At 43.1% G+C, this 65,708-nt stretch overlaps 1 protein-coding gene across 1 annotated transcript; it reads left to right on the top strand.

The window, feature by feature from the left end:
• Nucleotides 1-13,889: 13,889 nt before the first annotated feature.
• On the top strand, nt 13,890-64,703 carry LOC133655201 (LIM/homeobox protein Lhx5-like). Its single transcript, XM_062055153.1, has 5 exons — nt 13,890-14,441; nt 18,277-18,500; nt 19,329-19,612; nt 51,544-51,709; nt 63,994-64,703. Exons 1-5 carry the CDS (start codon nt 14,269-14,271, stop codon nt 64,299-64,301), a joined length of 1,155 nt encoding a protein of 384 aa, XP_061911137.1. The 5' UTR covers nt 13,890-14,268; the 3' UTR covers nt 64,302-64,703.
• The last annotated feature ends 1,005 nt before the right edge of the window (nt 64,704-65,708 follow it).

The following is a 65,708-nucleotide window of genomic DNA, read 5'->3' as shown; positions in this document are numbered from 1 at the left end:
GTGTGGTCCAATCTATGCTTGGACTGTGACGTTGCAACCATGGAAGTCCAAGAACTAAGGGCGCCGAACGAGAGGGCATTATAAATCATTTAACCTCCTCACGGTGATTACCAGAAATAAGGAGGGATGTGGCATGTGTCTGATGTGTAATATTAGCCAGGTGACGCCCGTCAAGTGAGCTAACAGTCTTAATACGATCAATACCCACAGTAGGAATCTTTAGAGATTCCACAAGACTACTGTCAATAATGTTCTCATCAGCCCCTGGGTCAATTAGTGCCTTAATAGGGCAAGTACCCCCACCCATGACAGAGTACCTTCCACTTGAAGTCTTCCCACCAGTGAGGATGCAGACGGCACCACAGGAGCAGGCGGCGAAGTTGGTAATCTTCCCTGCAGAGGGTCTCGGGTGGACGCGGAAGGGCCCCCAGTAGGACAGCGAACAACGACGTGGTCCGCAGCTCCGCAGCACAGGCACAACCGCAACCTCAGCCGACGACTCCTCTCTGCTGACGACAGGCGACTTCCACCCAGCTGCATAGGTATGGCCCCCTCTAGCCCCTCCTCCGGGGCACTGCTGTCAGAAGGCGGAAGCGACGAAATCTGAGGCTTGGATGTTGACCGTGGGGACCAGGTAGGTGACTGCCATCTGGCGGATGGAGGATCCACCCCCTTCTGGGCGTGTCGCTCTCGTAGGCGGTTGTCCAATCGGATAGCGAGCAAGATAAGCTCCTCGAGGGTCTGGGTCTCGTCGCGGGCAGCCAGCTCGTCTTGGATATGGGGGCTAAGGCTAGCCAGGAATATTCCCCGCAATGCTCTCTCATCCCAGCCACTCTCCGCCGCCAGGATCCGGAAGGAGATTGAGTGGTCCGCTACAGAGGAGGACCCCTGGCGCGTAGCGAGGAGGCGGCTGCCTGCATCTCGTTCCCTCACAGGGTGATCGAAGACGCTGCTCAGCTCAGCGGAAAATAGGGGTAGGCTGGAACGAAGTCTGGGTTTACTCTCACACACCTCCATAGCCCAGCGTGCTGCTCTTCCAGCTAGTAAACTAAGTATATATGCCGCACGGGCGGAGTCTGTTGTATATGTGTGAGGCTGCTGTGCAAAAACTAAAGAGCATTGATATAAAAAAAGTCTGCATTGTCCAAAGTCCCCCCCATACCTGGGCGGATGTGGTATGCTGGGCTCCTGGGTAGGAAAACCCGATGTCGCGGCCACGGGGTAAGAAGAAGCTGCAGGTTAGCAGCCTCTGAGTCTGGGAGCGGATGAGGGACAAACAGGCGTGTATTCATCTCCTGCACAAGTGTGGTCAGATTTGACAAAGTTTGTTCCTGATCACTTATTCGCTGGCCATGAGCCCTGAGGGCCAGCTGAATACGATTCTCATCTGCGGGTTCCATAATAGACTCTGCAATTCTGTCACAGTTAGATTAAATGTGGAACAGAGGAAGCCAAGGATGCAGATGAATTTGTGAGTAAATAGTTCTTTACTTAACAAAAGAAGCGATCACAACAATGATCCAACAATAGAATATAGCAAAAAGCGACGGTGCGAAAAAGAGAACACAAAAAGAGCACCGTGAAAAAAAGGACAAAAGCTGATATACAAACTAACTAAACTTGGGTCGGAGTTGCAAGACGCGCAAACTATCAACGTACATACCAAGCTGGATGGCACTGGAAATAGCCAAAATGGTGCGTAGCAAAAATACAAGGAGCATAGGAGTCTTCATATGAACAGAGTCAAGGAGTGGAATTGCCGAGTGCCATCCAGCTGACAAGGTGCTGCTTAAGTAGTGCTGGTGAGATTGGACACAGCTGTGCACGTCTCACAACTCCGCCCACAGGGAAACACAGGAACTCTGAGGAAGACAAAAGGTAAGAGCCAGGTCTGCTGCACCAACAAAGGAAAACTGAGCATACAAACCACAAGGTGGCAGCAGGCGGTGACAAGGAAGTCCAGGGGGAACTACAACTGGGCCTTCAGTCTTTGGCTCAGGGAGTCAAAGGGGAGTTAAGTTAAGTTAAAGTACCAATGATTGTCACACACACTAGGTGTGGCGAAATTATTCTCTGCATTTGACCCATCACCCTTGATCACCCCCTGGGAGGTGAGGGGAGCAGTGAGCAGCAGCGGTGGCCGCACCCGGGAATCATTTTTGGTGATTTAACCCCCAATCCCGACCTTTGATGCAGAGTGCCAAGCAGGGAGGTAATGGGTCCCATTTTTATGGTCTTTGGTATGACTCGGCCGGGGTTTGAACTCACAACCTACCCATCTCAGGGAGGACACTCAGTCTTTGGCTCAAGTAGTCCAGGGGGAACTGCAACTGGGCCTTCAGTCTTTGGCTCAGGTAGTCCAGGGGGAACCACAACTGGGCCTTCAGTATTTGGCTCAGGGAGTCCAGGGGGAACCACAACTGGGCCTTCAGTCTTTGGCTCAGAGAGTCCAGAGGGAACTGCAACTGGACCTTCAGTCTTTGGCTCAGGGACTCCAAGGGGAACTGCAACTGGACCTTCAGTCTTTGGCTCAGGGAGTCCAGGGGGAACTGCAACTGGGCCTTCTGTCTTTGGCTCAAGTAGTCCAGGGGGAACTGCAACTGGACCTTCAGTCTTTGGCTCAGGGAGTCCAGAGGGAACCGCGAATGGTTCTTCAGTCTTTGGCTCAGGGAGTCCAGGGGGAACTGCAACTGGACCTTCAGTCTTTGGCTCAGGAAGTCCAGGGGGAACTGCCACTGGACCTTCAGTCTTTGGCTCAGACAGTCCAGAGGGAACTGCAACTGGGCCTTCAGTCTTTGGCTCAGGGAGTCCAGGGGGAACTCTAACTGGACCTTCAGTCTTTGGCTCAGGGAGTCCAGAAGGATCTGCAACTGGGCCTTCAGTCTTTGGCTCAGGGAGTCCAGGGGGAACTGCAACTGGACCTTCAGTCTTTGGCTCAGGAAGTCCAGGGGGAACTGCCACTGGACCTTCAGTCTTTGGCTCAGGGAGTCCAGGGGGAATTGCAACTGGACCTTCAGTCTTTGGCTCAGGGAGTCCATGGGGAACTGCAACTGGACCTTCAGTCTTTGGCTCAGGGAGTCCAGGGGGAACCACAACTGGGCCTTCAATCTTTGGTTCAGGGAGTCCAGGGGGAACTGCAACTAGACCTTTAGTCTTTGGCTCATGGAGTCCAGGGGGAACTGCATCTGGACCTTCAGTCTTTGGCTCAGGGAGTCCATGGGGAACTGAAACTGGACCTTCAGTCTTTGGCTCAGGGAGTCCAGGGGGAACCACAACTGGGCCTTCAATCTTTGGTTCAGGGAGTCCAGGGGGAACTGCAACTAGACCTTTAGTCTTTGGCTCAGGGAGTCCAGGGGGAACTGCAACTGGACCTTCAGTCTTTGGCTCAGGGAGTCCAGGGGGAACTGCAACTGGACCTTTAGTCTTTGGCTCAGGGAGTCCAGGGGGAACTGCAACTGGACCTTTAGTCTTTGGCTCAGGGAGTCCAGGGGGAACTGCAACTAGACCTTTAGTCTTTGGCTCAGGGAGTCCAGGGGGAACTGCAACTGGACCTTCAGGGGCCGCAGAAGCAGGCTTTCCATTCCGTCAGAAAGTGGCAGCCTGTGGTTGGCGGCTGCCTTCAGTACCATGGACAGCTACCTCTTCCTCTCCTTCTTACTCTTCTTCTTAATCTTCTTATTCCTCTTCCTCTCCTTCTTACTCTTCTTCTTCCTCTTCTTCTTCCTCTTGCTCTCCTTCTTCCTCTCCTTCTTCCTCTTTTTCTTCCTCTTTTTCTTCATCCTCTTCTCCTTCTTCTGCCTCTCCTTCTTCCTCTTCTTCGTCCTCTTCTTCTTCCTCTTCCTCTCCTTCTTCCTCTCCTTCTTCCTCCTATCTTTCCTCTTTTTCTTCCTCCTCCTCTCCTTCTTCCTGTCTTTCTTCCTCTCCTTCTTCCTCTCTTTCTTCCTCTCCTTCTTCCTCTCCTTCTTCCTCTCCTTCTTCCTCTTCCTCTCTTTCTTCCGCTGCTTCTACCTCTTCTTCTCCCTCTTGTTCTTCCTCCTCCTCTCCTTCTTCCTCTCTTTCTTCCTCTCCTTCTTCCTCTTATTCTTCCTCTTTTCTTCCTTCTTCCTCTCCTTCTTCCTCTACTTTTTCCTCTTCCTCCCCTTCTTCCTCTCCTTCTTCCTCTCTGTATTCCTCTTCTTCTTCCTCTTCTTCTTCCTCTTCCTCTTCTTCTTCCTCTTTTTCTTCCTCTTCCTCTCCTTCTTCCTCTCTTTCTTCCTCTCTTTCTTCCTCTTCTTCTTCCTCTTCTTCTTCCTCTGTCTCTTCTTCTTCCTCTTTTTCTTTGTCATCCTCTCCTTCTTCCCCTCTTTCTCCCTCTCCTTCTTCATCTTCTTATTCCTCTTTTTCTTCCTCCTCCTCTCCTTCTTCCTCTCTTTCTTCCTCTCCTTATTCCTCTTCTTCTTCTTCCACTTCCTCTCCTTCTTCCTCTTCTTTTTCCTCTTCTTATTCTTCCTCATCTCCTTCTTCCTCTTCTTCTTCCTCTCCTTCTTCCTCCTCCTCTCCTTCTTCCTCTCCTTCTTCCTCTTCTTCTTCCTCCTCCTCCTCCTCTCCTTCTTCCTCTCTTTCTTTCTCTCCTTTTCCCTCTTCTTCTTCTTATTCTTCCTCTTCCTCTCCTTGTTCCTCTCCTTGTTCCTCTTCTTCTTCCACTTCTTCTTCCTCCTCCTCTCCTTCTTCCTCTCCTTCTACCTCTTCTTCTTCCTCTTCTTCTTCCTCCTCCTCTCCTTCTTCCTCTCCTTGTTCCTCTTCTTCTTCCTCTTTTTCTTCCTCCTCCTCTCTTTCTTCCTCTCATTCTTCCTCCTCCTCTCCTTCTTCCTCTCCTTCTACCTCTTCTTCTTCCTCTTCTTCTTCCTCCTCCTCTCCTTCTTCCTCTCCTTCTACCTCTTCTTCTTCATCTTCTTCTTCCTCCTCCTCTCCTTCTTCCTCTCCTTTTTCCTCTTCTTCTTCCTCTTTTTCTTCCTCCTCCTCTCTTTCTTCCTCTCCTTCTTCCTCTTCCTCTCCTCCTCCTCTGGATCCACCACAGAGGGATGCGACCACGTTCCAAAGCGAACTTTGTCAGTCACACTTTTGCCAGCAGAGGCCTGAAAAAGGCAGCTTGGACTCGCGATGGCGGGAAAACTCAGGCGTTGGTTTGTTGTTTTGGCAGAAATCTGCAGTTTTCTTCCAGTTGCTTTTTTTTTTGCATCACTCAAGATCAGGGGTGCCCATTACGTGGATGGCCAGCTAGCGGTCAATAGTGGAGGGTGTGTCAGTGGATGGTGGAGAGTGTGTCAGTGGATGGTGGAGGGTGTGTCAGTGGATGGTGGAGGGTGTGTCAGTCCATGGTGGAGGGTGTGTCAGTCTATGGTGGAGAGTGTGTCAGTCCATGGTGGAGGGTGTGTCAGTCCATGGTGGAGGGTGTGTCAGTCCATGGTGGAGGATGTGTCAGTGGATGGTGGAGGGGGTGTCAGTCCATGGTGGAGGGTGTGTCAGTCTATGGTGGAGAGTGTGTCAGTCCATGGTGGAGGGTGTGTCAGTCCATGGTGGAGGGTGTGTTAGTCCATGGTGGAGGGTGTGTTAGTCCATGGTGGAGGGTGTGTCAGTGGATGGTGGAGGGTGTGTCAGTCCATGGTGGAGGGTGTGTCAGTCCATGGTGGAGGGTGTGTCAGTCTATGATGGAGAGTGTGTCAGTCCATGGTGGAGGGTGTGTCAGTCCATGGTGGAGGGTGTGTCAGTCCATGGTGGAGGATGTGTCAGTGGATGGTGGAGGGTGTGTCAGTCCATGGTGGAGGGTGTGTCAGTCTATGGTGGAGAGTGTGTCAGTCCATGGTGGAGGGTGTGTCAGTCCATGGTGGAGGGTGTGTTAGTCCATGGTGGAGGATGTGTCAGTGGATGGTGGAGGGTGTGTCAGTCCATGGTGGAGGGTGTGTCAGTCCATGGTGGAGGGTGTGTCAGTCCATGGTGGAGGGTGTGTCAGTCCATGGTGGAGGATGTGTCAGTGGATGGTGGAGGGTGTGTCAGTCCATGGTGGAGGGTGTGTCAGTCTATGGTGGAGAGTGTGTCAGTCCATGGTGGAGGGTGTGTCAGTCTATGGTGGAGAGTGTGTCAGTCCATGGTGGAGGGTGTGTCAGTCCATGGTGGAGGGTGTGTTAGTCCATGGTGGAGGATGTGTCAGTGGATGGTGGAGGGTGTGTCAGTCCATGGTGGAGGGTGTGTCAGTGGATGGTGGAGGGTGTGTCAGTCCATGGTGGAGGGTGTGTCAGTCCATGGTGGAGGGTGTGTCAGTCCATGGTGGAGGGTGTGTCAGTCCATGGTGGAGGGTGTGTCAGTGGATGGTGGAGGGTGTGTCAGTGGATGGTGGAGGGTGTGTCAGTGGATGGTGCAGGATGTGTCAGTCCATGGTGGAGGGTGTGTCAGTGGATGGTGGAGGGTGTGTCAGTGGATGGTGGAGGATGTGTCAGTCCATGGTGGAGGATGTGTCAGTGGATGGTGGAGGGTGTGTCAGTCCATGGTGGAGGGTGTGTCAGTGGATGGTGGAGGGTGTGTCAGTGGATGGTGGAGGGTGTGTCAGTGGATGGTGGAGGATGTGTCAGTCCATGGTGGAGGGTGTGTCAGTGGATGGTGGTGTCGCATCAGTGTGATCATGTTTTGTTTAAGTTATGTTCTACTTGGTTTTGGACTCTTTTTAGTGCCTGCTTTTCATGCCCTTGTCTTGTTTCCATGGTTACCCATTAGTTTCACCTGTTCCACGTTTGGACTCATTGTGCACTCTTGTTTGTCACCATAGCAACCCATTAGTTTTCACCTGTCCTCACGACTCACGCACCTGTCTTTAATCATGTCTGTGTTATTTAAGTCCATTGTTTTCCTGTTGTTCGTCCTGGCGTCCTCACACATTCAGCACTGTGCTTCATGTCGTGTCACAGTTCTCTATGTCAAGTAAGTTTGTGTTTATTGTTCATAGTTTTTGTGCCCACGTGCATGTCTTTTGTTTCATAGCCAAGTTTGTTACCTCCTCTGTGAGCGCCTTTTGTTTATTTCTTTTTTATTGTTAAATAAACATGTATTTAAATTCACGCCTCGCACGCGCCAATTTTCCTTTGCACCACGGGAGAACAAACCACGCCACAGACCCAGTCCTGACAGTAGGACGCCAGCAGAAAAATTCTCCCGCAAGAAAGTTGGTCAGTTTGGATGAGGCTTCTTGGGAGGTGCTGCGCGCCATGGAGATCGAGACGCTGCGCTTTTCCCCCAGGGAGCGCAGGGGGATGATGTGGGGGAATGGAGGCAAGCTGGTGCCAATCGGCGTGTCGTTCCCGTCCCGAAAGCGTCGCCAAGGACGAGGGAAGACTTCCGCGAGCCGGCAGGACACGCCGCTCCCACAAGCCCCTCCCCCTCCGGGCGGAAGCAAGCCACAGGCAGCCCGGCGTCACCCTGATGACATCACAGACCAGGATTTTTTTTTCAAGACTTTTTCTTGTGATCCCTCACCTCCAGTAAAAGACTTTAAAGACATGATAAGACATTACCAAGATATGTTTTTAGAAATAAGAGCATGTCAAGCCAAGCCACCCAAATTTCATGCCCCGCCCCCCAAGACTCAAGCCACGCCCATGTCACAACAGGTTTCTTTTTATTCACCCACTCAATCACATGTAGAAAAAAAAGGACATTATGGACAGTTTGGAGGGGAAGATTCTGCCCCCCCCCCCTGACCTCCCTCCACCCACCCCAAAAGACGGTTCCAGACCGCAGGGAGCGCGTCTGGGATCCGATCCTTGAGGGGGGGGCTAGGGCTGGGGACTGTTCAGTTGGGGTCGCTTTTCGTCACGCCAAGCCACAGCCTCCAGCACGACCACCACCACCACCAGTATTTCGTCACGCCAAGCCACAGCCTCCAGCACGACCACCACCACCGGTCTTTCGGCCTGCCAAGCCGCAACCTCCAGCTAGGCCACCTCCACCTGCTCCACGCCCAGCTCCACGCCAAGCCCCACCACGCCAAGCGCCACCAGTACCTGCTCCACGCCAAGCGCCACCAGTACCTGCTCCACGCCAAGCGCCGCCAGTACCTACTCCACGCCAAGCGCCGCCAGTACCTGCTCCACGCCAAGCGCCGCCAGTCCCAGCTCCACGCCAAGCCCCACCACGCCAAGCGCCACCAGTACCTGCTCCACGCCAAGCGCCACCAGTACCTGCTCCACGCCAAGCGCCGCCAGTACCTGCTCCACGCCAAGCGCCGCCAGTCCCAGCTCCACGCCAAGCTCCACCACGCCAAGCGCCACCAGGACCTGCTCCACGCCAAGCGCCACCAGTACCTGCTCCACGCCAAGCGCCGCCAGTACCTGCTCCACGCCAAGCGCCGCCAGTACCTGCTCCACGCCAAGCGCCGCCAGTACCTGCTCCACGCCAAGTGCCGCCAGTACCTGCTCCACGCCAAGTGCCGCCAGTCGCAGCTTCACGACGCCAAGTGCCGCCAGTCGCAGCTTCACGACGCCAAGTGCCGCCAGTCGCAGCTTCACGACGCCAAGTGCCGCCAGTCGCAGCTTCACGACGCCAAGTGCCGCCAGTCGCAGCTTCACGACGCCAAGTGCCGCCAGTCGCAGCTCCACGACGCCTAGACCCCTCAAGCCAAGACCAAGTCCAAGACCCCTCAAGCCAAGACCAAGTCCAAGATCCCTCAAGCCAAGACCAAGTCCAAGACCCCTCAAGCCAAGTCCAAGACCCCTCAAGCCAAGTCCAAGACCCCTCAAGCCAAGTCCAAGACCCCTCAAGCCAAGACCAAGACCCCTCACGCCAAGACCAAGACCCCTCACGCCAAGACCAAGACAAACCACGCCAAGACCAAGTCCAAGACAAACCACGCCAAGACCAAGTCCAAGACCCACCACGCCAAGACCAAGTCCAAGACACACCACGCCAAGACCAAGACTGCCAAGACCAACGCTGCCAAGACCAAGACCCACGCTGCCAGGACACGCCACGCCAAGCTTTGCCGCCCGACGCACCACGCCAAGCTTCGTCATCTGCGTCTGCCACGTCGACGAAGCGCCTGCCTTCTCGTCGGCCATGGATGTGGCCAGTCCATGGGTGTCCGCCACGCCAGGTACGCCGACCTCCTCGTCGGCCACGGATGTGGCCACTACCTGGTCGGCCGCCACGCCAAGTGCGCCCACCTCATCGGCCATGGATATGGCCATTCCCGGGTCGCCCACCTCGTCAGTTACAGCGGCGGTCTACGCGTCGCCGCCACCTGATTATGCCCCGGTGGATACGGGGACACGTCGTCTGGCAACCCACCGCCATGTCCCCCTCCCGCCCTCCCATGACTATTGATCATTGTTTTGTTTTTATTTTTGTGGACATCTGGTATATGTCCTTAAGGGAGGGGCTCTGTCGCATCTGTGTGATCATGTTTTGTTTAAGTTATGTTCTACTTCGTTTTGGACTCTTTTTAGTTCCAGCTTTTCATTCCCTTGTCTTGTTTCCATGGTTACCCATTAGTTTCACCTGTTCCACGTTTGGACTCATTGTGCACTCTTGTTTGTCACCATAGCAACCCATTAGTTTTCACCTGTCCTCACGACTCACGCACCTGTCTTTAATCATGTCTGTGTTATTTAAGTCCATTGTTTTCCTGTTGTTCATCCTGGCGTCCTCACACATTCAGCACTCTGCTTCATGTCGTGTCACAGTTCTCTATGTCAAGTAAGTTTGTGTTTATTGTTCATAGTTTTTGTGCCCACGTGCATGTCTTTTGTTTCATAGCCAAGTTTGTTACCTCCTCTGTGAGCGCCTTTTGTTTATTTCTTTTTTATTGTTAAATAAACATGTATTTAAATTCACGCCTCGCACGCGCCAATTTTCCTTTGCACCACGGGAGAACAAACCACGCCACAGACCCAGTCCTGACAGGTGGAGGGTGTGTCAGTGGATGGTGGAGGATGTGTCAGTCCATGGTGGAGGGTGTGTCAGTGGATGGTGGAGGGTGTGTCAGTGGATGGTGGAGGGTGTGTCAGTGGATGGTGGAGGGTGTGTCAGTGGATGGTGGAGGGTGTGTCAGTGGATGGTGGAGGGTGTGTCAGTGGATGGTGGAGGGTGTGTCAGTCCATGGTGGGGGGGGGGGGGGGGGTGTAAGTGGATGGTGGAGGGTGACGCTGGCTGCTGCCACATCATTATTAAGAAAAAATGACCGACAGGAAGGCAAGAAACACTTTTTATTTCACCCTTACCTCCCGTCAAATCTCTAAAGACCGACTGCACAGTTCCTGTCTTCACAATAAAAGTGCTGCTCCATCCTGCCTGCGCTAACAAAATAAGCGTTTCAGTAAGCTAGCGCACACAAGCTAGCAAGCTAGGGAGTTTGTATTTCTTGTAAAGTGCATAAAAAGGAGTATGGAAGCTGGACAAACTAAAAGCAAACACTTTCATGTGGTATTGGACAGAAAGGAGGACTTTTGTTCTCCTCCATTTGAAAATGTCATCATCACTACTGTCACAATCACAATCACAGCAACTTATATTCTTGTCTTCATGAAAGAAAGGAATGAAACATGCTTGTATTATCATTAAACACCTTTCACTTGTTAACCTCTCCTTCATGAATACATGAATATAAATGCTAAGTATGAATGATCCCCTCCACTTGCTCATTTAGGAAGCAGCTGAGGTGTGGCCAGCTCTGCTCGCTCCAGATGATCACAGAAGTGAAGTATTGTGCAGGTGATGAAATAAAGGTGTTAGGAGCAGGTGTGTCGGAATGTTGGATATAGAGAACATTCAAAGCCAACCACAAATATTGCAAACTGCTCAAATGATGCACCAAGCTAACTCTAATGTGCGAGCCAAGAATGCACAACAAATAAGAAGAAACCTAGAATGTCATTTAGAACATGTACTAAAACAGCACTTGCATTATGTCTGACATTATGGAAAGAAATGCACGAAGTCCATCCAGTTGAAGAAAAGGAGGATTTGACACAATTAATCTCAATGAATAAATGGAATGAGAAGGCAGGATAAGAAGCTACTTAACCACCAGGAAGTCATTTGTCAAAGTAGGTCAACAGCATGGAAATATCTTGTGGCGTCCCCCAGGGATCAATACTGGGACCAACAATATTTATATAAACCAAAGTTACAAAGGACTTCAAGTTGGTATTATTTGCAGATGATACAAAAGGAGCCAAAACAAATAATAACAGAAGACATTAAAAAGATGCTTTGAATCTCAGTCAAACTAAAATAATAATATTTAGTTACAATAGAAAACAAAGTCAAACACAAACACAAATGGAGGGAACAGACATTGGAAGAGTGAGTTAAATCACGTCTAATGTAATAATAGATGATCACATGAACTGGAAATCTCATGTAAAAAAATAGACAATATAATGTGGGAAGAAATAATTAATAAAGCAAAATATGTTGTGGACCAAAAATCACTTCATATTACTCACTAGTGTAAAGTACACTTATTCACTAACTGTTACATACACCACTTAATAGTGTTTACTACTCACTAGTGTAAAGTACACTTATTCACTAACTGTTACATACACCACTTCATAGTGTTTACTACTCACTAGTGTAAAGTACACTTATTCACTAACTGTTACATACATCACTTCATATTGTTTACTACTCACTAGTGTAAAGTACACTTATTCACTAACTGTTACATACATCACTTCATATTACTCACTAGTGTAAAATACACTTATTAACTAACTGTTACATACATCACTTCATATTGTTTACTACTCACTAGTGTAAAGTGCACTTATTCACTATTACCTACATCACTTCATATTGTTTACTACTCACTAGTGTAAAGTACACTTATTCACTAACTGTTACATACATCACTTCATATTACTCACTAGTGTAAAGTACACTTATTCACTAACTGTTACATACATCACTTCATATTGTTTACTACTCACTAGTGTAAAGTACACTTATTCACTAACTGTTACATACATCACTTCATATTACTCACTAGTGTAAAGTACACTTATTCACTAACTGTTACATACATCACTTCATATTGTTTACTACTCACTAGTGTAAAGTACACTTATTCACTAACTGTTACATACATCACTTCATATTGTTTACTACTCACTAGTGTAAAGTACACTTATTCACTAACTGTTACATACATCACTTCATATTACTCACTAGTGTAAAATACACTTATTAACTAACTGTTACATACATCACTTCATATTGTTTACTACTCACTAGTGTAAAGTGCACTTATTCACTATTACCTACATCACTTCATATTGTTTACTACTCACTAGTGTAAAGTACACTTATTCACTAACTGTTACATACATCACTTCATATTACTCACTAGTGTAAAGTACACTTATTCACTAACTGTTACATACATCACTTCATATTACTCACTAGTGTAAAGTACACTTATTCACTAACTGTTACATACATCACTTCATATTACTAACTAGTGTAAAGTACACTTATTCACTAACTGTTACATACATCACTTCATATTGTTTACTACTCACTAGTGTAAAGTACACTTATTCACTAACTGTTACATACATCACTTCATATTACTCACTAGTGTAAAGTACACTTATTCACTAACTGTTACATACATCACTTCATATTACTCACTAGTGTAAAGTACACTTATTCACTAACTGTTACATACATCACTTCATATTACTCACTAGTGTAAAGTACACTTATTCACTAACTGTTACATACATCACTTCATATTACTCACTAGTGTAAAGTACACTTATTCACTAACTGTTACATACATCACTTCATATTACTCACTAGTGTAAAGTACACTTATTCACTAACTGTTACATACATCACTTCATATTACTCACTAGTGTAAAGTACACTTATTCACTAACTGTTACATACATCACTTCATATTGTCTACTAATAAAATATGCAGTGTACTGTGTAATCTACTAATAAAATATGTAGTGTACTGTGTAATCTACTAATAAAATATGTAGTGTACTGTGTAATCTACTAATAAAATATGTAGTGTACTGTGTAATCTACTAATAAAATATGTAGTGTACTGTGTAATCTACTAATAAAATATGTAGTGTACTGTGTAATCTACTAATACAAGTTTCAATCAATCAATCACAAAAACCAATCATATTTGATCAAATCCAATTGAATTGCATCAATCAGAGCAAGATTTTAGTTTGAAATCTTTTTTTCAGCTGCAATTGAAGTTTTGTCATCAATGTTCTTTTTGTTTGCACATTTTCTGAGCAAAGGTGAAGATGCTAGAATATCGATGAAGAATATTGAGTTGATTCTTTGTGATTGTTGGAGCAGCAGCTGAAAGAAAAGGAAGAAAAAAAGAGTTTGCTTAAGTTGGTCAATATTGAGATTGTCCTCTTCGGGGTTTTCCCTCCTGATGAGCTGAGCTGCAGCTCATTTCCCTGAAAATACTTTTGCGCACGCATGAGAAAAGACTCCACCCCCCCACTGTGCTGCTCTTGTTCGGCTCCTCCCACTTTCACTTTCACATTCATGTCTGCTTATTCCGCAGGTATTTCCCAACCTTTCTTTTTCCTTGCACGACTCTGACGTCACACGTGCTAAAGTGCAAAGGTGAGGTTTCACACTGTAGTCCGGCTCGGCTCATATGCAGGTCTACACGAGTCCAGAGCGCCGTAACCATGACAACGCTTAGCCTGGCTCTGATTGGCTCTCCCGGCGAGGGAATTAAGGCGCGCCTCAGCCAATGAGCGCGCGTGTTTGTGACGGCGAGGTGCAGGGGCGCCCACACCTTCACGGCCAGCCGCCACAGTGACGTGAAGGTGCACGAGCTCAGGACACGCGTGGAACACCCCCCAAACCCCAAACCCCCCCTTAAAAACAACAACAACAACAACAAAACATGATGATCATTTCTGGATATTGGTGGCGTCTTCTTGGCACGTCCGGGCCGCGCACGCGTGGACTGCGCAGCTTGCACTAAAAAAAACAACACCTTTTTTACCTTGCTGGATTTTTGAGTTGCGAACCCGAGAGAGGACCGGCGGGACCCCCCCAGACAAGAGGACCTGCGGGCCCCCCCAGACAAGAGGACCTGCGGGCCCCCCCAGACAAGAGGACCTGCGAGCCCCCCCAGACAAGAGGACCGGCGCCCCCCCCCCCCCCCCCAGACAAGAGGACCGGCGGGCCCCCCTCCCCCAGACAAGACGTGGTTCCGCTTAGGAAGGTCGGCCCCTCGGCTCCATCATGATGGTCCACTGTGCGGGCTGCGACAGGCCCATCCTGGACCGCTTCTTGCTGAACGTGCTGGACCGGGCCTGGCACGCCAAGTGCGTGCAGTGCTGCGAGTGCAAGTGCGCGCTCACCGACAAATGTTTCTCCAGGGATGGAAAACTCTTCTGCAAAATGGACTTCTTCAGGTACAACAACAACAAATAAGCTTCTTCTTTTGTCATGTTGTGCACGTGGACCTGCAGGGCCTGCGCGCGTGCACGTCAAAGGGCCGACAGTGGAGCGCATGCACGTCGCGTTATGACAATAGGGCGCGCACGCACGCGCACCAATTCAGGTGCACGCAGGAACTTGCAACTTTTTGCATTTGATTCAAATCAAATCAAGACAATTCGGGCCGCGCACGTTTTTTAATCCCAGTCAATGTGGATTAGGAGGAGATTTCCGCGCTAAAATGCTTTAATCCTCTCATATATTCACGCACGCACAATGTGATGATTGTCACTAATGACACTCTCTTACTAAATCATGCATTCCTATATTATTACTATTGTATGCATTCTTATTAGAAAACATGCAATATTCTTATAATCCTGTCATATTTCCACACATATGCACATATTATAAATATTATTATTGTATGCATTCTTATTAGAAAACATGTAATATTCTTATAATCCTGTCATATTTCCACACATATGCACATATTATAAATAGTCCTATTATATGCATTCTTATTATAAAACATGCAATATTATTATAATCCTGTCATATATCCACACATATGCACATATTATAAATATTATTATTGTATGCATTCTTATTATAAAACATGTATTATTGTTATAATCCTGTCATATATCTACACATATGCACATATTATAAATATTATTATTGTATGCATTCTTATTATAAAACATGTAATATTCTTATAATCCAGTCATATATCTACACATATGCACATATTATAAATATTATTATTGTATGCATTCTTATTAGAAAACATGTAATATTCTTATAATCCTGTCATATTTCCACACATATGCACATATTATAAATAGTCCTATTATATGCATTCTTATTATAAAACATGCAATATTATTATAATCCTGTCATATATCCACACATATGCACATATTATAAATATTCCTATTATATGCATTCTTATTATAAAACATGCAATATTATTATAATCCTGTCATATATCCACACATATGCACATATTATAAATATTATTATTGTATGCATTCTTATTATAAAACATGTATTATTGTTATAATCCTGTCATATATCTACACATATGCACATATTATAAATATTATTATTGTATGCATTCTTATTATAAAACATGTAATATTCTTATAATCCAGTCATATATCTACACATATGCACATATTATAAATATTATTATTGTATGCATTCTTACTATAAAACATGTAATATTCTTATAATCCTGTCATATATCCACACATATGCACATATTATAAATATTACTATTATATGCATTCTTATTATAAAACATGTATTATTGTTATAATCCTGTCATATATCCACACATACACAATTTGCTGATTGTCACTAATGACACTCTCTTACTAAATCATGCATTCCTATATTATTCATATTTTATGCATTCTTATTATAAAACATGCAATATTGTTATAATCATGTCATATTTCTACACATATGCAAATATTATAAATATTCTTTTTTTTTTTCTTTTTTTTTTTATAATGTCCTGCCCAGCTTCTCGGGCAAGTCATATAGTAGATGTCGATGTAAATGTAGATGATCATATAGTAGATGTAGATGTATATGATCATATAGTAGATGTAGATGTAAATGTAGATGATCATATAGTAGATGTAGATGTAGATGATCATATAGTAGATGTAGATGTAGATGATCATATAGTAGATGTAGATGTAGATGATCATATAGTAGATGTAGATGTAAATGTAGATGATCATATCGGCTGTTCAGATTGACTTTACAAAAGAGAAGTGTAGGATACTTCTCTTGTTGCCTTATTTGTATTTGACTTTATTAAATGTATTTATATTATCATTTGGTGCAGCCGGGCCGGAGCAGGAGGGGATAGAAAGAGAGAAAAAGGAAGACAGAGGGGGGAATTGTGGGGACAAGAGGGGGATTAGACAGAGAGACAAAAACAACAACAGCAAACACAACAACAACAACAACAGAGCAACATATTATAAATATTCTTATTGTAGGCATTTTTAATATAAAACATGTAATATTGTTATAATTCTGTCATATATCCACACATATACAAATATTATACATATTTTTATTGTATGCATTCTTAATATAAAACATGTAATATTGTTATAATACTGTCATTTATCCACACATATACAAATATGATAAATATTCGTATTGTATGCATTCTTAATATAAAACATGTAATATTGTTATAATTCTGTCATATATCCACACATATACAAATATTATACATATTTTTATTGTATGCATTCTTAATATAAAACATGTAATATTGTTATAATACTGTCATTTATCCACACATATACAAATATGATAAATATTCTTATTGTATGCATTCTTAATATAAAACATGTAATATTGTTATAATCCTGTCATATATCCACGCATGCACATATGGTGATTGACACTCTCCTACAAAATCGTGCAAGTGCTATAATATTCTTATTGTATTTATTCTTATTTGAAAACTATTATTCTGTAATATTGTTATAAGACGCATTCTCCATACATGTACATTTACTTGTTGGGAAAAAAACCGGAATAAAAGTATAAATTATAATTGTAGCACCACTTTGTCAAAAAATGTTTTATTATATAGAAAAAAACTGTCATTTTTGTGCAACAACAATGAATATATTAAACACTTTATAACATCACCAACATGGTTCATAATACACTAAAACGATGAATTCATCAATAAATCAGCACCATTAAAATACATTGAAATTAAAAAAAAAAGTTTTTGTTCCCCCCATTAGGATTATTTTTGCACAATGTTAAGAAGATGTTAATAAACAGCAAAATGTATATTGCAAAACACATTTGCAATATTACCGTTAGGTAAATATTAATAAACAGCAAAATGTATATTGCAAAACACATTTGCAATATTACCGTTAGGTAAATGTTAATAAACAGCAAAATGTATATTTGCAATATTACCGTTAGGTAAATATTAATAAACAGCAAAATGTATATTTGCAATATTACCGTTAGGTAAATATTAATAAACAGCAAAATGTATATTGCAAAACACATTTGCAATATTACCGTTGGGTAAATGTTAATAAACAGCAAAATGTATATTGCAAAACACATTTGCAATATTACCGTTAGGTAAATGTTAATAAACAGCAAAATGTATATTGCAAAACACATTTGCAATATTACCGTTGGGTAAATGTTAATAAACAGCAAAATGTATATTGCAAAACACATTTGCAATATTACCGTTGGGTAAATGTTAATAAACAGCAAAATGTATATTGCAAAACACATTTGCAATATTACCGTTGGGTAAATGTTAATAAACAGCTAAATGTATATTGCAAAACACATTTGCAATATTACCGTTAGGTAAATGTTAATAAACAGCGCTAAAGTATTTATTCCTCCATCAATGTTATGTCCGCACAATATATGACAATCTTAAAAAAAAAAAAAGTCCAGATCTGCTTGGAAATTCTCTGGTTTCTATTTTGACCACCCTAACCCTAACCCTAACCCTAATTAACCCGCACCCCAACTTTTCTACCAAATATTATCCTAATCAATTTCACCTTTTTTGAACGCACCCGCACGCCGACAACAGAACAGCGATGCAAAAAGAAGAAGAACTTGATGTGTGTGTGTGTGTGTGTGTGTGTGTGTGTGTGTGTGTGTGTATGTATGTGTGTGTGTGTGTGTGTGTGTGTGTGTGTGTGTGTGTGTGTGTGTGTGTGTGTGTGTGTGTGTGTGTGTGTGTGTGTGTGTGTGTGTGTGTGTGTGTGTATGCAGGCGTTTCGGCACCAAGTGCGCGGGCTGCCTGCAGGGCATCTCCCCCAGCGACCTGGTGCGCAAGGCGCGCAGCAAAGTGTTCCACCTCAACTGCTTCACCTGCATGGTGTGCCACAAGCAGCTGTCCACGGGCGAGGAGCTCTACGTCGTCGACGAGAACAAGTTCGTGTGCAAGGAGGACTACCTGAGCTCCGGGACTATCAAGGAGGTCAGCCTCAACTCAGGTGAGCGCAAAAGATGGACTTTTTATTTTCAAGTGAGAAAAAAAAATGGATTTAATGAAAGAATCCAGTCGACAAATAGGATGGATTTAGAATCCAGTGGACAAATAGGATGGATTTAGAATCCAGTGGACAAATAGGATGGATTTAGAATCCAGTCGACAAATAGGATGGATTTAGAATCCAGTCGACAAATAGGATGGATTTAGAATCCAGTCGACAAATAGGATGGATTTAGAATCCAGTGGACAAATAGGATGGATTTAGAATCCAGTGGACAAATAGGATGGATTTAGAATCCAGTGGACAAACAGGATGGATTTAGAATCCAGTGGACAAATAGGATGGATTTAGAATCCAGTGGACAAATAGGATGGATTTAGAATCCAGTGGACAAATAGGATGGATTTAGAATCCAGTGGACAAATAGGATGGATTTAGAATCCAGTCGACAAATAGGATGGATTTAGAATCGTGACGGAGATTTTTTTTTTTCTTATTTGGATTGTGCTCCATTTTCTGTCATTGTTATTCCAAAAATACCTCTTTTTTCAAGTCTTTCATTTGAATTGATATTTATTCCAATAAATGCTTTCATTCATATGTTGTTATTATTTCTTGTTTGGACAGCAACACCCACACGACGTGACGTGTTCTTGTGTGCAGTATTGTCGACGTTAACGGACCGGAGCTTGTCTCCATTTCTCGTGACGTGTTGTTGTGTGCGGTGTCGTCGTCGTGCACGGACCGCATGCAGCTTGTCTCCGCCCCTGCAGGACGCGTCAAATAATTGCTTTCATTACTTATGTTTGTATTATTTCTTGTGTGCAGTGTCGTCGTGCACGGACCGCAGCTTGTCTCCGGACCTGCAGGACGCGGCTCTGATGGCGGACGAGCTGAAGGAGGCCGACAACTGCACGTCGTCCGACAAGGAGACCAACAACATCGAGAACGAGGAGCAGAACTCTGGCACCAAGCGGCGGGGGCCGCGCACCACCATCAAGGCCAAGCAGCTGGAGACGCTGAAGGCCGCCTTCGTGGCCACGCCCAAACCCACGCGACACATCCGGGAGCAGCTGGCCCAGGAGACCGGCCTCAACATGCGGGTCATCCAGGTGAGACCCTCTTTATACAACATGCGGGTCATCCAGGTGACACCCTCTTTATACAACATGCGGGTCATCCAGGTGAGACCCTCTTTATACAACATGCGGGTCATCCAGGTGAGACCCTCTTTATACAACATGCGGGTCATCCAGGTGAGACCCTCTTTATACAACATGCGGGTCATCCAGGTGACACCCTCTTTATACAACATGCGGGTCATCCAGGTGACACCCTCTTTATACAACATGCGGGTCATCCAGGTGACACCCTCTTTATACAACATGCGGGTCATCCAGGTGACACCCTCTTTATACAACATGCGGGTCATCCAGGTGACACCCTCTTTATACAACATGCGGGTCATCCAGGTGACACCCTCTTTATACAACATGCGGGTCATCCAGGTGACACCCTCTTTATACAACATGCGGGTCATCCAGGTGAGACCCTCTTTATACAACATGCGGGTCATCCAGGTGACACCCTCTTTATACAACATGCGGGTCATCCAGGTGAGACCCTCTTTATACAACATGCGGGTCATCCAGGTGACACCCTCTTTATACAACATGCGGGTCATCCAGGTGACACCCTCTTTATACAACATGCGGGTCATCCAGGTGAGACCCTCTTTATACAACATGCGGGTCATCCAGGTGACACCCTCTTTATACAACATGCGGGTCATCCAGGTGAGACCCTCTTTATACAACATGCGGGTCATCCAGGTGACACCCTCTTTATACAACATGCGGGTCATCCAGGTGAGACCCTCTTTATACAACATGCGGGTCATCCAGGTGACACCCTCTTTATACAACATGCGGGTCATCCAGGTGACACCCTCTTTATACAACATGCGGGTCATCCAGGTGACACCCTCTTTATACAACATGCGGGTCATCCAGGTGACACCCTCTTTATACAACATGCGGGTCATCCAGGTGACACCCTCTTTATACAACATGCGGGTCATCCAGGTGAGACCCTCTTTATACAACATGCGGGTCATCCAGGTGACACCCTCTTTATACAACATGCGGGTCATCCAGGTGACACCCTCTTTATACAACATGCGGGTCATCCAGGTGACACCCTCTTTATACAACATGCGGGTCATCCAGGTGACACCCTCTTTATACAACATGCGGGTCATCCAGGTGACACCCTCTTTATACAACATGCGGGTCATCCAGGTGACACCCTCTTTATACAACATGCGGGTCATCCAGGTGACACCCTCTTTATACAACATGCGGGTCATCCAGGTGACACCCTCTTTATACAACATGCGGGTCATCCAGGTGACACCCTCTTTATACAACATGCGGGTCATCCAGGTGACACCCTCTTTATACAACATGCGGGTCATCCAGGTGACACCCTCTTTATACAACATGCGGGTCATCCAGGTGACACCCTCTTTATACAACATGCGGGTCATCCAGGTGACACCCTCTTTATACAACATGCGGGTCATCCAGGTGACACCCTCTTTATACAACATGCGGGTCATCCAGGTGACACCCTCTTTATGCAACATGCGGGTCATCCAGGTGACACCCTCTTTATACAACATGCGGGTCATCCAGGTGAGACCCTCTTTATACAAACCATGCTTGTTTTCATCAAAGGTGCATTTAGTTTGATGCAAGGGACAAGCGGTATAAAATGGATGGATGGATGGATGGATGATGGATGGATGGATGGATGGATGATGGATGATGGATGATGGATGATGGATGGATGGATGGATGGATGGATGATGGATGGATGGATGGATGGATGATGGATGATGGATGATGGATGGATGATGGATGATGGATGGATGGATGGATGGATGGATGGATGGATGGATGATGGATGGATGGATGGATGATGGATGATGGATGATGGATGGATGGATGGATGGATGATGGATGGATGGATGGATGGATGGATGATGGATGGATGGATGATGGATGATGGATGGATGGATGGATGGATGATGGATGATGGATGGATGGATGGATGGATGGATGGATGGATGATGGATGGATGGATGGATGATGGATGGATGGATGGATGGATGATGGATGATGGATGGATGGATGGATGGATGGATGGATGATGGATGGATGGATGATGGATGATGGATGGATGGATGGATGGATGGATGGATGGATGATGGATGATGGATGGATGGATGGATGGATGGATGGATTGATGGATGGATGGATGGATGGATGGATGGATGGATGATGGATGATGGATGGATGGATGGATGGATGATGGATGATGGATGGATGGATGGATGGATGGATGGATGGCATGTTTTATACTGGAACGAAAAATAAATGTTTTCAACATTTTCTTTTCTGCAAAATAACACATGTAACATCATTCAATCCAACACTTTATAATATTGAGGGATATTTCAGTGTTTTATTATCGGTGTTGGAGCAGGAAGGGGCTGGGAAATATACGCTATATGAAGCCGATCCTGTGACGAGCACCCACGTGGGATTGATGGCAACTTTCAATCTTGAAAATCTTTTTTGAAAAATCTATCTTGTTAGGGTTAATTTTGTTGCCAGTTTGCTCCGTTTTACAAAAGAATAAAGACACACATCATATGTGATATTAACTTGTGATCATATGTGATATTAACTTGTGATCATATGTGATATTAACTTGTGATCATATGTGATATTAACTTGTGATCATATGTGATATTAACTTGTGATCATAGTGATATTAACTTGTGATCATATGTGATATTAACTTGTGATCATATGTGATATTAACTTGTGATCATATGTGATATTAACTTGTGATCATATGTGATATTAACTTGTGATCATATGTGATATTAACTTGTGATCATATGTGATATTAACTTGTGATCATATGTGATATTAATACATTTTTCAATATTTATTTATTTTTAAAAAAAACAAAATAACAAATGTAAACCCATGTTTCCAACTTCCTGGCACAGTTCTGACCGGGAATCAAACTCATTTTCAGGGATATTTGCCATTATTTTGCCTATCAGTGATGGAGCAGGAAGGGGCTAGGAAATATACGTCTGGGTAAAGTTTGGTATGAAGTCATTCATCAATTAACATTTGACATGTTGGTAAAAACGCCTCCACACACACTTTTAATAAATGTTTAGTTGAATCAAACTTGAATTGAATTTGTTAATGGATAAACGGTAGAAAATGGATGGATGGATGTACTAAAACGAGAAATAAATTTTTACATTTTTGAATTATATATATATATATATATATATATATATATATATATATATATATATATATATATATATATATATATATATATATATATATATATATATATTGATATATATATATATATATTTAGTGCAAACTAAGACATTCAACACTTTTGCAGAGTACCTGAGCAGGAAAGGGCTGGTAAATGCAATACTGCGGGACATTTGGTGTGGTATATTATTCAACATTTGACATGTGCTTCCTGGAGCAAAACATGGGGACCCCCACGGTCTGCGGGGCCCCGCGTCATTTGAGCAAAACATGGGGACCCCCACGGTCTGCGGGGCCCCGCGTCATTTGAGCAAAACATGGGGACCCCCACGGTCTGCGGGGCCCCGCGTCATTTGAGCAAAACATGGGGACCCCCACGGTCTGCGGGGCCCCGCGTCATTTGAGCAAAACATGGGGACCCCCACGGTCTGCGGGGCCCCGCGTCACCTGGGATTAAAGCCTCTGAAATAGGATGGAATTGATCCGATCCAAATGAAAGTTCCAATGACAAAATACAAACAAAAACACACGACACAAAATATGGAGGTTGTTTTTTTTTTAATAACATTTCTTTTGAATAATTCTCTAATGACAAAATATATGAATCAGCTAAAAACATCTTTTATTTAAAAAAAAGAAAAAAAAGTGCTTATTTGAAATCAACACAATGTGAATGAGTGAAACTTCTCATTTCTTATTTATCCTCTCACTAACTGCCGTGGAAACAAAACAGGGCAAGGCTGTATTTTCAAAATAAAAGCATTATTAGTTTCAAAAATGTGCAACAAGAAGAACATTTTTTTTTTTTGTCTTTCTGCCTTTTCTATCTCCAATGTCTGCTTTTCTATCTCTAATGTCTGCTTTTCTATCTCTAATGTCTGCTTTTCTATCTCTAATGTCTGCTTTTCTATCTCTAATGTCTGCTTTTCTATCTCTAATGTCTGCTTTTCTATCTCTAATGTCTGCTTTTCTATCTCTAATGTCTGCTTTTCTATCTCTAATGTCTGCTTTTCTATCTCTAATGTCTGCTTTTCTATCTCTAATGTCTGCTTTTCTATCTCTAATGTCTGCTTTTCTATCTCTAATGTCTGCTTTTCTATGTCTAATGTCTGCTTTTCTATCTCTAATGTCTGCTTTTCTATCTCTAATGTCTGCTTTTCTATCTCTAATGTCTGCTTTTCTATGTCTAATGTCTGCTTTTCTATCTCTAATGTCTGCTTTTCTATCTCTAATGTCTGCTTTTCTATCTCTAATGTCTGCTTTTCTATGTCTAATGTCTGCTTTTCTATCTCTAATGTCTGCTTTTCTATCTCTAATGTCTGCAGGCACTTGCTTTACAAATGACAATCTAGCAATGATAGTACGCGCACACACACGCGCACACGCACATGCACACACACTTGCTTTACAAATGACAATCTAGCAATGATAGTACGCGCACGCGCACACGCACACACACTTGCTTTACAAATGACAATCTAGCAATGATAGTACGCGCACGCGCACGCGCACACGCACACACACTTGCTTTACAAATGACAATCTAGCAATGATAGTACGCGCACACACACGCGCGCACGCACACGCACACACACTTGCTTTACAAATGACAATCTAGCAACGATAGCACGCGCACACGCACACGCGCGCGCCCACCGACGTGCGGTTGTTTCCACGCATGCAGGCAGCAGCAGTTTGTCGGAGTCACGCAGCCGTGAAATGAGTCCAAGGTGGTGGTCTTGTTGTAGCTGAGGGGGCCACGGGGATGTCACGTATAGGGGCCCCTCCTCCACGCGCGCGCACACGCACACGCACGGTGTGAGGATGATTAGCAGCATCTCTGCCAACTGTGATGTGGCTTTTTGTGCGTCATTATCGCTGATTTCACACATTTACATACGCCCCCCCCCCCCCCCCCCACACACACACACACACACACACACACACACACACACACACACACACACACACACACACACACACACACACACACATCCATCAGGGGGTCCACACCGCTGTCCTCGACCTCCTTGTCTGCAGGGCCGGGAGCCAAAATGGAGGCTGTGTTGGGTCCTGTTGTGTTAAATAGCGCGCGCGCGTGTGTGAGCGTGTGTGTGTGTGTGTGTGTGTGTGTGTGTGTGTGTGTGTGTGTGTGTGTGTGTGTGTGTGTGTGTGTGTGTGTGTGTGTGTGTAAGTAATCCCTGAGCGAGGCTCTCTCTAGAGGGGAGCGGCAGAATTTCCATAAAAATGTAGCCTACACGTCGTCGATTGTTCTCAATAAGCAGGTGTTGCAGCTGCAGCCCGACGTGTGTGTGTCTCTCTCTCTCTCTGTGAGTGTGTGTGTGTGTCTCTCTCTGTGTGTGTGTGTGTGTGTGTGGGTTTGTTAATGTGCAGCACAGTGGGTCGGTGGCTGGCTGCTGAGAACATGCATCTTTGTGCAATATTGTGCATCTTTGTGCAATATTGTGCATCTTTGTGCAATATTGTGCATCTTTGTGCAATATTGTGCATCTTTGTGCAATATTGTGCATCTTTGTGCATCATTGTGCATCTTTGTGCATCATTGTGCAGCGGGCGCCAAAACAGCACGTGACACAAAGATACAAAGCATGTATTTTCCCAGCGCCTTGAATAATCCGTTCCGGTGTCAACATGTCACACCTTCATGAAGCACGCAGGTGTGATTTTTAAAGTCTACACACTGAGATGTCATACCTGAGTTACAAAGAAGTGAAACTCTGCTCAGGGCAACATAACAATCCAGCAACATAACAATCAGGGCAACATAACAATCTGGGCAACATAACAATCAGGGCAACATAACAATCTGGGCAACATAACAATCAGGGCAACATAACAATCAGGGCAACATAACAATCCAGCAACATAACAATCAGGGCAACATAACAATCAGGGCAACATAACAATCAGGGCAACATAACAATCCAGCAACATAACAATCAGGGCAACATAACAATCAGGGCAACATAACAATCAGGGCAACATAACAATCTGGGCAACATAACAATCAGGGCAACATAACAATCAGGGCAACATAACAATCAGGGCAACATAACAATCTGGGCAACATAACAATCAGGGCAACATAACAATCTGGGCAACATAACAATCAGGGCAACATAACAATCAGGGCAACATAACAATCCAGCAACATAACAATCAGGGCAACATAACAATCAGGGCAACATAACAATCAGGGCAACATAACAATCTGGGCAACATAACAATCAGGGCAACATAACAATCAGGGCAACATAACAATCTGGGCAACATAACAATCAGGGCAACATAACAATCAGGGCAACATAAAAATCGAGCAACATAACAATCAGGGCAACATAACAATCAGGGCAACATACAAATCGAGCAACATAACAATCAGGGCAACATAACAATCCAGCAACATAACAATCAGGGCAACATAACAATCTGGGCAACATAACAATCCAGCAACATAACAATCAGGGCAACATAAAAATCGAGCAACATAACAATCCAGCAACATAACAATCAGGGCAACATAACAATCGAGCAACATAACAATCAGGGCAACATAACAATCAGGGCAACATAAAAATCGAGCAACATAACAATCAGGGCAAAATAACAATCTGGGCAACATAACAATCCAGCAACATAACAATCAGGGCAACATAAAAATCGAGCAACATAACAATCAGGGCAACATAACAATCAGGGCAACATAAAAATCGAGCAACATAACAATCCAGCAACATAACAATCAGGGCAACATAACAATCTGGGCAACATAACAATCCAGCAACATAACAATCAGGGCAACATAAAAATCGAGCAACATAACAATCAGGGCAACATAACAATCAGGGCAACATAAAAATCGAGCAACATAACAATCCAGCAACATAACAATCAGGGCAACATAACAATCTGGGCAACATAACAATCCAGCAACATAACAATCAGGGCAACATAAAAATCGAGCAACATAACAATCAGGGCAACATAACAATCAGGGCAACATAAAAATCGAGCAACATAACAATCAGGGCAACATAACAATCAGGGCAACATAAAAATCGAGCAACATAACAATCCAGCAACATAACAATCAGGGCAACATAACAATCTGGGCAACATAACAATCCAGCAACATAACAATCAGGGCAACATAAAAATCGAGCAACATAACAATCAGGGCAACATAACAATCAGGGCAACATAAAAATCGAGCAACTTAACAATCAGGGCCCCAAGCAGCATTGTTATGTTGTCCTGAGCAGCAATGTAAAAATACATTACAAGGTATTTTATTTTTTAAAATTTTGTTTTACATTCTTAATTAGGTTAGTTTCTTTCTTTCTTTTTTTGACACTGAATTGATGAATTTATGGAAGTAAAATTTTGTGAACTGTTTTTTTTTTTGTTTACATCAAAAAGGGCTGACAATTTAATAGAACAAATATTCCATTCATAAAAAATAAGTGTTTTAAAATTGAGTGTAAAAAAATCAGTGTATAATAATTCAGTGCAGAAACATTTCCTGCTTCAAAACACAAAAGCCACTTCGCTAAATGAAGACCATGTGACGTCACAGCTGACACCTCATTGGCTAAATGAAGACCATGTGACGTCACAGCTGACACCTCATTGGCTAAATGAAGACCATGTGACATCACAGCTGACACCTCATTGGCTGCTTCGGACACATTGCTTCAGTCTTAATTCACACAAAGTGGGTCTTGCTTTTTTAAGCAGTGATTTTTTTTTACACTGAATTTTAAAACACACTGAATTTTAATATACTAGATTTTAAAATTGCATTTTAAGGCCTACTGAAATGATTTTTTTTATTTAAACGGGGATAGCAGATCTATTCTATGTGTCATACTTGATCATTTCGCGAGATTGCCATATTTTTGCTGAAAGGATTTAGTATAGAACAACGACGATAAAGATTGCAACTTTTGGTATCTGATAAAAAAAAGGCTTGCCCCTACCGGAAGTAGCGTGACGTAGTCAGTTGAACATATACGCAAAGCTCCCTATTGTTTACAATGATGGCCGCATGAAGTGAGAGAGATTCGGACCGAGAAAGCGACAATTTCCCCATTAATTTGAGCGAGGATGAAAGATTTTTAAATGAGGAAAGTGCAAGTGAAGGACTAGTGGGGAGTTGAAGCTATTTAGATAGGGAAGATGCTGTGAGAGGCGGGTGGGACCTGATATTCAGCTGGGAATGACTACAACAGTAAATAAACACAAGACATATATATACTCTATTAGCCACAACACAACCAGGCTTATATTTAATATGCCACAAATTAATCCCGCATAAAAACACCTAGGTGTTTGTTATGCTAGCTCCTAGCTACTAGCTCGAGCTAGTTATAGCTCGAGCGGGTAATATGGACGGGATCCTGTATATATAACCCGCCAATACAATTCAAACACCTGCACAACACACACACTCACTCAGCCCAAACAACCGTTCACCTAACCCAAGGTTCATAAAGCTTATATATTTAATCCAAGTTACGTACATGACACGCACGTACTGGCAAGCAATCAAATGTTTGGAAGCGCGCGGGTGGGACCTGATATTCAGCTGGGAATGACTACAACAGTAAATAAACACAAGACATATATATACTCTATTAGCCACAACACAACCAGGCTTATATTTAATATGCCACAAATTAATCCCGCATAAAAACACCTAGGTGTTTGTTATGCTAGCTCCTAGCTCCTAGCTACTAGCTACTAGCTCGAGCTAGTTATAGCTCGAGCGGGTAATATGGACGGGATCCCGTATATATAACCCGCCAATACAATTCAAACACCTGCATAACACACACACTCACTCAGCCCAAACAACCGTTCACCTAAACCAAGGTTCATAAAGCTTATATATTTAATCCAAGTTACGTACATGACACGCACGTACGGGCAAGCAATCAAATGTTTGGAAGCGCGCAGGTGGGACCTGATATTCAGCTGGGAATGACTACAACAATAAATAAACACAAGACATATATATACTCTATTAGCCACAACACAACCAGGCTTATATTTAATATGCCACAAATTAATCCTAATGCTAGCTCCTAGCTCCTAGCTACTAGCTCGAGCTAGATATAGCAAGCGATCAAATGTTTGGAAGCGCAGCTGTGTACTCACGTTATCGCAACTGTGTATCCAAATCAAAGTCCTCCTGGTAAGAGTCTCTGTTGTCCGAGTTCTTCCATCTTGACTGCATCTTTCGGGAATGTAAACAAAGAAGCGCCGGCTGTGTACGTGTTGTTGCTGACTTCCCTCGCAAAATAGACACTTCGCACCGACAACTTTCTTCTTTGCTTGCTCAGCTTCTTTCTCCATAATGCAATGAACAAATTGCAACCGATTCACCAACACAGATGTCCAGAATACTGTGGAATAATGAGATGAAAACAGAGCTATTTCGTATTGACTTCAATGGTGTCCGAATACTTCCGTTTCAATGATTGACGTCACGCGCATACGTCAACCCTCAGAGGCGTTTCGAACCGGAAGTTTAGCGGGAAATTTAAAATTGCACTTTATAAGTTAACCCGGCCGTATTGGCATGTGTTGCAATGTTAAGATTTCATCATTGATATATAAACTATCAGACTGCGTGGTCGGTAGTAGTGGCTTTCACAAGGCCTTTAAAACACAGGTGACCGGATGAGGTAGAGGGCAGACGTGTGAGAGGAGGGCTCCGACCAAACTTTTCATTTACTCTTTAAAAGTCTAACTACTTCACGGTATTTTTTCCTGGCTGACGCACCCTTTTTTGTGCGAGATAGTGTGGCTATTGCGACGTGATGAGCAGCTCGAAGACAAAATCGGCAACAGCAATAACTCGAGCAGCGAGCGTCTCGGCTAAACTAGCTAACATGGCGGCCGCAGCAGCAGCTTCAGGGTCGGAAGACAAGAGAGCCGAATTCGAGGGTCAATCTGACCCAGTCACCAAGAACGACATCGAGGCTCTCCTCAATAAACAGCGCGATAGCTTCAAGGCTGATATGGCTTTTTTGATTCAACAGTCGACTGAGTCCCTGAAGCAGTCAGTCGATTTATTAGGACAACAGGTGACGTCATTTAACAGCCGGCTGACTAGAACCGAAGTTACAGTGGGTGAAAACTTTGAAAAACTCACCGAGATGGAAGCCGCTGTGAAGTCTCTGCAGTCCCAAACTACGGTGCTCCTGGAACGAGTGGACGACCTCGAAAACCGGTCTCGCCGCTCTAATTTGAGGATTATCAACATCCCAGAGGGAAGCGAGAAGGAGCAAGATCCGACCAAATTTGCGTCTGACTTGCTAATGGCGATAGCGGGTCCTGATGTCTTCAGCAGCCCACCGGAGATAGAGAGAGCTCACCGCTCCCTCGGTCCCAGACCATTGGATGCTGGCGCCGGAAAACCGCGGACTTTCATTGTTAAATTCCTCCGTTTCCAGGAGAAAGAAAAAGTCCTCAGATGGGCCAGACAACATAAATTGGATTACCGCGGCACCGAGCTGAGAGTTTACCCGGACATCAGCCCTACTTTGGCCAAGAAACGAGCTGCTTTCAACCCCGTCAAAAATGCGCTCTACCTGAAAGGAATTAAATTTCGCTTGCTGCACCCCGCCCGTCTCCAGGTATCCTTCAGAAATGAAAACTTGTACTTTGAGTCTCCACAAAAAGCCCAAGACTTTTACGACGAACGCATCGCTTCCACAGGTTAGTGGAAGATGACTTTGTATGGAAGACGTTTCAGGCCAAAATTACGTTGAAGAGGACATTAACGGGTGCGTCAGAAAAACAATGGACATTGTTTATCCAGGCTTGCAGGCAACTAATCATCCTGTTGTGCAACTTATTTGAGGTATGGTTATATTTGTTGGTCAATTTCTGCAATGCAACTTTTTTTTTTTTGTCTTATTTATTTATTTATTAAATTTTTTTATTTTTTTTTGCTTATTCCTATTTAAGTGTCATCTACTGTACATTATAGACACATTAGCAGATACAGGAGCCCTATCTGCTCGGTGATATTAGTTCACAGATTAATGTCATACGGAAGTAATAGAGTTTATGGAGTCCCGCTGCTAGTTCTAGTTCTTAGGACAAGCTTAGGGTGGTTTAGGAGTGTATATTTGTTCTTTGTTGCTATGGGTTTTTTTGGGGGGGTTTTGTGTGTTAGGTCCTACAAATTTGTCTTTTCTTTTAGTCCTATCTGTATGTTAATATCACTTCCTTCTACAAGGCATTGTGTCATCTCACCATATTTTTTATAAATGTGATTATGGCTAATACAAACAAAAAAGGGTTATCTTGCTTGAGATTTGTTTCTTGGAACATTAAAGGGATCAATGGCCCAGTTAAAAGAGGTAGAGTATTTTCCCATTTAAAACACCTTAAAACTGAAATTGCTTTCCTACAAGAGACTCATCTGACCACTAAGGATCACCATAGATTAAAGGCCTCATGGGTTGGACAATCTTTTCACTCAAATTTTAGCAGTAAAGCAAGGGGCACAGCTATTTTAATACACAAAAGAATCCAGTTTAGCCCAACAAATGTCATAACTGACCATCAAGGTCGTTTTGTAATAGTCTCGGGTTCTCTTAATAATATGTCTGTTGTCCTTGCCAACCTTTATGCACCCAATTGGGATGATGAAGCATTTATTAGGAAAGTGTTTTCACTTTTGCCAGACCTCAGTTCTCATCGTTTAATATTGGGGGGGGACCTGAACTGTGCAATAGACCCGTTGCTAGACAAATCTAGTCCACGGCAGGGCCCCCCATTAAAAATGGCCAAAACAATTTCAAATCTCATGGGTCAAATAGGAGGTGTGGACCCGTGGCGCTTTCTTTACCCAGATAAAAAACAATTTTCTTTTTATTCTCAGGTCCATAAAACTTTTTCAAGGATTGACTACTTTTTCATAGATGATAATCTCCTTCCGGCTGTCGATAATGTAGAATATTCAACAATAGTGATATCTGACCATGCTCCATTGTCACTTGATCTTTCGTTTACACTCTTTAAAAAAACGCAGACTCCATGGAGGTTTAATTGCACACTACTCAATGATGACGGATTCTGCAAAACAATTTCCAAAGTGATAGATGATTTTCTTGTCACCAACAACTCTACTCCCATATCCCCGTCTTTACTTTGGGAGACATTAAAGGTGGTAGTCCGGGGAGAGATTATTTCTTATTCAGCAAGACAAAACAAATTGAGAAGACAAAAACAGGAGCAGCTCATGGAAAGTATAACAGAATTGGACAGACAACTATCAGTATCTCCATACCCTGATCTGGTTAAAGATAGACAAAATCTGCAAATGAACTATAATTTATTGTCAACACAAGAAACTGAAAAATTACTCTTACGATCGCGTGGCTTCCTGTACGAGCACGGTGAGAAGGCAGGGCGCCATCTATCACGCCAAATTAAAAGCCAGTCAGCATCTCGGCAAATTCGACAAATCAGAACCCTCACAGATGAACTTACAGTCATTCCTTCAGTCATTAATGACACCTTCAAATCATTCTACTCTGAACTATATACTTCACAATGCGCTGCTGATAAAACAATCATGTTGCGTTTCCTGGATAACTTGAAATTTCCATCCATAACTACTACTCAAGAGAGCGCTTTGGATCAACCTTTAGTAATCCGGGAAATTGTAAATTCAATTAAACTAATGCAGAGCGGCAAGGCCCCTGGCCCAGATGGCTATCCTATAGAGTTTTATAAAAAATTCTCAGATAAACTGACTCCTCTCCTTTTAAATATGTACAATGACTCTCTGGACCGGGGTACCTTGCCTCAAACTCTCACAGAAGCGTCAATAACTTTATTACTAAAACCGGGCAAAGTTGATTCTGACTGTAGTTCTTACCGTCCCATCTCTCTCTTAAACGCTGATTATAAGATTTTAGCTAAAGCACTGGCCCTTCGCCTTGAATCAATTTTACCAAACATCATATCACCTGACCAAACTGGATTTATGAAAAACCGGCACTCTTTTTCCAACATTCGTAGCCTTCTTAACATTATTTTTTCTCCAGCATCCGAGGAGACGCCAGAAGTGGTGGTCTCTTTGGATGCAGAGAAAGCCTTCGACAGGGTGGAGTGGGGATATTTATTGGAGGTCTTAAAGAGGTTTAACATTGGGTCTAAATATATATCTTGGATAGCACTTCTATACTCTTCTCCTAGGGCTGCCGTAAGCACAAATGGGATGTTATCCCAATTTTTCACACTTGGCAGAGGTACACGGCAGGGGTGCCCTCTAAGCCCATTGTTATTTGTTACTGCAATCGAACCCTTGTCCATTGCTCTTAAATCGGCCGGTATCAGTAAAGGAATCCATAGATGCGGTCTAGAACACACACATTCTCTATACGCGGATGATTTACTATTGTTTATATCTGATCCAATCTCTACCATTCCAAAGATTATTGATTTGCTAAACAATTTTGGATCATTCTCTGGCTATAAATTGAATTTCGCTAAGAGTGAATGCTTCCCTGTGAATAATTTGGCCCTTGAGATCCCTGATGGATATTTCCCATTTAAGATGTCTAGGAACAGCTTCAAGTACTTAGGTGTACATATTGGTCGCAAGCTACCAGCGCTCTACAAGGACAATTTTCCACCTCTAATCGACAAACTTAAATTAGATTTGGATAGGTGGAAAGATTTACACATAACTATTGCTGGCAGGGTAAACTGCGTCAAAATGAATGTGCTTCCTCGATTTTTGTATCTGTTTCAATGTTTGCCTATCTTTTTACCCAATTCCTTTTTTTGCATAATAAACAAACTAATTTCATCCTTTATATGGAAAGGCAAGACTCCCAGGATTAGAAGAGAGTTCCTGCAAAGGCATAGGTCCGTAGGTGGTTTATCACTCCCTAATCTAAAATACTACTATTGGGCAGCTAACATACACAAAGTGACTCTCTGGATCCAAGAACCTGAATTAATCTGGTGTAAATCTGAAGCTAGTTCCTGTTCTACCTCTCTCTTGGATCTACTTACATCAAAATTACCTTATCGACCATCCCAATTTACTTGTAGTCCAATCGTCATTTCTACCCTTAGAATCTGGTCTCAATTTAGAAATACTTTCGGCCTGCAGGGCTTATCCAACCACAGCCCCATTCATAATAACCACCTCTTCCTCCCTCCTAGCACAGATGTAGCGTTTTCTCTATGGAAGCAGTCAAACCTTAGCAGGCTAAAGGACTTATATATTGGTGATGTCTTCGCTAGTTTCAGTGAACTGTGTATAAAATTTGACCTACCAAAATCTCACCTATTTCGATACTTTCAGGTTCGTAATTTCGTTAAATTAAATAGTCTCTTTTTCCCTAATACTCCACCTAATTCGCTAATTGACTCAATTTTAGATATTCCCACAAATCAGAAAGGCCTAATCTCCAAAATCTACATCTTAATATCCCAGTTTAGTAAAACGTCTCTTGATAAAATCAGAGGGAATTGGGAAAAAGAGCTTGGCAGATCTTTAGATGAGGGAGATTGGGATTCTGCCTTAACCCGAATTAACAACAGTACATCCTGTTCAAGGCTTAATTTAATACAATTTAAGGTTGTCCACCGTATTTATTTTACTAATTCCAAACTCTCCAAAATATACCCCAATATTTCGGATACTTGTAACAGATGTCACATGTCACCTGCAAACATGACGCACATGTTTTGGTCTTGTCCCCATTTGCTGGACTATTGGACAACTATTTTCAAACACCTTGCTAAGGCATTGTATTTAAACCTGACACCATGTGCAGAAATGGCTATTTTTGGGACGGTATCAGATCCCCAAATAAGGAGAAAATTTAAGGATAGTATCGCCTTTGCATCCTTATTAGCACGTAGGAGAATTTTGCTGGAGTGGAAGTCACCATTTTGCCCCAAAGCCTCCTTATGGCTTAAAGACCTTATGATTTATTTAGATCTGGAGAAAATAAAGTTTAATCTTAGGGGGGCACCTGGGAAGTTTTATTCTGTTTGGGGTGGTGTGGTTGACTACATAGCTAAATTAAAGACGCTATAGGACACATGAAAAGTTCACCTTTCACAAACCAGCTTCCTTTTTTATTTATTTTTTATTTACATTTATTCTGGGTGTATATTTATTATCTGCCTATGTTGAGAAGAAAGTGATTTACTAATTATTTTCCATTTGTGACTGTACCTTTAACTTATGTAGGACCTGGGGGGTGGGGGGGGGGTTGTGTGTGTATGGGGTGTGTGTTGGGTTGCTGTTCTTGGAAGTGGGTGGGGGGAAAAAAAGGAAAATGTGATTACTGTTCTATTGTATAGTGTAATACCTGTCAAATTCAATAAAAACATTTATTAAAAAAAAAAAAAAAACACAGAATTTTCAATACACTGAATTTTAAAATACTGAATTTTAAAACTGCATTTTAAAACACTGAATTTTCATACACATCACTTTAAAATACTGGATTTTAAAACTGCATTTTAAAACACTGAGATTTTAAACACTGAATTTTTAAACACTGAATTTTCAAACTGAATTCTAAACCACTGAATTTTTAAACACTGAATTTAAAGGACTAAATATTAAACACTGGAATTTTAAACACTGAATTCTAAAACGCTGATTTTTTTACACTGAATTTTAAAACACAACATTTTAAAACATTGCATTTTTAAACACTGGATATTAAACCTCCATGAAAAATAAAAACAAAGGACCCAGATTTCCCTTGCCCGGACGCAGGTCACCGGGGCGCCCCTCTGGAGCCAGGCCCGGAGGTGGGGCACGATGGCGAGCGCCTGGTGGCCGGGCCTGTCCCCATGGGGCCCGGCCAGGCACAGCCCGAAGAGGCAACGTGGGTCCCCCCTCCAATGGGCTCACCACCCATAGCAGGGGTCATAGAGGTCGGGTGCGATGTGAGCTGGGCGGCAGCCGAAGGCAGGGCACTTGGCGGTCCGATCCTCGGCTACTTGGGACGTGGAACGTCACCTCGCTGAGGGGGAAGGAGCCTGAGCTAGTGCGCGAGGTGGAGAAGTTCTGGCTAGATATAGTCGGACTCACTTCGACGCACAGCAAGGGCTCTGGAACCAGTTCTCTCGAGAGGGGCTGGACTCTCTTCCACTCTGGCGTTGCCAGCAGTGAGAGGCGACGGGCTGGGGTGGCAATTCTTGTTTCTCCCCGGCTCAGAGCCTGCACATTGGAGTTCAACCCGGTGGACGAGAGGGTAGCTTCCCTCCGCCTTCGGGTGGGGGAACGGGTCCTGATTGTGGTTTGCGCTTAAGTGCCAAACCGCAGCTCAGAGTACCCACCCTTTTTGGATTCACTCAAGGGAGTACTTGAGAGTGTTCCCCCGGGTGATTCCCTCGTTCTACTGGGGGACTTCAACTCTCATGTTGGCAGCGACAGTGAAACCTGGAGAGGCGTGATTGGGAAGAATTTCCGCCCGGATCTGAACCAGAGCGGTGTTTTGTTATTGGACTTTTGTGCCCGTCACAGACTGTCCATAACGAACACCATGTTCAAACATAAGGGTGTCCATATGTGCACTTGGCACCAGGACACCCTAGGCCGCTGTCATGACTCGGTCTGTGGCGTGGTTGGTTCTCCAGTGGTGCATATGAATTGGACCATACGTGGCGTGCAGGTGAGGACATGTTTAATATTTTAACTCAAAAGGGAATTAACAAAAAGCGCGCACAAAAGCGGAAGTACAAAACGTGGCTATAAGAAATAAAACACTATAGCACAAAGGCAAAAAACTCTGAACAATAACAAAACTTACTTGACATGAGAAGAGGGGCATAAAAAAGAGCAGCAAGGATCATGAGGGTGAACAGAGTGGCAGGAGTGTGATGTCGCCAGGACGAACAACAGAAACAGAAAAACTTATATAGTGACATGATCAGTGAAAACAGGTGCGTGACTCTAAACGTGAACAGGTGCGTGACATGACGATGTGAACCAGGTGAAACTAATGGTTGCTATGGTGACAAATAAAAGTGCACAAAAAGTCCAAAACCAAAACCGAACATGACTAAAACAAAACATAATCACAGACATGAGAGAGCCCCCCCTTACGGACAGATCCCAGATGTCCAAAACAAACAAAACAAGGCAGGATCGAGAGTCATGAGAGGGCGGGAGGGGGACATGGCGGTGGGTCGCCAGACCAGGTGTCCCCGAATCCACCGGGGCAGGATCAGGTGGCGGCGACGCATAGACCGTCGCTGTACCTGACGAGGTGGGCGACCCGGGAATGGCCATATCCATGGCCGACGAGGAGGTGGGCGCACTTGGCGTGGCGGCCGACCAGGTAGTGGCCACATCCGTGGCCGACGAGGAGGTCGGCGTACCTGGCGTGGCGGACGCCCATGGACTGGCCACATCCATGGCCGACGAGGTGGATGCGTCGTCATCGTGGCAGACGTGGAAACTGCAGATGAAGCAGGTGGCGAAGCTTGGCGTGGAACGTCGGGCGGCGAAGCTTGGCGTGGCACGTCGGGCGGCGAAGCTTGGCGTGGCCATGGTTGGTCTTGGCATGGTTGGTCTTGGATTTGGTCTTGGCATGGTTGGTCTTGGACTCGGTCTTGGCGTGGGGGGTCTTGGTCTTGGCTTGGACTTGGGGGGTCTTGGTCTTGGCTTGGACTTGGGGGGTCTTGGTCTTGGCTTGGACTTGGGGGATCTTGGTCTTGGCTTGAGGGGTCGCGTCGTGGAGCTGCGACTGGCGGCACTTGGCGTCGTGGAGCTGCGACTGGCGGCACTTGGCGTCGTGGAGCTGCGACTGGCGGCACTTGGCGTCGTGGAGCTGCGACTGGCGGCACTTGGCGTCATGGAGCTGCGACTGGCGGCACTTGGCGTCGTGGAGCTGCGACTGGCGGCACTTGGAGTCGTGGAGCTACGACTGGAGCTTGACGTGGTGCTGGTACCGGTGCTTGGCGTGGTGCTGGTACCGGTGCCTGGCGTGGTGCTGCGACAGGTGCTAGCTTTGGTGCAGGTGGCCTAGCTGGGGGTTGCGGCTTGGCAGGCCTAAAGACCGGTGGTGGCGGCCGTGCTGGAGGCTGTGGCTTAGCTTGGTGACGGACTGGTGGTGGCGGCCGGGCCGGAGGCTGTGGCTTGGCAGGACGATGATGATCCACCCCCCCTGAACAGTTCCCAGCCCTAGCCCCCCCCCCGCCCCTCAAGGAGCGGATACCAGACGCGCTCCCCGCTGTCTGAAACCGTTTTTTGGGGTGGGTGGAGGGAGGTCAGGAGGGGGGAAAAATCCTCCCCTCTAAATTGTCCAAACAGTCTTTCTTTCCCCCCCACCTGGGCTTTTGTGGGTGAAAAACATTTTTGAGACTTGGCCGTGGCTTGAGTCTTGGGGGGCGGGGCATGAATTCTGGGTGACTGTGATTGACCGGGTAAAGAATTTGGAAAAAAGGGGGAGGAGCCCGCAGGAGTGACGCATCCTGTCCACTCAAGGAAGTCTTTCCTCTTCCTTGGCGACGTTTCCGGGACGGGAGCAACGTGCCGATCGGCACCAGCTTGCCTCCGGGCCCCCACATCATCCCCCTGCGCTCCCTGGGGGTAAAGCGCAGTGTTTCCGCCTCCATAGCGCGCAGGACTTCCCACGTCCCCTCGTCCAATTTTGCGGGAGAACTTTTTTGCTGGCGACATCTGTCATGACTCGGTCTGTGGCGTGGTTGGTTCTCCAGTGGTGCAAATGAATTGGACCATACGTGGCGTGCAGGTGAGGACATGTTTAATATTTTAACTCAAAAGGGAATTAACAAAAAGCGCGCACAAAAGCGGAAGTACAAAACGTGGCTATAAAAAATAAAACACTATAGCACAAAGGCAAAAAACTATGAACAATAACAAAACTTACTTGACATGAGAAGAGGGGCATAAAAAAGAGCAGCAAGGATCATGAGGGTGAACAGAGTGGCAGGAGTGTGATGTCGCCAGGACGAACAACAGAAACAGAAAAACTTATATAGTGACATGATCAGTGAAAACAGGTGCGTGACTCTAAACGTGAACAGGTGCGTGACATGACGATGTGAACCAGGTGAAACTAATGGTTGCTATGGTGACAAATAAAAGTGCACAAAAAGTCCAAAACCAAAACCGAACATGACTAAAACAAAACATAATCACAGACATGACAGCCGCAGTTCCATGATCGACTTTGTAGTTGTGTCGTCGGATTTGCGGCCTCATGTTTTGGACACTCGGATGAAGAGAGGGGCGGAGCTTTCTACCGATTACCACCTGGTGGTGAGTTGGCTGCGATGGTGGGGGAGGATGCCGGACAGACCTGGCAGGCCCAAACGCATTGTGAGGGTTTACTGGGAACGTCTGGCAGAGTCTTCTGTCAGAGAGAGTTTCAATTCCCACCTCCGGAAGAACTTTGAACATGTCACGAGGGAGGTGCTGGACATTGAGTCCGAATGGACCTCTATTGTCGAGGCGGCTGATTGGAGCTGTGGCCGCAAGGTAGTTGGTGCCTGTCGTGGCGGTAATCCTAGAAGCCGTTGGTGGACACTGCCAGTGAGGGATGCCGTCAAGCTGAAGAAGGAGTCCTATCGGGTTCTTTTGGCTCATAGGACTCCTGAGGCAGCAAACAGGTACCGACAGGCCAAGCGGTGTGCGGCTTCAGCGGTCGCAGAGGCAAAAACTCGGACATGGGAGGAGTTCGGGGAAGCAATGGAAAACGACTTCCGGACGGCTTCGAAGCGATTCTGGACCACCATCCGCCGCCTCAGGAAGGGGAAGCAATGCACTATCAACACCGTGTATGGTGAGGATGGTGTTCTGCTGACCTCGACTGCGGATGTTGTGGATCGGTGGGGGGAATACTTCGAAGACCTCCTCAATCCCACCAACACGTCTTCCTATGAGGAAGCAGTGCCTGGTAAATCTGTGGTGGGCTCTCCTATTTCTGGGGCTGAGGTTGATGAGGTAGTTAAAAAGCTCCTCGGTGGCAGGGCCCCGGGGGTGTATGAGAGCCGCCCGGAGTTCCTTAAGGCTCTGGATGCTGTGGGGCTGTCTTGGTTGACAAGACTCTGCAGCATCGCGTGGACATCGGGGGCAGTACCTCTGGATTGGCAGACCGGGGTGGTGGTTCCTCTCTTAAGAAGGGGAACCGGAGGGTGTGTTGTAACTATCGTGGGATCACACTCTTCAGCCTTCCCGGTAAGGTCTATTCGGGTGTACTGGAGAGGAGGCTTCGCCGGATAGTCGAACCTCGGATTCAGGAAGAACAGTGTGGTTTTCGTCCTGGTCGTGGAACTGTGGACCAGCTCTATACTCTTGGCAGGGTCCTTGAGGGTACATGGGAGTTTTCCCAACCAGTCTACATGTGTTTTGTGGACTTGGGGAAGGCATTCGACCGTGTCCCTCGGGAAGTCCTTTGGGGAGTGCTCAGAGAGTATGGGGTATCGGACTGTCTGATTGTGGCGGTCCGCTCCCTGTATGATCAGTGCCAGAGTTTGGTCCGCATTGCCGGCAGTAAGTCGGACACTTTTCCAGTGAGGGTTGGACTCCGCCAAGGCTGCCCTTTGTCACCGATTCTGTTCATAACTTTTATGGACAGAATTTCTAGGCGCAGTCAAGGCGTTGAGGGGATCTGGTTTGGTGGCTGCAGGATTAGGTCTCTGCTTTTTGCAGATGATGTGGTCCTGATGGCTTCATCTGGCCAGGATCTTCAGCTCTCACTGGATCGGTTTGCAGCTGAGTGTGAAGCAACTGGGATGAGAATCAGCACCTCCAAGTCTGAGTCCATGGTTCTCGCCCGGGAAAGGGTGGAGTGCCATCTGCAAGTTGGGGAGGAGATCTTGCCCCATCTGGAGGAGTTCAAGTACCTCGGAGTCTTGTTCACGAGTGAGGGAAGAGTGGATGGTGAGATCGACAGGCGGATCGGTGCGGCGTCTTCAGTAATGCGGAAGCTGTATCGATCCGTTGTGGTGAAGAAGGAGCTGAGCCGGAAGGCAAAGCTCTCAATTTACCGGTCGATCTACGTTCCCATCCTCACCTATGGTCATGAGCTTTGGGTTATGACCGAAAGGACAAGATCACGGGTACAAGCGGCCGAAATGAGTTTCCTCCAGCGGGTGGCGGGGCTCTCCCTTAGAGATAGGGTGAGAAGCTCTGCCATCCGGGGGGAGCTCAAAGTAAAGCCGCTGCTCCTCCACATGGAGAGGAGCCAGATGAGGTGGTTCGGGCATCTGGTCAGGATGCCACCCGAACGCCTCCCTAGGGATGTGTTTAGGGCACGTCCGACCAGTAGGAAGCCACGGGGAAGACCCAGGACAAGTTGGGAAGACTAGGTCTCCCGGCTGGCCTGGGAACGCCTCGGGATCCCCCGGGAAGAGCTGGACCAAGTGGCTGGGGAGAGGAAAGTCTGGGCTTCCCTGCTTAGGCTGCTGCCCCCGCGACCCGACCTCGGATAAGCGGAAGAAGATGGATGGATGGATGGATGGATGGAATATTAAACCATTACATTTAAAAGACTGAATTTTTTTAAACACACACCTAGATGAATCATACACACACCTAGATGAATCATGTACACACCTAGATGAATCATACACACACCTAGATGAATCATACACACACCTAGATGAATCATACACACACCTAGATGAATCATACACACACCTAGATGAATCATGTACACACCTAGATGAATCATACACACACCTAGATGAATCATACACACACCTAGATGAATCATACACACACCTAGATGAATCATGTACACACCTAGATGAATCATACACACACCTAGATGAATCATACACACACCTAGATGAATCATGTACACACCTAGATTAATCATACACACACCTAGATGAATCATACACACACCTAGATGAATCATACACACACCTAGATGAATCATGTACACACCTAGATGAATCATACACACACCTAGATTAATCATACACACACCTAGATGAATCATACACACACCTAGATGAATCATACACACACCTAGATGAATCATGTACACACCTAGATGAATCATACACACACCTAGATGAATCATACACACACCTAGATGAATCATACACACACCTAGATGAATCATGTACACACCTAGATGAATCATACACACACCTAGATGAATCATACACACACCTAGATGAATCATGTACACACCTAGATTAATCATACACACACCTAGATGAATCATACACACACCTAGATGAATCATACACACACCTAGATGAATCATACACACAACTAGATGAATCATGTACACACCTAGATGAATCATGTACACACCTAGATGAATAATACACACACCTAGATGAATCATGTACACACCTAGATGAATCATACACACACCTAGATGAATCATGCACACACCTAGATGAATCATGTACACACCTAGATGAATCATACACACACCTAGATGAATCATGTACACACCTAGATGAATCATACACACACTTAGATGAATCATGCACTCACTTAGATGAATCATGCACTCACCTACAGTAGATGAATCATGCACTCACTTAGATGAATCATGCACTCACCTACAGTAGATGAATCATGCACTCACCTACAGTAGATGAATCATACACACACCTAGATGAATCATGTACACACCTAGATGAATCATACACACACTTAGATGAATCATGCACTCACTTAGATGAATCATGCACTCACCTACAGTAGATGAATCATGCACTCACTTAGATGAATCATGCACTCACCTACAGTAGATGAATCATGCACTCACCTACAGTAGATGAATCATACACACACCTAGATGAATCATGCACTCACCTACAGTAGATGAATCATGCACTCACCTACAGTAGATGAATCATGCACTCACCTACAGTAGATGAATCATACACACACCTAGATGAATCATGCACTCACCTACAGTAGATGAATCATGCACTCACCTACAGTAGATGAATCATGCACTCACCTACAGTAGATGAATCATACACACACCTAGATGAATCATGCACTCACCTACAGTAGATGAATCATGCACTCACCTACAGTAGATGAATCATACACACACCTAGATGAATCATGCACTCACCTACAGTAGATGAATCATGCACTCACCTACAGTAGATGAATCATACACACACCTAGATGAATCATGCATTCACCTACAGTAGATGAATCATGCACTCACTTAGATGAATGAGATTTGAGCCACACATTCAGTATGAGATGTACGTCTTTCCAAAATGAGTGAGAATTGTGCAAAATACTTCCTGAAAGAAGTTGAGCTCCAACTGTTGCCAAATAAATAAATAAATAAATTCCTTCAAGTTCCCGCATGACTTTCTGCCAATACAATATTGGGGTCTTTCCTTAAGCTAAATGTAATAACGCAAGCGATTAATCACTGATTAATCATGATTCATCCAAATTCCAAAATGTGATTAATCTGATAAAAAAAATGGACAGCTATGATAAATACATCACATAATAAATGATATATGTATGAATAAATACATCACATAATAAAAAATGTATGTAGGAGTAAATACGTCACATAATAAATGATATATGTATGAATAAATACATCACATAATAAATGATGTATGTAGGAGTAAATATGTCACATAATAAATGATATATGTAGGAGTAAATACATCACATAATAAATGATATATGTAGGAGTAAATACATCACATAATAAATGATGTATGTAGGAGTAAATACATCACATAATAAATGATATATGTATGAATAAATACAACACATAATAAATGATATATGTAGGAGTAAATACATCACATAATAAATGATGTATGTAGGAGTAAATACATCACATAATAAATGATGTATGTAGGAGTAAATACATCACATAATAAATGCTATATGTATGAATAAATACATCACATAATAAATGATATATGTAGGAGTAAATACATCACATAATAAATGATGTATGTAGGAGTAAATACATCACATAATAAATGATATATGTATGAATAAATACATCACATAATAAATGATATATGTAGGAGTAAATACATCACATAATAAATGATGTATGTAGGAGTAAATACATCACATAATAAATGATATATGTATGAATAAATACATCACATAATAAATGATATATGTATGAATAAATACATCACATAATAAATGATATATGTATGAATAAATACATCACATAATAAATGATGTATGTAGGAGTAAATATGTCACATAATAAATGATATATGTATGAATAAATACATCACATAATAAATGATATATGTAGGAGTAAATACATCACATAATAAATGATGTATGTAGAAGTAAATACATCACATACTAAATGATATATGTATGAATAAATACATCACATAATAAATGATGTATGTAGGAGTAAATATGTCACATAATAAATGATATATGTATGAATAAATACATCACATAATAAATGATATATGTAGGAGTATATACATCACATAATAAATGATGTATGTAGAAGTAAATACATCACATAATAAATGATATATGTATGAATAAATACATCACATGATAAATGATGTATGTAGAAGTAAATACATCACATAATAAATGATGTATGTAGAAGTAAATACATCACATAATAAATGATATATGTAGGAGTAAATACATCACATAATAAATGATATATGTATGAATAAATACGTCACATAATAAATGCTATATGTATGAATAAATACGTCACATAATAAATGATATATTTAGGAGTAAATACATCACATAATAAATGATGTATGTAGGAGTAAATAAATCACATAATAAATTATGTATGTATGAATAAATACATCACATAATAAATGATATATGTAGGAGTAAATACGTCACATAATAAATGATATATGTAGGAGTAAATAAATCACATAATAAATGATGTATGTATGAATAAATACATCACATAATAAATGATGTATGTAGGAGTAAAAGTATGTACTGCAGTGTTTAGCAATAAAAGATCATCTTTTTTAAAATATATTTTAAAAAATATATCTTTTAAGTCAGGCTTTTTACTATTCATGTTAAACTCATTTGATATTTATTCTGTTAGTTTCCAATGTAATATTGTTACTGCTATTATTCTTATTATTATGTGTTTTGTTCATTCATTCATGTAGTATTTATATACTTTTGACATATTTACATACAGTTTGACTGATGGATTGTGATTAGGGTTAGATGTTTCTGTCCTAATCAGAGGGCAGCCAAAACTATCTGGAGTTCATGTCATAGAGAAGTTTCGTAAGCACAAAAAATATGACTAAAGTGGCGAAACTCTATTTGAATTTGTACTTACATTGAATACATTTTAGCACTGCCTCATTGTATTGTAGTGGATTGTCCGAAGCTTAAACAGGCAACAAAAGTAGTTTAGTACAACACATTTATTTACCCATTATCAGAAGTGCAGGTTGAATTAAGTTGGCCGTGCAGACAGACCACATGTTACTCCGGAGCAAACAAGACACACACAAGCCAAAATCACTGTCGAGTTCCGGTCTTCTGCCATTTTTTATATGTCTCTTGTGCGTCATTGTTTGTTATCTAAATGCGTCAATGTCTTTTATCTAGTGCGTCAATGTCTTTGTTTTCCCTATCTGTTCCATAACAACTGGAATCCTTTAGACAGTCAACACATTCTGTAGACAGGTTGGCACGACTTAATATTCACTTTTGTCCCAATGGCACAGAATAGAAGAGAAATTAAATGAGCGTACATTCTTATTAGACATGCAATATAGGTCAAAGGTCAGAAATTCTACTACATACCCGCCTTCCAGGGTCTTAAGACCCTGGACCAAAACAATTTCTGATGTAGACCACTAATCTCTACCACAGATAGAGGCAAAAACCTCAATGTTTTTATACGAGGCAAAAATTCCGTCTATGACCCTCCTTCAGAGCGATCGCTGTTACCAGCCTGCAGTAAAACCATCTCACAGAACACAATTAGTGGCCTACCCTTTGATTTAGTAAAGGAATAACAAATACTTTGATCATGAACATCATTGAACATAAATAGATGAATGTATATAGACTTATGACTGTAAGACATTTGCAAAAATATTTTTCCCGGCATTTGCAATGAATGTAGTTACCAATATTGTTAATTACCAATTAATTTTGAACACACAACTGAATTTCGTATGAGTCCATGTTCGATTAGTGCTCGTATAGATGGCTCGGTGGTGCCTCAGGCTGGTGGCCTGCCGACACCTCGTTGGGCTTTTGGCTGCCTTGGTGAAGAAAGAGATCCACTCAAACAGTCTGTCTCTGTCTCTTCTTGGGGTGTGGTTCAGTCCATTGGGCAGACTGTTCAGTGGCCGGTGCGTGCTGGCCGAAATTGGGGAAAAGCTGAGAAAAAGTTGGAGCTGTGGGGGCTTTGGGGAAGGCGGGGGCAGAGTATGGGGCGTGGGGCTTTGGTCCAGGCCCTCGGCTTGCTTCAGGCCTCCTCGCTGCTTCGGCACTCCCGACACTTCTTTCCACAGCTGCTGGAGTCCCGGTGGACACATTGGCTGGCAACCTTAGTTGTTCTCGTCATCGCTGGCAAGGTGTTGTCTCTCCTCTCGGTTCCTTCCAGTCAGGTATCGGGTGTTGGTCCTGGATTGGCTTTGACCGTGCCCCTCTTAGCGAGTGCAAGGGAATCTGGAGTGGCTGCTTTCATCCTCAAATCTGCACAGAGGAACTGGCACACAAATTCTACATTTTGCAAACATACCATTTTGGTCTCATGGTCTTTCCACCTTCCTAGGAAGCTGCTGGTCCTGAGAAGTGCGGATCTTGTGACTGAAGAAGATTAACCTGTTTTCTTAAATTAGGTGCCGTTGTTTGACCTAATCTTTTTGGGGAAACCATGTCGGGATATTAGATAATTCACAAAACTTTTAATTACTGAATTGGCACCCTCCTTTGAGGTTGGGGTTGCTTCCGCCAACCACTGCAATTGTCAATCTAAATCATTACGTTCCTTTATCCTTGATTGATCATATCGATAAAATAAAACCTCAACACGCTCAAACTTGACCCAATCCAAACTCACCTCCCCCCTCTGTCCCTCTCACAGGGACAGTGTTAGTCGTAGTAATAGTAATAGTAATAGTAATAGTAGTAGTAGTATTAGTAGTTTCAGAAAAATCCAAGAAAAAGAAAAGGCAGCTGATAGTCAAGCGCAGCAAGAACAGAGGCGGAGGACAGGTCATGTTTGAGGTCACTGTTCGCTTTTGCAATAGTACTTTGATATTTTACAACACCTAGTGAATTATTGTGGCCTCAATAATTCACTAAATAGTTGTATTTAATTTAGTCTATCTATGATGGGACAATGCACAGAAACATTAAGTTCAGAAACAGATATGTTCTGTACCAGATTATATCTAAATAGCTACTTTCCATCTGTAGTCCCTGGCTACCTAAATTAAAGGGATCCAAAAATCAAGCAATAAAATTATGACACTAATTAATCATAATAAATATATACATTCATAATAATCAATAATTAATCAAAAATAATCATACTGTAGCATGTAATCAATTATAAGAAAAGTCACCAAATGCCCCTTCATGGACACATACTTACCATACAATACAACCACACCTTATTTACATCATCACACAAAGACCATACATGCTCTTGTTCACATCTGTCATCATTCGTAAAAACAACCAAGATTTTAACAGCCATACCTCACAATTTACAACAAAAATGCTCTCATAGATAAATATAATACTCATTAATTTGATGTGTCAACATAATGCCCCTCTTAGTGACCGTGTGAGCAGCCTTGATTGCTCCAAAGCCACTTTTTAACTTCAAATGTTCTATTCCTTTTGTTATAACATGGAGAAGGCCAATTGGTCTGTACATGTTCTGGTCTTCTTTATTTCCTGCTTTATGGATTTAATCATAGTAGCAGTTTCTCGACGTGGTAGGGAAAGTGTTTTCCATTATTGATTTATTTATCAATCGTTGTTATACGAGCAATAATACAATCCTTATATGTTTTTAGGAAGATAGTGTCCAACCCATATATATATATCTCTAGATCGTGAATCTCAGGTACCCCTTGGCATACCTTCAAGTACCCCCCTTTTTTGTCCGGGCGGAAACACCATACCCTCCTTTGAGAACTACTGGTTTAGACAACTCCTCTTTGGGGGGGCTAGGATGACAGGGAATGCAAAACAATAACAGTGCAATACTTTTTTATCTCATGGTCGTTAATGCCTAGTTTCTCTTATTTTACTGTTCTATTTTTATTCTCCTTGTAATATTTTTCTATTTTGTTTCCATTTATACCCTTATTAGTTACTGTTTACTTTTTACTTCTTCTTCCTGAGGGGACTCTCCTGAAGGAATCAATAACATGTTATCTGTCTATCTATCTATCTATCTATCTATTACTAACCCGAGCACAATTCATGACGTCATGCTCATCTTGCAGACAGTTATTTCCATTTAGTTTTATTCTCTACATGTAATTCTACATGCACCAATGTCACATGGAAATTTGCTTTCTTTGTTATTTATTTACATTATTATTTCTGGTTTACTTGCTGTCTGTTTACTTAAGTTCTCATATTTTGGTCTGTCTTCCTTCTGATTAGAATTTGTTTAACGCTTCTCTACGTTTTGTTTTGACAATGGCGCTGAGTGTTGGCGACGCTTATCTGTACTTCTTCAGATTCTATGTTTCACAGTTTGCACAGATGCCCTTAGATGTATTAGAATATAAATTCAACTTTTATTTTATTGTGTGTTTATTCCTAAAAAAAAATTAAAAAATCAATGTATAATCAATTTATCTGTATCAAATTTAAATTCAATATTATTAATTGATTTGTTGTATAACTATTAATTCAAAGTTACAATGTGTCCTAATCTGTGTTTGTCTCAACTTCCACACAGGAACTGGATGGATCAGATAAGCAGCAAGGCTGTTCAATACAATATATTACACACATAATTATTGACTAATTAATTTAACAATGCTTCAATGTCCCAGTCCAAATGTATGTATTGATATTTAAATGTTTATTTATTCATATACAGTATATTTTATTTTTCCTATTATCAAAACCAACCTGCCAGCCTTCTCTTCAGATTTGAGTACAGCTGTCCACTATATATATTTATATATTTTTTATTTATTTATTTATTTTTGTATTCTTTAAACCTAGCTCAATGCTAACCTAGCTTAATGCTATCCTAGCTCAATGCTATCCTAACATTGTCACACCTCTTCGGCCCACGCCTCACGCAGCTGTCACTCACACAGCCTCGTCACACGCACACACTCTTATCTCAAAATGTCTCCCAGCTGAGACTCCTTTTTATTTTATTTTTTATTTTTTTATATGCGTCACACAGTCACTCACACAGAGAATTTACCAGCGAGCAAGAGCCTTTTTTCCCGTACTCAAAACCTCAGTGTGTAAAACAACTGTAATATCGCACAGTCACAATCACCAGTATAGTTTAAAACAATCTCAATTGACTGGAATTCGCTCGCACCGCCAAAGAGGGGGAGCTTCCCTGCTTAGGCTGCTGCCCCCGCGATCCAACCTCCGAGAGCGGAAGAAGATAATTAAATGGATAGATCATTCACTCATATGTTTTCTGTACATAAACTTTGTCTACTTTCTCACACGCACACACATTTTAGACAATTTCCCAACTTTTACAGATAGCGGGGCTGTGAGAAAAAGCGTGAAGGGAGGTTGCGAGAGGGGGGGGAAGGAAGGGGGGAGGTGAGTTTTTTTTCAGAGGGGAATTAAAACAGATACGAAACCAGGTGCTACACAAATGTTATTACAATACGCAGATATATATATATATATATATATAAATTTAAAAAACACACATTTTTATCCCACAAACCACGCCCCCCTGGTCCGGACCAATATAAACAACTAATGCACGCGTGCTTTTGTGGAATCGGCCGTCTCATATCACAAAAACCAGGTTCCATCTTTGCTCATAAAACGGCGATTAACCCGTTTCATTGGAGCAACACCTGCGTTATCCCTGACCAACACGGAAAAACCTGGCCTAACGCCCAGTAGGACCACTGGAAATCACCCAGCAATCCTACAGACTCGTGTCTGGTCAGTCCATACAGTTTCACCAAGTTTCACCAAAGCTCTACCATATGCAGCCCGATCAATACCTGTCTATTTGCAGCAAATTTCCAAATTCGTCGTGACAGCTATACGCTCAGTTGATCTCCTTTACCGGAGTCAATGAGCGGTCACCTATAAGAGGCTTTTCCCACCGCTGCAGTTTCCACATAAACAGATATGTCACACCTTCATAGACGTCATCAATTTATATGGGCCAAATGTCACACCAGTTAGCAAATCTTGCCTATAATTTAGCTGTATCCAACTCTGACTAATCTGATGCACTTGCAGCAAGAAGCATCCTCTGCCAGCAACGACAGAAGATGAAGAGGTTGAAAGAAATTTTTCGTCTCACATGGTCTACGCTTCAAAAACACTCCAAACCACCAAAATTCTATCAACAATCCCCTTATGTTAAAAACAAGAAATCACAAGTTTTCAACAAACACACAGACAAATGATCACATGTAAAACAACTCAATCCAACCATAATTTACCCCATTCCAGGTTGTTTTTGGAGAACCTGACTAAACCTATCTTTTATCAAAAATAGATTCAGCAATTAGTCTTATCGATCCGGCTCTCTCCAGGCAGAAAATGTTTACACTTTAAGCAAAACGCTTACCTTGTGATGCGCGCGTGCAGCACACTTTCTGCCTGACAGAGAGAGCGGGAGCGGCTGTCGACCTGTAGCTTCTAAACCATCTTGTTCGTGACGCCAATTTGTGTAGTGGATTGTCCGAAGCTTAAACAGGCAACACAAGTAGTTTAGTACAACAAATGTATTTACCCATTATCAGAAGTGCAGGTTGAATTAAGTTGGCCGTGCAGACAGACCACATGTTACTCCGGAGCAAACAAGACACACACAAGCCAAAATCACTGTCCAGTTCCGGTCTTCTGCCATTTTTTATATGTCTCTTGTTCGTCATTGTTTGTTATCTAAATGCGTCAATGTCTTTTATCTAGTGAGTCAATGTCTTTGTTTTCCCTATCTGTTCCATAACAACTCCAATCCTTTAGACAGTCAACACATTCTGTAGACAGGTTGGCACGACTTAACATTCACTTTTGTCCCACTGGCACAGAATAGAAGAGAAATTAAATGAGCGTACATTCTTATTAGACATGCAATATAGGTCAAAGGTCAGAAATTCTACTACAGTATATTTACTTGTTATATTTGGTTAGTATTCTTTTTGTAATCAGCCTGACCTTCCATCCATCCATTTTCTACCGCTTGTCCCTTTGGGTGTGGTGCTGGAGCCTATCTCAGCTGCAGTCTGGCGGAAGGCGGGGTACACCCTGGACAAGTCAGCAGTCATCACAGACAACATTCCCACTTAGCCTTGCTAATATATTGTGTGATCAACACATTAGACAAAGTTGTTAAGTAGCTTAGGTATAATTATTCAATACAATTCAAAGCAAGAGTAAGATTGCTAATTAATGTATTTATTATTATATATTTCTTCTCTCGCTTTGATAACTCTTTTTTTTTTTCCAGGTTTGGTTCCAGAACCGAAGGTCCAAAGAGCGACGGATGAAGCAGTTGAGCGCTTTGGGGGCCCGCAGGCACGCCTTCTTCAGGGGGCCGAGGAGGATGAGGCCCCTGGGTGGGAGGCTGGAGGACCCGGACATCCTGGGCCCCGCGGCGTACGGCTACTACGGAGGTGAGTTCAGGTTCCGGGCCAGGGCCTGTTGGCTCCCCGCTGCTCGGCCCGGCCATGAGAAAGTGTCAGCCTCATGCACTTTAGACGGGGTCTTCACCCACGAGTCCAGTCTTCTGAACGGCTCTTTGAAGTGAGTCATGGGAGCCAATCGTTTGGGAGCCCTTTTGATCAACATGCACATACAATATGTCTAAAACTATTACTTTTTCATTTTGTTTTGATTTTGAAGTCATTTTGTTCATTTATGTTGCATTCACTTTTATGGTTCATTGTTCTTATGTACACAAACATTTGGTATTTACATTTTTATTATTTCCTAAAATATTTATTTTAATGTTATTTAAAATATCAGTTTATTCTTACTTGTTTTGTGCATTTTTTATCTGTGTTATTAACACAACTACAACGTTCTTTAGGTCAGGGCATGGGTTCTCAAACTGTGGCTCCATCTAGTGGTACGCCAAAGAATCTCTTGATTAAAATACACTGTTTTAATTTCCCATATTTAAACACAGTGTTACTGTTCAAATCGTGTGTAGTGTTACAGTGACCACAAACATTAAATCTACTCGTTGAATAAAACCTCTGATTTGTTTTTAATGAGCACTACGGTACTTTATTTTAATGTTGTCATTATGGTGGTACTTAATGAATACTTAGGTCTACTACACTACTGTATTTAATGTTTTCATTATGGTGGTACTTAATGAATACTTAGGTCTACTACACTACTGTATTTAATGTTGTCATTATGGTGGTACTTAATGAATACTTAGGTCTACTACACTACTGTATTTAATGTTGTCATTATGGTGGTACTTAATGAATACTTAGGTCTACTACACTACTGTATTTAATGTTGTCATTATGGTGGTACTTAATGAATACTTAGGTCTACTACACTACTGTATTTAATGTTGTCATTATGGTGGTACTTAATGAATACTTAGGTCTACTACACTACTGTATTTAATGTTGTCATTATGGTGGTACTTAATGAATACTTAGGTCTACTACACTACTGTATTTAATGTTGTCATTATGGTGATACTTAATGAATACTTAGGTCTACTACACTACTGTATTTAATGTTGTCATTATGGTGGTACTTAATGAATACTTAGGTCTACTACACTACTGTATTTAATGTTGTCATTATGGTGGTACTTAATGAATACTTAGGTACAAGCAAAAAAAAATACAATTATTGCCGATATTTTGGAATAATGTTTGCAGTAATATTTGTGTAAATGTAAATAGATGATTGTGATCCACATCTTATCTTATAACGGCTAGCAGTTGCTAAAAGACATCAAATAAGAGTGAAGAAATAAGGACTGGTTGGTTTAAAGAAAGGGCTCCATAAATCCCATCTTCACTAAAGTTAGCCATTGTTGGTCACTTGTTTTGTCCTCAAATAGTGGACATCTTGAAAGCCATTTGAGATTGCATGTTTTAGTTGTGTGGACATGTGGAAGGCGACACTCTTGTTGTGACACGATGAATGCAAATTTGCTCTCCGAGGCTCAATGTCACTTCAAAAAAAGCAAAAAAAAGAAACAAACAGCATTTAGCAGTTTGACTTGTCACGGCTGAGAGGATCAAAGTGTTTATTCCAATCAGCCGCTTTGTAAACAAACAGGACGGCGGCGCTCCCGTGACACGTTATGCCGACACTTGGGCTTATCGGGAATATTTACACTTCTTCCCGGAGCTGAGAGGCAAACGTTTACGTCTGCAAGCGCCGAGCCAACGCTGGATTTGCCTGCTGCTCACTTTCATGACCACCACACTAAATGAGCAAAGACTTGAAGTCGTCACTTTCATGACGACCACGCTAAATGAGCAAAGACTTGAAGTCGTCACTTTCATGACCACCACGCTAAATGAGCAAAGACTTGAAGTCGTCACTTTCATGACGACCACGCTAAATGAGCAAAGACTTGAAGTCGTCACCTTCATGACGACCACGCTAAATGAGCAAAGACTTGAAGTCGTCACTTTCATGACGACCACGCTAAATGAGCAAAGACTTGAAGTCGTCACCTTCATGACGACCACGCTAAATGAGCAAAGACTTGAAGTCGTCACTTTCATGACGACCACGCTAAATGAGCAAAGACTTGAAGTCGTCACTTTCATGACGACCACGCTAAATGAGCAAAGACTTGAAGTCGTCACTTTCATGACGACCACGCTAAATGAGCAAAGACTTGAAGTCGTCACTTTCATGACGACCACGCTAAATGAGCAAAGACTTGAAGTCGTCACTTTCATGACCACCACGCTAAATGAGCAAAGACTTGAAGTCGTCACCTTCATGACCACCACGCTAAATGAGCAAAGACTTGAAGTCGTCACTTTCATGACGACCACGCTAAATGAGCAAAGACTTGAAGTCGTCACCTTCATGACGACCACGCTAAATGAGCAAAGACTTGAAGTCGTCACCTTCATGACGACCACGCTAAATGAGCAAAGACTTGAAGTCGTCACCTTCATGACGACCACGCTAAATGAGCAAAGACTTGAAGTCGTCACCTTCATGACGACCACGCTAAATGAGCAAAGACTTGAAGTCGTCACCTTCATGACGACCACGCTAAATGAGCAAAGACTTGAAGTCGTCACCTTCATGACGACCACGCTAAATGAGCAAAGACTTGAAGTCGTCACTTTCATGACGACCACGCTAAATGAGCAAAGACTTGAAGTCGTCACCTTCATGACGACCACGCTAAATGAGCAAAGACTTGAAGTCGTCACTTTCATGACGACCACGCTAAATGAGCAAAGACTTGAAGTCGTCACTTTCATGACGACCACGCTAAATGAGCAAAGACTTGAAGTCGTCACTTTCATGACGACCACGCTAAATGAGCAAAGACTTGAAGTCGTCACTTTCATGACCACCACGCTAAATGAGCAAAGACTTGAAGTCGTCACCTTCATGACCACCACGCTAAATGAGCAAAGACTTGAAGTCGTCACTTTCATGACGACCACGCTAAATGAGCAAAGACTTGAAGTCGTCACCTTCATGACGACCACGCTAAATGAGCAAAGACTTGAAGTCGTCACCTTCATGACGACCACGCTAAATGAGCAAAGACTTGAAGTCGTCACCTTCATGACGACCACGCTAAATGAGCAAAGACTTGAAGTCGTCACCTTCATGACGACCACGCTAAATGAGCAAAGACTTGAAGTCGTCACCTTCATGACGACCACGCTAAATGAGCAAAGACTTGAAGTCGTCACTTTCATGACCACCACACTAAATGAGCAAAGACTTGAAGTCGTCACTTTCATGACTACCACGCTAAATGAGCAAAGACTTGAAGTCGTCACTTTCATGACGACCACGCTAAATGAGCAAAGACTTGAAGTCGTCACCTTCATGACGACCACGCTAAATGAGCAAAGACTTGAAGTCATCACTTTCATGACGACCACGCTAAATGAGCAAAGACTTGAAGTCGTCACTTTCATGACGACCACGCTAAATGAGCAAAGACTTGAAGTCGTCACTTTCATGACCACCACGCTAAATGAGCAAAGACTTGAAGTCGTCACTTTCATGACCACCACGCTAAATGAGCAAAGACTTGAAGTCGTCACTTTCATGACGACCACGCTAAATGAGCAAAGACTTGAAGTCGTCACCTTCATGACGACCACGCTAAATGAGCAAAGACTTGAAGTCGTCACCTTCATGACGACCACGCTAAATGAGCAAAGACTTGAAGTCGTCACCTTCATGACGACCACGCTAAATGAGCAAAGACTTGAAGTCGTCACCTTCATGACGACCACGCTAAATGAGCAAAGACTTGAAGTCGTCACCTTCATGACGACCACGCTAAATGAGCAAAGACTTGAAGTCGTCACTTTCATGACCACCACACTAAATGAGCAAAGACTTGAAGTCGTCACTTTCATGACTACCACGCTAAATGAGCAAAGACTTGAAGTCGTCACTTTCATGACGACCACGCTAAATGAGCAAAGACTTGAAGTCGTCACCTTCATGACGACCACGCTAAATGAGCAAAGACTTGAAGTCGTCACCTTCATGACGACCACGCTAAATGAGCAAAGACTTGAAGTCGTCACTTTCATGACCACCACGCTAAATGAGCAAAGACTTGAAGTCGTCACTTTCATGACGACCACGCTAAATGAGCAAAGACTTGAAGTCGTCACCTTCATGACGACCACGCTAAATGAGCAAAGACTTGAAGTCGTCACTTTCATGACGACCACGCTAAATGAGCAAAGACTTGAAGTCGTCACCTTCATGACGACCACGCTAAATGAGCAAAGACTTGAAGTCGTCACCTTCATGACGACCACGCTAAATGAGCAAAGACTTGAAGTCGTCACTTTCATGACGACCACGCTAAATGAGCAAAGACTTGAAGTCGTCACCTTCATGACGACCACGCTAAATGAGCAAAGACTTGAAGTCGTCACTTTCATGACCACCACGCTAAATGAGCAAAGACTTGAAGTCGTCACCTTCATGACCACCACGCTAAATGAGCAAAGACTTGAAGTCGTCACTTTCATGACCACCACGCTAAATGAGCAAAGACTTGAAGTCGTCACCTTCATGACGACCACGCTAAATGAGCAAAGACTTGAAGTCGTCACTTTCATGACCACCACGCTAAATGAGCAAAGACTTGAAGTCGTCACTTTCATGACGACCACGCTAAATGAGCAAAGACTTGAAGTCGTCACCTTCATGACGACCACGCTAAATGAGCAAAGACTTGAAGTCGTCACCTTCATGACCACCACACTAAATGAGCAAAGACTTGAAGTCGTCACTTTCATGACCACCACGCTAAATGAGCAAAGACTTGAAGTCGTCACTTTCATGACCACCACGCTAAATGAGCAAAGACTTGAAGTCGTTGCCTTCATGACGACCACGCTAAATGAGCAAAGACTTGAAGTCGTCACTCGTGGGCTTCCTTTCCCGCTGACAGCAGCGACTCGTCAATCACGCAACTCACGCTCACCATTTAAAGCAACCTTTTGTATTCCATCAATCTAACCTACCTTTTTTCTAAACACCATTTTGTAGTGACTGAAGTCAATTTAAAGTCCTCAATGACTTTGACGTATGCTTTTGTAAATATCGCAGAAAGTTAGGACTTTAACAAACTCAACGTTCGTGTCTTCGTGAACATTGTTCAACATTTAAAGGTGTTATATGTAGTAATGGGGCCACAAATGTAGTAATGGGGCCACAAATGTTACTGCAATTCTCTAGTCCCCTCCCACTCTCCATGACTGACGTTCATACTGTATATAATATACAGTATTTCATACTTTGATGTACTCTCTCCATGACTGAGGTTCATATATAATATACAGTATTTCATACTTTGATGTACTCTCTCCATGACTGAGGTTCATATATAATATACAGTATTTCATACTTTGATGTACTCTCTCCATGACTGATGTTCATATATAATATACAGTATTTCATACTTTGATGTACTCTCTCCATGACTGAGGTTCATATATAATAAACAGTATTTGATATGGCATAGGCCTACTTTGATGGCAAGCCAAGGGCAACAGTAAAATGACATTTGGATCAGCATAACTCCATGTTGCATCCAACCTGACGCACGGCATTCTCTTCCATGTCCGCACATCACCATCTTTAGTGCAGAGTGACATTCTATGAGACAACTCACGTTACGCAGCAATCATATAGCCTGTGTCAATACACACACGTCATGCATTATGTTGTGCCAAGCAAATACCAGCCCATATGTGTCTGATGCACACACACTACCATATGTGTCTGATGCACACACACTACCATATGTGTCTGATGCACACACACTACCATATTTGTCTGATGCACACACACTACCATATGTGTCTGATGCACACACACTACCATATGTGTCTGATGCACACACACTACCATATGTGTCTGATGCACACACACTACCATATGTGTCTGATGCACACACACTACCATATGTGTCTGATGCACACACACTACCATATGTGTCTGATGCACACACACTACCATATGTGTCTGATGCACACACACTACCATATGTGTCTGATGCACACACACTACCATATGTGTCTGATCCACACACACTACCATATGTGTCTGATGCACACACACTACCATATGTGTCTGATGCACACACACTACCATATGTGTCTGATGCACACACACTACCATATGTGTCTGATGCACACACACTACCATATGTGTCTGATGCACACACACTACCATATGTGCCTGATGCACACACACTACCATATGTGTCTGATGCACACACACTACCATATGTGTCTGATGCACACACACTACCATATGTGCCTGATGCACACACACTACCATATGTGTCTGATGCACACACACTACCATATGTGTCTGATGCACACACACTACCATATGTGTCTGATGCACACACACTACCATATGTGTCTGATGCACACACACTACCATATGTGTCTGATGCACACACACTACCATATGTGTCTGATGCACACACACTACCATATGTGTCTGATGCACACACACTACCATATGTGTCTGATGCACACACACTACCATATGTGTCTGATGCACACACACTACCATATGTGTCTGATGCACACACACTACCATATGTGTCTGATGCACACACACTACCATATGTGTCTGATGCACACACACTACCATATGTGTCTGATGCACACACACTACCATATGTGCCTGATGCACACACACTACCATATGTGCCTGATGCACACACACTACCATATGTGTCTGATGCACACACACTACCATATGTGTCTGATGCACACACACTACCATATGTGTCTGATGCACACACACTACCATATGTGTCTGATGCACACACACTACCATATGTGTCTGATGCACACACACTACCATATGTGTCTGATGCACACACACTACCATATGTGCCTGATGCACACACACTACCATATGTGCCTGATGCACACACACTACCATATGTGTCTGATGCACACACTACCATATGTGTCTGATGCACACACACTACCATATGTGTCTGATGCACACACTACCATATGTGTCTGATGCACACACTACCATATGTGCCTGATGCACACACACTACCACAAACCGCAATTAGCTGTGCTAATGTTGGAAGCATTTCCTCAGCATATTGAGAAGGAAACAAGCACTGACACTACACATATCCAGATAGCTTTTATTTGTACTAAATACATGTTGTCCTTTTAGCTGGATGACACATGGACATACATGCTAACTAGCATAAGTTAGCATGTAAGTCCACGTGTCATTGACTGGGCTAGCATGCTAACCATGGTTGCAGGAACAAACTATCTTTGGTAGACAAGATCATAGACTGTATTGGACAACAAAGTTGACATACCAAATGTACATTTCCATTTATCACAAGTAATAAGACAACTGACTGACCTGTAAGGAGAAAATGAGCAAGAATGGCAACTTGAATAATTAACGAACATACGTTTTTGTAAGCTTGGTCTAATTGTCATTTTGTACAAATAAAGAATATATATCCGATTTTTTAACGGAACTCACATACACGTTTTACGCAAACAATAGAGCCAACATTAAAGAGTCGTAGATGAACATAATCTAATTCTATTCAAATTTGGAGATCGTTTATTCCTCAGTTCAACTTTTATTATTTTTGTAAAACCAAATATATTTTAATTTTCAACAAATGTTTTTGTAATTTAAAGTTACATTTGTTCTTGTGCACACCAACAACTGTTTTGTAATGACTGAAGTCAATATCAAGTCCTCAGTGAGCTTGACATATGTTTTGTAAACATGGCAGAGAGTTACGTCTTTAACTGAACGTTAGTGTTTTCCTAAATATTGTTTTGTAAACATGGCAGAGTTACGTCTTAAACTGAACGTTAGTGTTTTCCTAAATATTGTTTTGTAAACATGGCAGAGAGTTACGTCTTTAACTGAACGTTAGTGTTTTCCTAAATATTGTTTTGTAAACATGGCAGAGGGTTACGTCTTTAACTGAACGTTAGTGTTTTCCTAAATATTGTTTTGTAAACATGGCAGAGAGTTACGTCTTTAACTGAACGTTAGTGTTTTCCTAAATATTGTTTTGTAAACATGGCAGAGTTACGTCTTTAACTGAACGTTAGTGTTTTCCTAAATATTGTTTTGTAAACATGGCAGAGAGTTACGTCTTTAACTGAACGTTAGTGTTTTCCTAAATATTGTTTTGTAAACATGGCAGAGTTACGTCTTTAACTGAACGTTAGTGTTTTCCTAAATATTGTTTTGTAAACATGGCAGAGTTACGTCTTTAACTGAACGTTAGTGTTTTCCTAAATATTGTTTTGTAAACATGGCAGAGAGTTACGTCTTTAACTGAACGTTAGTGTTTTCCTAAATATTGTTTTGTAAACATGGCAGAGGGTTACGTCTTTAACTGAACGTTAGTGTTTTCCTAAATATTGTTTTGTAAACATGGCAGAGTTACGTCTTAAACTGAACGTTAGTGTTTTCCTAAATATTGTTTTGTAAACATGGCAGAGAGTTACGTCTTTAACTGAACGTTAGTGTTTTCCTAAATATTGTTTTGTAAACATGGCAGAGGGTTACGTCTTTAACTGAACGTTAGTGTTTTCCTAAATATTGTTTTGTAAACATGGCAGAGTTACGTCTTAAACTGAACGTTAGTGTTTTCCTAAATACTGGCAAGAGGCAGATTGGCCGTCCCCAGCTGCGTTACAAGGACGTCTGCAAACAAGACCTCAAGTCTTTTGTCATCAGCCCCGACAGCTGGGAAGATGCAGCCCAGGACCGCCTTCAGTGGCAGCAGGCACTCCGCAGCGGGCTGCTCAAGTCAGAAACCACCCTGGCCCAACACCATGAGGCTAAGAGGGCAACGAGAAAGAAACAGGGCTCTGCGACCCCGGCAACATCTATGGGAGCGGTCTGGATATGTGACATCTGCGGCCGGGAATGTCTCTCACGAATTGGCCTACACAGCCACAGGAGACGCTGCGACAAGACCTGACTCCGAGGCACAGGAAATCAATGGTCTTCCGAGACTGCGATGCCGATGATGAGGATGTTTTGTAAACATGGCAGACAGTTACGTCTTTAACTGAATGTTAGTGTTTTCCTAAATATTGTTTTGTAAACATGGCAGAGAGTTACGTCTTTAACTGAACGTTAGTGTTTTCCTAAATATTGTTTTGTAAACATGGCAGAGAGTTACGTCTTTAACTGAACGTTAGTGTTTTCCTAAATATTGTTTTGTAAACATGGCAGAGAGTTACGTCTTTAACTGAACGTTAGTGTTTTCCTAAATATTGTTTTGTAAACATGGCAGAGAGTTACGTCTTTAACTGAACGTTAGTGTTTTCCTAAATATTGTTTTGTAAACATGGCAGAGTTACGTCTTTAACTGAACGTTAGTGTTTTCCTAAATATTGTTTTGTAAACATGGCAGAGAGTTACGTCTTTAACTGAACGTTAGTGTTTTCCTAAATATTGTTTTGTAAACATGGCAGAGAGTTACGTCTTTAACTGAACGTTAGTGTTTTCCTAAATATTGTTTTGTAAACATGGCAGAGAGTTACGTCTTTAACTGAACGTTAGTGTTTTCCTAAATATTGTTTTGTAAACATTGCAGACAGTTACGTCTTTGACTGAACATTAGTGTTTTCCTAAATATTGTTTTGTAAACATGGCAGAGGGTTACGTCTTTAACTGAACATTAGTGTTTTCCTAAATATTGTTTTGTAAACATGGCAGACAGTTACGTCTTTAACTGAACGTTAGTGTTTTCCTAAATATTGTTTTGTAAACATGGCAGAGAGTTACGTATTTAACTGAACGTTAGTGTTTTCCTAAATATTGTTTTGTAAACATTGCAGAGGGTTACGTCTTTAACTGAACGTTAGTGTTTTCCTAAATATTGTTTTGTAAACATGGCAGAGGGTTACGTCTTTAACTGAACATTAGTGTTTTCCTAAATATTGTTTTGTAAACATGGCAGACAGTTACGTCTTTAACTGAACGTTAGTGTTTTCCTAAATATTGTTTTGTAAACATGGCAGAGAGTTACGTCTTTGACTGAACATTAGTGTTTTCCTAAATATTGTTCTGTAAACATGGCAGAGGGTTACGTCTTTAACTGAACGTTAGTGTTTTCCTAAATATTGTTTTGTAAACATGGCAGAGGGTTACGTCTTTAACTGAACATTAGTGTTTTCCTAAATATTGTTTTGTAAACATGGCAGACAGTTACGTCTTTAACTGAACGTTAGTGTTTTCCTAAATATTGTTTTGTAAACATGGCAGAGAGTTACGTATTTAACTGAACGTTAGTGTTTTCCTAAATATTGTTTTGTAAACATTGCAGACAGTTACGTCTTTGACTGAACATTAGTGTTTTCCTAAATATTGTTCTGTAAACATGGCAGAGGGTTACGTCTTTAACTGAACGTTAGTGTTTTCCTAAATATTGTTTTGTAAACATGGCAGAGGGTTACGTCTTTAACTGAACGTTAGTGTTTTCCTAAATATTGTTCTGTAAACATGGCAGAGGGTTACGTCTTTAACTGAACGTTAGTGTTTTCCTAAATATTGTTTTGTAAACATGGCAGAGGGTTACGTCTTTAATTGAACGTTAGTTTTTCCTAAACATTGATGAAAATGTTCTCTTTAGGGAATATATGTTTTTGCTAGCCTGTGAGTCTCAGATAGACAGACAACATTCACACTCTAGGGACCATTTAGTGTTGCCAAGCAACCTATCCCCCTTTGGAGGTGGGAGGGGCCTATCCCCAGGTGCATGTCTTTGGAGGTGGGAGGGGCCTATCCCCAGGTGCATGTCTTTGGAGGTGGGAGGGGCCTATCCCCAGGTGCATGTCTTTGGAGGAGGGAGGGGCCTATACCCAGGTGCATGTCTTTGGAGGTGGGAGGGGCCTATCCCCAGGTGCATGTCTTTGGAGGTGGGAGGGGCCTATCCCCAGGTGCATGTCTTTGGAGGTGGGAGGGGCCTATCCCCAGGTGCATGTCTTTGGAGGTGTGAGGAAGCCGGAGTAGAACCCCCACAGTCACGGAGAGAACATGCAAACTCCACACAGAAAGATCCCGAGCCCGGGATTGAGCTCACGACTACTCAGGACCTTCGTATTGTGAGGCAGACGCACTAACCCCTCTGCCACCGTGCTGCTTAAAATATACAATCATTGATTTTACAGTGCCTTACTGTAATTTGAAAAAAGGTAGGCCTTTTGTATTTACCATCACGTGTATGGTTGTTTTACAGTGCCTTACTGTTACTGTTTTTACCCACTGTTGTTTTTACAGTAAAATGCTGGCGACTGAGCTGCCTGCTGTTTTTTTTAACTTTTTTTTTTTTTTACTGTAAAATCTATGGTTGTTTTACAGTGCGTTACTGTGAAATAAAAAAAAAGGCACTACTTTTTTCATGGTAAAATTCTGTTAACAAAGCTGCCAGGTTTTTTTTTTACTGTAAATGATGTGGTTGTTTTTACAGTGCATTACTGTGAAATAATAAAAAAAAGGTACCACTTTTTTACTGTAAAATGTGGGTAACTTTGCTGCCATTTTTTTTACTGTAAATACTACATTTGCTTTTTCAGTGCATTACCTTGAGATTTTAAAAAAAGGTACCACTTTTTACTGTAAAAATCCGGTAACTAAACTGCCAGATTATTTACTGTAAAATCTATGCTTGTTGTTTTTACAGTGCCTCACTGTAAATAAAAACAACTGTGGTACTGCTGTTTTTACAGTAAAATTCTGGCGACAGACCTGACAGTTTTTGTTTTTTTACTGTAAAATCTATGCTTGTTGTCTTTACAGTGCCTTACTGTAAATAAGAAAAACTGTGCCACTGTGATTTTTACGGTAACATTCTGCCAACTGGGCTGTACTGTAAAATGTAAAAATGTTTAAACACCTGAAGGCAGTGCATACATGGATGTGGAGGCCACACACACACACACACACACGCACACACACACACACACACACACACACACACAATAATGACAGTACCCTTGTCCCCCCCCCCAGAGTACCAAGGAGACTACCACACACACACACACACACACACACACACACACACACAATAATGACAGTACCCTTGTCCCCCCCCAGAGTACCAAGGACACTACTACTACTACACACACACACACACATACACACACACACACACACACACACACACAATAATTGAGACCCTTGTGCCCTCCCCCAGAGTACCAAGGAGACTACTACGGGCCGGCCAGCAACTACGACTTCTTCCCCCACGGCCCCCCCTCCTCGCAGGCCCAGTCCCCGGCCGAGTCGCCCTACATCCTGGGGGCCGGCGCCATGGAGGCCTCGGACGACCAAAGGTTCACAGACATGATCTCCCACCCCGAGACCCCCAGCCCCGAGCCGGGCTCCCTGCAGGCCGGGCCGGGCGAGGCATACGGGGGCGGGCCCAGTCCCCCCTTCAACTCCAGCTACAGCGCCCCCATGTCCCACCAAGGCTCCGAGATGGGAGAGGCGGCGGCCTGGTAGACCGAGGACCACCACACCATGCCCCACCAAGGCTTCGAGATGGGGGAGGCGGCGGCCTGGTAGACAGAGGAACACCACGCCATGCCCCATCAAGGCTCCGAGATGGGGGAGGCGGCGGCCTGGTAGACCGAGGAACACCACACAAGGCTGGACTGGAATTATTTCACTCCAAAAAAAAACCGCTGAATTGGTTCCATTTAGCACATTTCAACTCAAATTTGACACCAAAGGGACTTTTTCTTTATTTGAAAAAAAAAGAAAGGCTGGGGGCCAAATTTCACTTTTTGTGTTTGCTCTCTGCTTCTTCGGCGTCAAAGCGGAATGAATATTGTAGAATATTGTCATTGCAAGGGGGCGTGTGTACCTTGATTGGCACACTTCATGTGTGTGTGTGTGTGGGGGGGGGGGGGGGGGGTAGTTGTGACCTTCCCTTTTGTCAGGGGCCCTTTTTCAAAAGACATCTTTTCATGGAAATCATTTCCAAAGCCATAATAGAGAATCTCCTTGAACAGCTGAGGTCTGCCGCCTCTTAAAGGGGCCGAACAAAAGAAGGGGGCCACGCAACATCTGTGGAGGGCCGCACCCGCACCCGCACCCGCTCCCCCCCCCCTACCCCCCCACTTTTTGGGACTGAGGGCACCCAGGCCACCGTCGCCACCTAGCGACTGAAAGTGTCATTGCCACACAACTATGTCTTGGACTCAAAACTCTTCTGTGTGTGTGTGCGTGCGTGCGTGCGTGCGTGCGTGCGTGTGTGCGTGTGAATGTGTGTGTGCGTGCGTGTGTGTGTGTGAATGTGTGCGTGCGTGCGTGTGTGCGTGTGAATGTGTGCGTGCGTGCGTGTGTGCGTGTGAATGTGTGCGTGCGTGCGTGTGTGTGCGTGCGCCTGGCTTGTACACTTTGTTTGTAAATACGCTGGTAATAAAAGTGTCTCTTACAACTTGATGGAGCATTTTTGATGATTTAGAAAGATTTAGTGGTGCAAAAGTCCATCCAGATTTAGTGGTGCAAAAGTCCATCCAGATTTAGTGGTGCAAAAGTCCATCCAGATTTAGTGGTGCAAAAGTCCATCCAGATTTAGTGGTGCAAAAGTCCATCCAGATTTAGTGGTGCAAAAGTCCATCCAGATTTAGTGGTGCAAAAGTCCATCCAGATTTAGTGGTGCAAAACTCCATCCAGATTTAGTGGTGCAAAAGTCCATCCAGATTTAGTGGTGCAAAAGTCCATCCAGATTTAGTGGTGCAAAAGTCCATCCAGATTTAGTGGTGCAAAAGTCCATCCAGATTTAGTGGTGCAAAAGTCCATCCAGATTTAGTGGTGCAAAAGTCCATCCAGAATTAGTGGTGCAAAAGTCCATCCAGATTTAGTGGTGCAAAAGTCCATCCAGTGAAAGCCAGCGAGGAGGCG

This window comes from Entelurus aequoreus, linkage group LG08, assembly GCF_033978785.1.
Source record: "Entelurus aequoreus isolate RoL-2023_Sb linkage group LG08, RoL_Eaeq_v1.1, whole genome shotgun sequence".
NCBI classification, from domain to species: domain Eukaryota; kingdom Metazoa; phylum Chordata; class Actinopteri; order Syngnathiformes; family Syngnathidae; genus Entelurus; species Entelurus aequoreus.
This window is presented reverse-complemented; position numbering and strand designations above follow the sequence as displayed.

Excerpts from the sequence above, each read along its gene's own strand:
- LOC133655201 (XM_062055153.1), top strand. The coding sequence starts at position 14,269 with ATGATGGTCCACTGTGCGGGCTGCGACAGGCCCATCCTGGACCGCTTC. Across the intron at positions 14,442-18,276 it reads TGCAAAATGGACTTCTTCAG|GCGTTTCGGCACCAAGTGCG; the intron begins GTACAACAACAA and ends GTGTGTATGCAG. Across the intron at positions 51,710-63,993 it reads GGCGTACGGCTACTACGGAG|AGTACCAAGGAGACTACTAC; the intron begins GTGAGTTCAGGT and ends GCCCTCCCCCAG.